General features: G+C 37.7%; 1 long non-coding RNA gene across 1 annotated transcript; it reads right to left on the reverse strand.

The window, feature by feature from the left end:
* Positions 1-13466: 13466 nt before the first annotated feature.
* LOC107130053 (uncharacterized) lies at positions 13467-45249 on the reverse strand. The gene is made up of 5 exons (XR_001491588.3): positions 45064-45249; positions 36788-36919; positions 35842-35980; positions 17225-17285; positions 13467-13640 (listed from the first exon to the last, which is right to left on the reverse strand). It is a non-coding gene; the product is annotated as an uncharacterized lncRNA (long non-coding RNA).
* Between the last annotated feature and the right edge of the window lie 26840 nt (positions 45250-72089).

Genomic DNA, 72089 nt, shown 5'->3' on the forward strand with positions numbered 1-72089 from the left:
ACAAGTCAAGGAACATCAAAGATTGCCCATAGCTATGGGAAACTAGGAGAATGGCTTGGAACAGTTTCTCCTTCAGAGTTTCCAGAAGGAATCAACCTTGGCAATACTTTACTTGCAGACTTCTGGACTCTACAGTTCTGAGAGAAAAAATTTCTGTTGTTTCAAGTCATCACATTTGTAGTAATTTGTAATGGGATCCTTAGGAAACTAATGCAACGTGTAATGGGTTTATTGTTTATTTTAAATGAATTATCAAATATTTTAAATGTCTCAGATCTCAATAACTTTTATTGGACATTTTTAAATTTTAATATTTTTACTTAATCTTTAATTTTTACGATTCTGAGGCCCAGCTGAGAACATGATGGCTCACACCTGTAATCCTAGCAATTTAGAAGCCTGAGGTGGGAAGATTGCTTGAGCCAAGGCATTCAAGACCAGCCAGGGAAACAGTGATACCTCTTCTCCATAATAAGTTTTTAAAAATTAGCTGGGCATGGTGGCACATGCCTATAGTCCCAGCTACTTGGAAGGCTAAGGCAGGAGGATCGCCTGAACCTAGGAGTTTGAGGTTATAGTGAGCTATGATCACACCACTGCACTTCAGCCTCAGTGACAAAACCAGATCCTCTCTTAAAAATAAAAAAAATAAAAAAAATAAAAAAAAAAAATTCTGAGACTAAAAAGTATGAGAATCACTACTTTCCAGAAATTCATGCACAGGTATACCAGGTATACCAGAATATGTATACGAGACTACTGAAAGCCAAAGCCTAGTAACAGTCTCAACTGGAAATACCCCATATATCTATAAATGTAGGCATATGTAGGTATATTCAAAAATGAGACATAACACAGCAATGAGAATGAACATATTATAGCTACACAGCACAACATTGCAGAATCTTACAAGCATGATGTCAAAGAAAGTGACAGAAAAAAAATCAGCATATAAAGGCTGACAACAAGCAAAACTGAACAATCCCATTTTCCCTAATACATGGCGAAGCTACACAAAAAAGCAAGGGAATGATTATCTCAATAGTCAGGAGAGCGGGGAAGGATGGAGTAATAAGTGAGAGACAACACAGGGTGGGGAAAGTGGGGGCTTCCTTGGTGCTGGTGATGCTCTTTTTCTTGACATAGGTGGTGGTTACATGTATGGTCACTTTGTATTTACATATTATTATATGGTTTATGTACTTTTCTGCATGTATGTTATGTTTCACAGCAAAATAAGGAAAATTTAATATACTGGATGCATCAGTAGTTAGTCATTATTGTGAGAAAAACACATCAAAACTTGTAGCTTAAAACAATCTGCATTTATAGTTTACCGCACATTAGAGCCCAGGTCAGCTGAGTGGGTCTAGTCTCACCTGGGCTCACTCATCCTCAGTGGTCCACTGGGGATTGGACAGACAGCTTTGCTGATCTTGGCTGGGTTCATTCATATTTTGGCAGGATAAGTGGCTATAGGCTGGTCTAGGACGGTGTGGCTGGGAAAACTGAACTCTTCTCCATGTAGGAGTCTCTCATCCTCTAATGGGCTAGCCTGGGATTATTCATGTGATGATCCCAGGATTTCAGGAGAGAGAAGGTAAAAGGCCCCTTGAGGGCTAGGCTCAGTACTAAGCCCTGTCACTTCTGTCTCATTCTATTAACCAGAAGTCACAAGGTCAGCCCAGATTCCAAGGATAAGGAAGAGTTATGTCTGTCAGGGTTTCACTAGAGAAGCAGAATCACTGGAAGGCTAAATAAATAAATAAACAAGTACATAGTTATCTTTGGGTATACATATATTATACAGTGTGTGGGAGGCTGTTTCTTCTGTGTCTGGTGCTAGAGCCTGAAGTCTGAAGATAATGACCATAGTCAAGAAGGAAAGATGGATGTGAAGTGGAAAAATAAAGAGAAACTAGAGCCTGTGAGAATGGGCCACAAGTACAGCCATTTCTCACTGCCTCCAAGCCCCGACCTTTCAGCAATAGGTGAACTGCAGGAAAAGCTGTCATTCTTCATGGAACTAAACATATACCTGGCCTGGGAGTCAGAAAACTTCAGGCATAAAAAAGAATATCGCTGCTGCTTCCTTACTTCAGATACACTGACCTTTATCTATGCAAGGAATAGAATTCTAGGAAACAGTAGCTCTGAATTAGCTAATTTAATACAATACAAATCCACCACAGACACTTTGCAAAGGTGAGTATGGGGCCAGGGAAGAGTTTTGTTCATTTTTGCGCTGAATTCACTCTGCCAGATAAAGACAGAAAATGAGCTAAACAAGATTCTTGTCCTTGGAGGGTTCATAATCTAGAGAATATGAATTTAATTTTGTTCCAGATTTTTAGTTTTTTTCCTTTACTTCCCTGGATTATTATAAGGATCAGAAAGAACATATATGTGAGAGAGCTTTATAAAATACACAAATTAATATAATCTTTATGTAAAGTACACGCTTTTACTAAGGACTACAAAGTGTTACAAGGAAAAAATAACCCATAATTTGGTCAGTTTACAGTGAAAACACAGCAATGGGAATTTTGACTCAAATGTAATCTTTGAGACTACATTGTCTCATATCCCCTACTAATACGTAGACTTGGGCAAATTACCTAACCTTTCTAGTACAGTTTCTTAATCTATAGAATGGGATAATTGTAGGTGGCTGAAAGGATATTGAATGAGATAATGAGAAAATGTCTGTACAGCACACAGCACAGTGCTTGAAATACAACAGGGACTCTAATTATTCCACAAAAGGCCATTATTGAAACAAAAACTATCATTTTATTCCTATAGATATGGCGTTTCCTATTATTTCTGTATGTTAGAATATTAGATTAGGTTAAATAATATTATAACTAACATAAATATAAGATAGAGAAGTTTCAGAGGACAAGGTTTCGGTGGAGGAAAGGAACATAGCCATGACCTCCTTGGTGTCAGCATCAGATGCACATAAGTGAAACTCTGAGATAAAGCATTTGCTGCCCAGAGATGGAGATCCCCTATTTAGGCAGCTCCTGACATAAGGGAGTAAAGACTAAAAATGTCAGCATATTTACTATTACACCTAGAGCCTACACTCATCATTATCTGAATCTGAGATATTCCTGAAAACATTTTGGATAGCAATTTTGGAAAGAGTCAGCCTATATTCTATTTCCTATTATTTAAATAGGAAAAATAATAGTCTATTCCATATTCATATAAAAATATCTAACCAGTTGTTCTAAATATCACCAGCAATACTCTTCAACTTATATAGCAACTCACATGTATCTTCATAATATAGTCATGTGCTGCATAACTATACTTCAGTCAACAACAGACTGAATATATAACAGTGATTCCATAAGATTATTTTTTTCAGGTTTTAAAAATAACCTTTGTTTTTTAAAAGTTAATGTGTGCATTATAGGAAACTGAAAACACGAGAAGGAACAAAGTCACCCACAATCACAAGCAGTTTTCTAAGATTATAGTACTGTATTTTTACTGTACCTTTTCTATGCTTAAATACACAAATACCTGCCATTGTGTTACAGTTGCCTGCAGTATTCAATGTAGTCACACGCTGTACAAGTTGGTAGCCTAGAAGCAATAGGCTACACCATGCAGCCTAGGTGCGTAGTAGGTTATACCATCTGGGTTTGTGTAAGTATATTCTGTGATGTTCACATAACTATGAAATCGCCTAAGGATACTTTTAAAAAAAATATGTCTGTCATTAAGCAATGCATGACAGTATAAGCATTTAAAGCACTAATTATCTAATTTCCTCAACACATAATGAGCTCATCAATGGTATGTTCATATGCAGCACTCAAGGATACTCTACATTATCAGATATAAATTATGTTTTCCTTCTACACTGCAAAGAACATGCACTGTAATGTAAATAAACAAGGACACACTATGTTAAAGATACATCATAACACTTAGCAAAATAACTTGATAAAACAAGGCAATTAAGAAATACTTGTTCTCGATCAGCCTGGGCAACATGGTGAAACCCCCTCTGTACAAAAAAAATATAAAAAATTAGCCAGGCATGGTGGCACATTGTGGCTGAGTAGCTGGGACCTACTCAGGAGGCTGAGAGGGGAGGATCACTTTAGCCTAGGAAGTGAAGGTTGCAGCAGTGAGCCGAGATTGCACCACTGCACTTGAGCCTGAGTGACAAAGTGAGACCCTGTCTCAAAAAAAAGGGAAGGAAGGAGAAAGAAAAGAAAAGAAAGAGAGAGAAAGAGAAAAAGGAAGGAAGGAAGGCAGGAAGGGAGAGAGGAAAGGAGGGAGGGAGGGAGGAAGGAAGGGAGGGAGGGAGGGAAGGAGGGAGGGAGGGAGGGAGGAAGGAAAAATAAAAGAAAGAGAAGAGTTACTTTCCAATTGCCCAGGTGAGATTTGGTAGTGGGAAGAGAGAGAGGGGGCTGTGATCTTAGTAGCAGTTTGGTGATGGGTGAAGTTTGAGGGAGAATGAGTAAATGAAGGAGTTAAGTCATGCAGTACGTGCCAGAAGCTTGTCCAGGTCTAAATTTGAGGAGCAGATAAACAGTCTTCTCACCTTGGCACTCAACAGTCAGTCAGTGACTAAGAAGCAAGGCCTGCAGCAATAAGACAAACCCCAATTGCCTTTTGTTGACTAGGCAATCCTTCAGGATGGACAGCATTCCCTTAGCCTGCAGATATAAAGTTCCTAATAATAGGATTGTATCTGTAAATGTATTTTGGAGTGTGATACTTCTGCTTATGTCATAATCACTGCCATTTATGATATCAGTCTTTCCTGTGCATGCTCTAAAGTATATTTTCAACATTGGGCACTGAGTATTCAGGGTTGCTTTTCTTTTTCTTCCTCTTCTGCTGACCAACAGTGATTATTAAGTTGGACAAATTTCAACATTTTCCTTGACTATGGACACACACACACACACACACACAAAATATATAAACCTTGGCAACTTCTGTGATTTTTTTGTTTTGAAACTATGACTGCCCCAAAACATTGTTAGGAACTAATTGCAGAATAGATTTTCTAGAATATATTTTTATTTAATAATATGGAGAAAATGATATCTATAATGTGCAACCCATTTAAATAATGAAAGCAGGGACTCATCACTCGGGAAAAGGTTGGAACTAGGTCTGCAGTGTACTCTGCATCCTCTCCTTTAGATATCAAAGTAATGTACATGCTTTGACTGACAGATGCATGGCAGATTCATTATAGCAGACTTTGATTCAGAGTGAATTTGTAGAGAAATTGTTTGCAATCTTTAGATGATGAGAATTCAGAAAGTGAAAGATACCTATATTTTTGCCCAGTTCCACAGATTGCTCCGTAGTAAAGACTTGTCTGATATCCCTGATATTTAAGAGAAAGCCAAATAGATACATCAATGCATTATTTTTCACAGTTCCTTAATCTGTTTGAAGAGATGGATACGAAGATGTACACAAAGGATACATTTTCAGACGTTTGTGAATTCCCAAATCTATGAGCACTTCTGCAGCATATGATTTTTCTAAAGCAGGCAATGCATTTGAAGTTTAAAAATTCATGTGAAATTTTCATTTCGTTACTAAGAGTGATTGCCTACTTGATAGTGTATTGAATAGAAAGCAAAACCACAAGGAAACCTTGATGTTGGCCAGTCACACAAATCATATTTGTGTCTCAAGAAAAGAACAAATTGTCATAAGCCACTAGTCCTCAAAAGCCACTTACCAATGGCTGAAACTGAAAACACGAAATCTCTGGAAGCCAGAAATCCAGGCTACTAGATTGTCAGCTCCTCAGAAACCTCTGTAATTGGACCATGTTGCTCACCTTCCTGCAGAAATTCCTCAACATTGTAAAGATTTCAGATGATAAGCATAATATTACGGGGCAATATTTCAAGTCCTCATTTAAAATGGAAGTTGAAGACAGTAACAAACACACCACCTTCCTCAAGAAAACCAGTTTTGCATTCTCCAAAATGTAGGGAGCAACAGAGAAGGAAGTTTCTCTTGTAAATGGCCAGTGAACCGGAAACCATACTGTGGGCTTTCATATTCATCGGCTCACTTTCAACTCTCCCTCCTACCCCACCAACACCACGCCGACCACTAGGTGGTGCTGCTCTCATTCTAATATTTCTGCCCGGGCACCAATAATGGATTGTTCCTCTTTCATCTGAGATTTATAGTAGCACAGCTATTATATTTTTTGAAAATATAAAATATTTTTAAAATACTTAAAATATTTTATATAAATTATATAATTTATGATTTACTATAAATTATAATATATTATAGTATAATATATAAATATTTAAACTAAACTTTTATAATTTATATAAAATAATTTATTTATATATTAAATATATTTAATATATTTATAACATTTTGTATCTCAATATTTATAAATATATTTAGTGATATATTTATAAATATGTCATAAAATATATAATATTTAAAATACTTTATAAAATATTTTGAAAATAAAAATATTTTTTTGAAATATTTGAGCGAAATTTTGCTAAAAGCACCAGGATAAAAAACTAGAGATGAGAATGAAAAGTTATTAGTGAATGGATCACACAATTACATTGACAACTACTTCTGAAAGGTCATGTTGTGGGAAATGTGGGCATTTTCCTAGGGCAGTGCAGAACCATGGAAGAGTTTTAACTGTGAAATAACCTAACTTCTATTGTCAAAAGAGCATTCTGACTGGCATATGAAGACTAAATTAGAGAGGTGTACTACTTCTCCAACTCTCTGACATCAGCTGGGTTTCCAATAATTCCATTCAATTCTCATGCTATCTATCTGGAGTTACAGTCAGTTCCCACAGGTTAAAGAGCTTAGTCCCAGAAGACTACCCCCACATCAGACACCAACACAAGTTCTAGGCGACCTGTACTTCTGACTGATCATCTATAAATCGAAGATTCCCACAACTCCCTGCTCAGGTTTGACAGTTCACTGGAATAGCTCACATTACTCAGAAAGGCACTTTACTTACCATTACTAGTTTGTTATAAAGGATGAAACTCAGGAACAACCAAATGTAAGAGATGCATAGGGCAAAGAAGGGAAGGGGATGCAGAGCTGTCATTCCCTCTCTGGGCACATAAACCTCCTAGCAAACCACCCTCCTGCTACCTCGAGATGTTCACCTACATGAAAGCTCCCTGAACCTTGTCATTTGGCAGTTTCATTATGTAGGTAGGAGGGGTTGATTACATCTTTGGCCATTGGGGATTAACTTAAACTCTAGCCTGTCTGCCCTCCCAGGAGATTTGGGGGTTGGGCTGAAAGTTCCAGGCTTCTAATTAAGACTTAATCTTTCTGGTTACCATCGCCAATCTTAAAGCTATATAGGGGCCCACCAAGAGTTACTTCACTAGAACAAAAGATTCCACCATCTCCCTTATTACTCGGGAAATTCCAAGGGTTTTATGAACTCTGTGCCAGGAACCAGGCACTAAGACCAGATATTTTTCTGTGGCGCCACAGCCGCTGTGCACCTGTGCTCTGATTGATGAATCATAGTGATATTTGGGGTTCCAAGAATCGGTATTAGTCAGTACATAATAATCTTCAAAATTGAAGTTATTTCTCCAGTGCATGGTTTCTGAGGTAAAGGTTCAACAATCCCTTGGGGGAAGACTAGCAGTATGATCACGGAAAGGGCCTTTCTCAACAATATCCAACATCTTTTTATTCAAAACATTCTAGGTGTGGAAACCGACTCAGGTCTGGAATTGGATGGAAGACTGGGATTTTCTAATGTGGAGGTTCAGAGCAGATTTCTGTTAGCCTTCAGCTTACTTGGTGTTCTGTGATTGTATAAATCAAGGACTTTAGTAGGTTGCTTATCAGTTTTATTTATGTAGACCCCACAAATTAGTCACAACCAGAAATCTCTGCATATTACCCCTTTCTTTAGGTCTAATTAACAAACCCACTCTGCTGCCTTTGCAAATGAGCAGAACCACATTCCTTAGGGCACTGTTCTGGGAGATCCTCTTTATCCCCCTGAGTTCAGGGAGCCCATTTTTATTCAGCTTTTCCCTCAAGCCCTTCCAGCTTACTAAGGACAGACAATAAACCATGTTTTAATTATTCAAGTGCACTCCTCACCAATCTGATTATCATGGCAAGTGTGAAAGGAGAGCCTTCTGGGCTGCAGGGTGGTGAAGGTGGATGGGAGGGATGCTTATCATATTCAATTCAACATGGATGTCCTCTGAAGTCTTCAAATTTCTTCCTCAACCTCATGCAAAGGAATTTGCTGCCTTTTAATATCACTTAATGAGCCATTCATTGCAGGCTTGTATTTGCTGGTTCAGCCAGCACACTTTTAGAATCAGTGGATTGCCTGAGCCAGCTCAACGAATGGCAACACCTGCATCAAAACATAAGATATCTGAAAAATTCCCTCCCAAACAAAGAACCTTCAAAATCTATTTTCATTAACATTCTCCAGATTTCTTATGGCACGACATGAATTAGCAAATGCCTGCAATTCCTTGTGAATGGAACTCTTATTTTATTTTATTTTTTCTACTCTGGTTCTGTACTTTATTTGTTTTGAATTCTGGTTACTAGCCAAGCTACAATAAGACTTAGGTAATGATTCTTAGCTTTCTTCTGCAAGGGAGGTGAGATACCATGGCAAAGGCAAACAGTGGTGAGCATTTCAGAAGATTTTCAGGGCTCTCAGTGTGCTCCAATGTTGCTCTTCTAATTGTCAGGGTCTTAATTTTTCTTGATGATTGTCCTAATTTAACCAGATATAGTGAAGTTTTAAATTCAACCAACATTGTAATAAGGCAGCCCAATAATTAATCTCTGCATTTGTTTTTCAGGAACCTCAGACTCTAGCAATCATTGGAAAGGTTCTGAGTATTGTGCTGTGCTTTTGGGGAAGAATTTTAAGATTTGAACATGCCTTTCTTTCATTTTATTAGTTACTGCCTTCAAGAACAATTCTCCTGCCCCCATACACCAGAGATTTGCAAGGGAATATAAACCCTCAGAGATGAGCCGTCTCATCATTACCTGCCATGGGTTGTCACCTTCACATCCTGGAATCTGCACATAAGTTTTACTACCTTTTGTCTAATGGCAGCTTCTTCCACAAGCTTTTCCAAGTTACTAAGAACAGCCAGTGGAGCACATTTTAGTGATTCCAGTGCTGCTGTCACACCATTATAATTATCATGGCAAGAGAAAAAGGAGAGGCTTCTGAACTCTGTTGTGATAGTAGTGAGAGGGTGAGTGGCAGAGATGCTTATTATAGATCCAATCCAACATGACTGTCTCTGAAAATCTGGGAATTTCTTTCATAACCTGATGAAAATGAATAATTGAAGTTTTAAAAATATCATTTAATACAGTCAGTCCTTTTAAAACCACCATGTTTCCCAGAGGCACTATTGCCTCCCTCTAACTCTTTGATACTAGTATCTGAATTAGTCAGAGTTCCTTGGCTGCAAGCAATAGAAACCAGCTCTGGATCACCTAAGCTGAACAGGGTATTTGCTGAAAGAATACTGAGTCAAAGCACTACTCAACCTCAGGAAGGACCAGAATCGGGGAAGCCCCACTTAACTCTGCAGATGTCTAAGTGTTCCCATTGGATGACTCAGGTCCAACAGTCTTCCATTCCTATGTCCCCACTCAAGAGTCAAATTCTCCAGAGCATATGATAAGCCTAGCTTGGAGCATCCACTCTTGTGGCAGGGTAAAGGAGGGAAATGTCTCATCACTGGTACATTTCAGAATCACAAGCCAAAGGTGTCCTCTGAGTTAGGTCCCTGCAGTGACCAGATGGCACATACATATGAACATACACACACATCCACATGCATGCAAACACAATGGTGGCCTTTTAACTTTCCATTTTAAATGCAAACATTAGAATACTCATCATGTACTTTCTGTTACATGGTCAATCTGAAGTAATTTTCGGAAAATATTTTACAAAGACAAAGGATTGAAATGTATTTTTACCTTATACTTCAGTTCTTTGGTAATCTGATTTATTATTACCTCTCACCACCGCTTGGGCAATGGTACAAAGAGGGCAGTCAATCTCTGACTTGTCCAGCTGCTAGAAGTTTAGCCAGTAACCACTATATCTCCACCCACCTTGCTTGCTGGAAAGTTACATGTTGAGACTGACCAATGAGCTTAGCACAGTGGCATATTGAGCATCATCCTTCCAGTTCTGCAAAAGGTAGCACTGACTTAAACAAAGGAACCAATGGCAGGACAATCCTGGCTAAGGGATTCTGTGGGGCTATGACCTGCTCAGCCCGGATACAGGGGTTCCTGAGTTTCCTTGCTTGGTTCAGCTCCTGTGTTTGTAAGGCTAGACCTGCAATGACTGTTCAGTAGATTTAGAAAAAGAAGAGGCTGCTCATCTACCACATCCCCTATCTAGCCCTTGAGACTACCTTGACAGTCTGAAAAGGCCTCTAAAACTGTACCGATCTGTACTTGATGCAGCTGGTATTACTGTAGTCACAAGGGGCTTCTTAGTGGACGTAAATCTGTAATAACTTAAGTAGTGGAGGATCAGGATTGTTATTTTTGCTTTTAGCAAATCTTTAATTTTTATTTTTCAGATCTTGTTGCAAATCTTTAGAGAGGAAAAGTGAATTCCCAGTATCTGAATGGCTGAGAGCAAGTCATGCTAAGATTGGGACCTACTTTTAACCAGCGGGAGTTAGGCAAGAAGGTTTCTGAGTAGAGATTGTTCTGGATAACATAAATGAATGAATGGAGTCCCCCTCTTTCACTCTCTGCTAATCCTGATACTTTCCCTCAGGGGCTTTGAGCACAATCACTACTCATTAATTATTTCTCAGCTTATTGGTCTTATGCCAGTCTAACATGTTCTAGCTGGCAAGCCCATGGGAGTTGGAACTTTTCTACATTTACTCACCATTGGATCCCCAGCACCCACCTACTGCCTGGCACACAGAGGGCACTCAGTGAATATTTCTTGATTGATTATGTAGCAGGGTTATACATTGAACTCACACTGGATTTAAAGGTGCAGAATTGCTACATTTTCTGAAACTGTTCTGCTCTGGCCTTCCTCATGAATACCCCCAACCTCTTGGGTAATACCTTATCTAGGGTATGAAGATACCTTAGATGTGACAATTGAAAGATGTTGCTGGGCATGGTGGCTTAAGCCTGTAATTTCAGCACTTTAGGAGACCGAGGAGAGTGGATCACTTGAGGCCAGGAGTTCAAGACCAGCCTGGCCAACATTGTTAAACCGTATCTCTGCTAAAAATACAAAAATTAGCCAGGTGTGGTGGCACGTGCCTGTAGTCTCATTGACTCAAGAGGCTGAGGCACAAGAATCGCCTGAACCTGGAAGGCGGAGGCTGCAGTGAGCCAAAATCACACTACTACTGCACTACAGCCAGGGCGACAGAGTGAGACTCGGCTTCAGAAAAAAAGGAAAGAAAGATGTTTCAGTTTCTTTTACTTTAAACAGTGTAAGTAGACAGAGCTGGTTTGTAGAGTGTGTGTGTGTGTGTGTATATGTGTGTGTGTGTATGTGTGTGTATGCCATCCTCTTTAGGTAAATGCTTAGTCTTCCTGAGTACTTTGTCCCTTTCCTGTGACCTTCTCTAAAATTATATCTGGGTGTAGGACCAGGTGCTTTGACAGAAGGATGAAATCACTGAATCCAGGAAGTGTCCTCTGGAGTGTCCTCTGGTGTCCTTAGTGGTGTCTCTTGAGTGTTAGCCACATCCTGCCCTGCAGGCATGAGTGGCTGATGCCTGAGGCTGGTGGAGCTCTGTTTGTGATCCACTGGCCCAGTTCTTCTAGTTGGGTCAGGGCCTGGCAGTGCCTCTGCTGCAGCCTCACCTGGGCTTTTGCCAGTGCTGTGGACCCTCTGAATCTCTGCCACATGCCTCATCCAAACCTTGACTAAGCAATCTACCGCACAGCCTCTGAAGCAGGATGACTTCTTTCCTCACCATGCCAACACCTACTAAGGCTGCCTGCTCTCAACACAGCCTTCTTCACAGGGTCCCCTGTGTTGTATAGGAATCTCTGGGTCCTGACACCTGGGAACTAATAGAGAATTGGTAAAGTTAATCCCAGCCCTCCCTTTGTCTAATGAGGCTACACAATAGATTCATAAACCTCCCTGTTTTGTGGGGCAAATGGAGAGAATTGCCTCTTTCGTGTTCCAAACATGAGTTGGATGAGCATCTGCCCCTTAATTCATCTACCATGCTTCCAGTTAAAGCCTGTAGAGGAGAACTGGGGCTCCCTGCCTTTTTCATTCTCTTCCCATAATTTCCCAGGCCTAGAGTTTTGGGCTGCCTACTCTTATGTCATATTTTCTTCCAACTTGACTGCAGCCTTATAGCTAAAATAAAATGGCAGACAGCATGCTATAGGGAAAACAGTGCCCAAGCTACAGATGAGGAATTTTAAATTGGGAAAGACTAAAAAATTATATATTTTGTAAATAGATGGCTCCCTTCAGGCTTTCACTAATATTACAGTTTAAATTTTATTTTGCTATAAGATGCAAAATAGATCTATGAGAGCATCTAATGTGGAAGTGAGTTATTGACCTAGTCAGGGCGGTCAAAGAAGGCTTCCAGGAGGAAGTGAAAAGCAAGCTAAGGACTATAGATTGTGCTAAAGGAATAGTGAAGGGTTTTCCCTGTGGAAGAAACAGCATGCCTAGGTGTCCTGTGGTCAGAAGGTGGCCCATTACTATTTATTTTACCTTCAATGATGGTTGATTGTCAATTTAACATATGAGAAGAATATAATCTGACCATAGACTGAGCTAGGGCTAATGAGGACAAATGGCAAGGAAGACAGTTTCTAATTACCATCTCCTGTATAGTTCCAGTCTAATGGAGAACGATTTGTTAAATTAGTAGAGCTTGGTATCTTTTTGTTAAATGATTCTCTGATAATATTAACTTTTCTGCAAACTAGAAAGTAGAAAACTATTTTCTTTTTTTTAAAGAAACAATGATTTCAAGGAAGCAATATTGCTTAAAACAAAGAAATATTTTTAAATTCATAATAGGAATATAAACCTGAACTTAACAATTTTTTTATAGGGCTAAAATTTTATTTTCCTCTTTAGAGGCATTGACTCAGTTTGATCTTTACAGAATATGTATGAAACACAATACAATAATCATTTAGATTAAAGAGGCTTGTGATTAAAACCAGATGGATAAAATGTTTTATTATTGGGCATTTTGATATTTATGCTGACTAAACATTACTCTTGAACTTGTCTCCAAAGGTCCTGACAAAATGATGACAGCGCATCCCTTGTGAAAATTCCACCCATCAGACAGTGTGAGAACATGAGCTCAGAATTACATCTGATAATTGCTCATCTTTAATTCATTTTAGAATATGATACACATAGATGAAAAAAAACAAAACCCAATGACTAATGACTCATTCTTTTGTTGCCTCTAGCTTTACTTTCACAATAGCTTTTTGAAATACTGTGACTTGTGTGGTACAGAATCTGACCCCATCAAGAAAGGCACAGAAAGATTATATAACATATGTTAATCACCATCAGAATATCAATATGATTAGATAACTACACACTGACGTTTCTGAAGAGATAAAAGAAAATTTGGTATGTTAGCAATCCCCAGGTGGTAATCATTTGTTATCTGCCCAATATACAAATTTCTCAACATACAGCTAATTAAGCAAGAGAAAGAAAAATATCCACCAGTAATTTGACATATGATATACTCAGTATTGAGTGTGGATACTTCATATTTTATGTATTTGCATAATTCCAGTGGAGAATAGGGTAAACTTTTATTTTTGAGGTTATAATATTTGTGATGAAAATGAACCTGCCCCTTATTCCTCACTCACTGGTTACGTGTGATGAAGTAGTTAATCTTCAAAGTGGGCGAATTGAGCTTTTTTCAGGCTAAACCATAATAAGTTTATGGCAAAGACACAGTTTCTGAATTATAATCTACTATACATATATATGTATGTATATATACATATATATTATATATATATATTTGGTTTGAAAATTCCCTTCAGAAATTCGATGTGGGGAAAAAATAGAAATAGGACAAGATAATGTGTTAAAGATGAAAATGGTAAAATGCTAGGGTGCAGAGAATAATCTCACATGAGCTTTCTTAATCCTTGGGAATAAAACATAACAACATGCTGTTCTTATGTAACTCCGGTCTAGTTAATGGTATGTTGTCTGTATATGGCACTACATAATACTGTGTTTTCCCTAAACCCATGCATGATACTTTACACTAATTTATAAAAAGAAAGTATGTTCCCATGGACTAAATGCAAGAAAACACACTGCAGTAGGTAGACAAGCTCAGGGAGCAGAAGTCAAACAATGAAGCTTTTCTTGAGGAACTGTGGTCACAAGATGAGGTCCTGCCACAGTATACGACCAGAGCTGCAAACAGTTGAGAACACTGAGAATCTTTGGGGAAGGTGGTATGCAGAGTTAAGCTTGGGTATGGGTGGCAAACCACAGGATGTGTGTGAGGGGCAACCATGAAGTCATATGCAAGATTTAACTCATGTGCCAAAAGTAAGTGTGGTCCTCTCTGCCCTCAGTGTTGTAGCTTAAGAAACCAATATCCCAGGGCACAAAAGATTCTCTTGACCTCTTCCTTGGTTATTACTCATAGCATATTCTTTTGAATATACTGGGGTGGAAAATTTTTTAGATTTAGGGGGACAGATGATTTTAAGGAATTGCCAAATGCTGTTGGATGGGGAGTAATTTAGCTTTTTTTTTTATAGTATTGCGATTTTTTTTCTTTTTTGAGAAAGAAGGAGAAAGAGAAAGGAGATTATTATAAAATAATGAGGCATTTTCTTGCATATCTTCAGTAAATTTATTTTAAAATATTATATACCTCATATATGTATGCTCCTAAGTATAAAGCATGTCTACTCAAAAGTGTATAATTACATAATATTACCAAGTTGTTCTTAAAACAAGAAAGGTAGCTAATTTCTATCTGGACTACAGGTCTTGTGTGATTGGTTCATATGGAATATGTTCATAGTACCCATGTCAAATCTGGGGATGGATAAAAATAGGAAAACAAAATACATGGACAAAGAATAAATCTTGGTGCCAATATGCATAACAAATGAAAGCTTTAATTGCATCAAAAAATGAATATAGTATAGATGTAAGGAGCTGGCACAAACTCAGCACTCAATATGTGCGATCTGTCAGAGGATAGAGCTGCCACAAAAGCTATCATTATGAGCATTTACTGTGTACTAGACCTGCCAAATTGCTTTACACATATATCTTGCTTCTTTCTCGGGATGGCCCTATTACAGGTAAATTACTACTTTCCACTTTTAATATAGGGAGGTCTAGAGAGGTTAGATAAATCAATTAAGGTCATACAGCTAACAGTAGCAAAGCCAGATTTTGAAACCATATCTGTTTAAAACCAGATTCTGCACTTTTAATCCCTTAACTCTCTTTTGTATGTTTTCTGCAAAAGTAAAAAAGGAATTGAAATGAATATACTCTGCTTATATTAAAACTATTACACCAAAAGTCTGTTCCTTGGCTGAAACACACACACACACACACACACACACACACACACACACACACACACACACACACGGCATGGCCCTTACTTATACACATATACCAACTTACTCAGCTGAATGAGTGCTTCTCTCTTGTCTTTTATCTTTTGTCTTCCTTTACCTTCCTTCTTGACTGTCATCCTTCCCATTTCACTTTGCCTTAACCCCACTATTCTCATCTCTTTCACCTGAATCCCACCTTTACTTTTCTCCTTTCACAAAGGCAAAGACTTTGATGCTGTGGGTAAAAAGAAGAGAACTTGCAACCCCTAGCTGCCTCGTCCTCCCCAGCCATAGGCCATTCAGCTGTGTCTGAGGCATCTTCTTGTTTCCCCAACAGCCTGCTTGCCACAATCCCCAAGCCCTTCTCCAGCTCACAGTCAGAGATGCCTAGAGTAATCTCAGTTTAGTTTTCCTCTGCATTGTAGTTTATCCTGGCTTATGGCCTCCAAGACATAGCTCCACTATCTGTTTTCCTTTCCTAACAAGGTTAGGAGTAGGGAACACGAGAAATGAGGTGCAGGAGGAAAACTTTTCTACATTTAGATGGTTTCTAGAGTGTGTCACACTGCCAGATAGAAATGAGGCTTGTTAAAAGAGTACTCAGTAAGTGGGGCTGTCCACCTGACATTGCCTCCTCTGGGTATCAGAGTCATGACTGCATCAGGCAGGTGAGGTCCGTGACTTGTCCATATTCCACAGTGCCCTAGGAGTCGGGCAGGAGGAGGGTCCTTTAACTTCAGATTTCATTAAAACACTGTATTAGTCCATTTTCACACTGCTCTAAAGATACTACCTAAGACTGGGTAATTTATAAACAAAGGAGGTTTAATTGACTCACAGTTCTACAGGCTTAACAGGAAGCATGGCTAGGAGGCCTCAGGTGAAACTTACAATCATGGCAGAAGGCGAAAGGGAAGCAGGCACCTTCTTCACGAGGTGTAAGAGGGAGTGTGTGTAGGAGGAACTGTCAAACACTTATAAAACCATCAGATCTTGTGAGGACTCACTATCACAAGAACGGCATAAGGAAACCATCTCCATGATCCAGTCACTTCCCACCAGATCCCGCCCTCAACACGTGGGGATTATGGGGATTACAATTTGAGATGAGATTCGGGTGGGGACACAGAGCCAAACCATATATCAGACACCAATAGCATTTTCAAGTAATGATTACATCAACACTATAAAATAAGAACTAATTTAGCTATGCTTATGTATAAAAAATACACAAATGCTATACAATGTCCCTGATGTAAACGTCCAATTCTTTCAAAACTTAATAGCTTTATAATATCATTGGCTAAGAATAGCTAAGAGAGTAGTCTAATAGTCTCTGTTCTGCTTAAGTAAACATCTCTTCTATAACACATTATCCGAATTCTGCTTATCTTTGATTTTTAATGATTCCCAGGCTGTTCCTGTTTCAAACTGAGACATCACCTCTCTGTGTGAGGACCCCTGTTGCTAGTCAGTAAATGACCCCTATCTGCAACTACTTAAAGTTCAGATTTTAAACAACAAAAGTCATTGTTATAGAATTGCCAATGTGTGTTTTCAATATACTCACCGAGATGCCTGGCACTAAGTACTTGTTGCTCCAAGAATAGCATCAGGCAAGGGACAGGGGCCTAGTAAAATGAGGTTAAGGAGAAAAAAAAAAAGCAATTTATTAGAAGGATGGGGGTGATGTGGGTAGCTTATAGTTCCTAAAGAGAAGAAACTCAACTAGCTTCCCCAAGTTACTCTGTCCACAGTCACAGGATCTCTTGTTTCCAATTTTCTCTGAGCAAAGGCTTCATTCTCCCTCTTCTAGGCTGGCTCTCTCTGCTTATCCCAGTGTATGGGAGGATATAGCCACTGCAACAGCCCTAGTTGTTCTTCCCTTCCAATTCATACATTCAATAAAGACTTAGAGTTTGCATGTGCCTAATCCCATTTGCAGGAAAATGAACAGATTGACCAGCAGAAATTAGGTTTCCATTGGGTCCAACACACTAAGGGAGGGGGCAAACATGGGAGCCCACGAGAGAAGGAGGTGAGGAAGGGTTCTCAAAGGAGAAGGGTAGGATGAGGAGAACAATGGCTTCTGTCTCTGGGATAAATGGCTTCACTTCTTTCTCATCGCTCTGTCCTGCATGCTTCTGCACTCTTGAGCAGGACAAATAATTTTTTTTAACCAGAGCCCAAGAGGCAAACTGATCAACCACTGGGCTTAATAATGGATGTTAGGACATGTCCCATGTATTACCATTAAACATGCTCCTGATAATACCTTTTCAAGGCTACAAGGGTATAGCTGTTTAACGATGGTATCCTCTTGGTTCAGAGACATAGAAGCAAAGAGGGGAGAACCAAACCTCTTTGTTCATGAGCCAAGAATGAAAGGAACAGCAATTGAAAGAAGTTCGTTGTATCTTATTCCCCCATTCTAGGTTGTTATCTCTTATCAGGATTTAAATCCTATCCAAGGGAGGCTCTCTCCCCGACATAGTGGAGGCTAGAAGTCAGTCAACTAATTTTTTTAGAGTCAGTTAAATGTGAAATTATAAAAAATACACATACACCTTAAACATTTTATTTTATTTTATTTATTTTGAGACAGACTCTTGCTCTGTCGCCCAGGCTAGAGTGCAGTGGCGCCATGGTGGCTCACTGAAAGCTCCTCCTCCCGGGTTCACGCCATTCTCCTGCCTCAGCCTTCCGAGTTGCTGGGACTACAGGCACCCACCACCACGCCCGGCTAAATTTCTTTATATTTTTAGTAGAGATGGGGTTTTACCATGTTAGCCAGGATGGTCTCGATCTCCTGACCTCATGACCCGCCCGCCTCGGCCTCCCAAAGTGCTGGGATTACAGGTGTGAGCCACTGCACCCGGCCTAAACATTTTATTTTAACTTAAAACATGTAAATGCATATTCATTTGCAAATGTTGTGATGTAGCCCTGCCTTTTCTTTGAATATAGAATCATTGTTTGGTATTTAGTTCCACATTGCTTGTCTAAACCACGTTTATTTTTTCTGATTTCCAGATATGGTTTATTTAAAGTGGAATGAATAACGATTCATAAAAGAGTACAAAACAGTAGATGTTCACCAATTTTTCTCTTTCAAGAACATTTTTTAGTGACTTATCTTCATTGACTTTCTAAAATAGTCAATGTGGTTGTCATAGAAACAATCATTCCTTTTCTTTTGCCCTCATATTTCACTGGTAAACATAATCATTAACTAAAATATGTAAATCGAGTGACAAGTACAATTGTCATGAACAGGTGTGAGAACTAGCTCTGCAGTCTCCCAGTAAGGATGCAGCTCAGCTGAAGGGAGGGGAGTTTTGCAGCCTGCACAGGAGCAGTGTCTTCTCAAACTTGGGTGTGCCTCAGAATCACCTGGAAGGCTTATGAATACACAGGTTGCGGTGTTTTAGCAATTCCAGGAGGTCTGGATTAAGCAAATCCAGGAGGCCTGAGAATTTGCATTTATATTAACTTATAGGGGCTGCCAATGCTTGTGGTCTGGGGACCATACTCTGAGAACCACTGTTCTAGTGCGTGACCCAGTAGCCACAAGCATTCAGCAAGTCATGGCAACAGTTTGGATGCTTTTCAGACTGATTGGAGAGTGCCAGACAATCCAGCAGGCTAATTACATAAAGTTTGTTATGAGAGTTGGCCCTGTGATTCTTCTCTATCAGTCTCTCATATTGCTTATCCAAATGATCCGTGGTTAGCTGCTGAGGCTCAGCCAGTCACCCTGGGCTCTGGTTCCATCTGCAATGGATGACCGTGTAAATGACCATGTGCTCTGGGCTGGCTATTTAATTTTAATGAACCCCAGTTTACTTATCTGTAGAAAATGGGATGATAACATTTTTAAGGGACAAAGGACCTTGTTACTCATTGCACAGCAGACAACAGGAGCATCAACTTGTTTGTGTTGATTTCCTTTGCCACCAAGTCCCATAGGGTGACACAATATGAGCCATATGGATGCTATGCACACAGGGGGTTTGTGTTGTATCTAAGGAACACTGAGCGTTGGGAGTCTATTGCTTTATAGCAAGCACTAAATAAGCCTACTGTTGGTGTGGAGGAAGATTGTACCTTATCTCTCAAATTTGCCAGTACATAAAATAACCTTGAGAAATTGCCCTGTAACAGACCAATCAGTCTTGCAGTCTTGCCACACCCAGAAGAAGAGTGCCAGGGGCCCAAGGAGGACTGGCTGTTCCAGCACTGTGCACTTGTACAAAGTGCAGAATTGATGTATCCAAGCATATTCCCATTTTATAACTTGACATTCATTACCAAATTGCCCTTCAAAAAACTTTTCCAAGTTACATTCCCAGCAAGGACCCATTTTCTTACGTTCTTACTACACTGAGTATTATCACCTTTTAATCTTTGCAATTTTATAGGTCAAAGACAAATTCTTGTTTCACTTGTGTCTCTGTGAGATTAGACACCTTTTTACACTCATTAGTCATTTATGTTTTTTCTGTTGTGAATGGCATGTGCTGGTTTTCTCAAAATGAGTTGACTTGGCTCTTCTCCTTGGACCCAGGAAGAATGCAGCCTGGACCTGATCTTATGTGCTGAGTACCTATTAAGAGCAAGGCTCTGGTCTCTGTCTTGAGCTTCCCCACAGTAGTTGGGAAAATGAACCACACTCATGTACAGGGGAACTTGCAATGCCAGCCTCTGAATCCTAAGGGATGAATGTATAACACAATCATTTATTCAGTCAGCTATCACAGAGCCCCTTCTAGTACCAGGCATTCCTCGAGGCACCGGAGATATAAGAACCAGACATATTTCTGCTCCTAAAGCACTCATTGTCTGGTAAAGAACAGGCAAGTAGAATACAGTGTGAGGAGGAGCTATGGTAATAGGAGTGTACATGGGGTGCTATGGCAGCAAATCTGGAGATGATAATTTTTATATTTTCTAATTTATGTAACTTTGTGAGTAATGAGAATATGTAAGATAATATACAGCTCAAAAAATTATAAGATGTTATTATTAGGGATGGCATGATGCTATGAGAGGATTGTAGTTTAGACATACAAGGGTTGGTATCTCATTTCAGCCACTTTCTAACTGTGTGATCTTGAGGAAGTTTCTTAATAATATCTTCTTCATAGAATCACAATGAGTCACAAAAATAATATAAAGTCCAATCTATTTGTGGGACCTGGAGATCTACATATCATATTTATATATATTTAAAAGTTTAAAGCAAGTTAGTTATAGATAAAAATGCAATTTCTGTCAAAATTTCAGTTGCCTTCTTTGCAGAAATGGACAAGTAGATCCTAAAATTCATATGGATATGTAAAGGACTTCAAATAGCCAAAATAATCTTGAGAAAGAAAATCAGTTGGAGGATTCACACTTATCACAAAACTCACTACACAACTACATTAATCAAGACATAAAAATCAAGACATTAAAAATAGGCATACAAGTCAATAGAATGGAATTGAGAGGCCAAAAATAAAACATTACATTTGCAGCCAATTGTGCTAAGACAATTCAATGGGGGAAAGATTAGGCTTTTCAATAAATGGTGCTGGTACAACTAGATGAAGCTGAAACCCCTTCCTCACACAAATATAAATGAACTAAAAATGAACTATAGATCTAAATGTAAGAGCTTAAACTATAAAACCTTCATGAGAAAGCACAGGTACACATTTTCATGACTTTTTATTAAGATATGGTTTCCTTTTTTTTTTTTTTTTTTTTGGAGACGGAGTTTCGCTCTTGTTGCCCAGAACTAGAGTGCAGTGACACGATCTTGGCTCACTGCAACTTCTGTGTCTCATGTGCTTCCATGTGAAGAGACCACCAAACAGGCTTTGTGTGAGCAACAAGGCTGTTTATTTCACCTGGGTGCAGACGGGCTGAGTCAGAAAAGAGAGTCAGCAAAGGGTGGTGGGATTATCATTAGTTCTTATAGGTTTTGGGATAGGCAGTGGAGTTAGGAGCAATGTTTTACATGCAGGGGGTGGATCTCAAAAGTACATTCTCAAGGCTGGGGAGAATTACAAAGAACCTTCTTAAGTGTGGGGGAGATTACAAAGAACCTTCTTAGGGGTGGGAGACATTACAAAGTACATTGATCAGTTAGGGTGGGGCAGAAACAAATCACAATGGTGGAATGTCGTCAGTTAAGGCTATTTTCACTTCTTTTGTGGATCTTCAGTTGCTTCAGGCCATCTGGATGTATACCTTCAGGTTACAGGGCATATGACGGCTTAGCTTGGGCTCAGAGGCCTGACACTCTGCCTTCCGGTTTCAAGTGATTCTGCCTCAGCCTCTTGAGTAGCTGAGACTACAGGTGCCTGCCACCATGCTGGCTGATTTTTGCATTTTTAGTAGAGATGGGATTTCACCATGTTGGCCAGGCTGCTCTCGAACTCCTGACCTCGTGATCCATGCACCTCGGCCTCCCAAAGTGCTGGGATTGCAGGCGTGAGCCACCGTGCCCAGCCTAAGAAATGGTTTCTTAATTATGAACCAAAAGCACAAAGCAACCAAAGAAAATATAAATAAATTAGACTTCAAAATTAGAAGTTCTTGTGCTTCAAAGGACACTACAACAAAAATATAAGGTCAACCCACTGAATATGAGAAAACATTTGCAAATTGTCAGGCCTCTGAGGCCAAGCAAGCCATCATATCCCCTGTGACCTGCATGTATACATCCAGATGGCCTGAAGCAACTAAAGATCCACAAAAGAAGTGAAAATAGCTTTAACTGATGACTTTCCACCATTGAAATTTGTTCCTGCCCCACCCTAACTGATACGATATAGTCTCCACTGCCCTTAAGAAGGTACTTTGTAATATTCTCCCCCACCCCTAAGAATGTACTTTGTACACCTATCCCAAACCTATAAGAACTAATGATAATCCCACCACCCTTTGCTGACTCCTTTTTCCGACTCAGCCTGCCTGCACCCAGGTGAAATAAACAGCCTTGTTGCTCACACAAAGCCTGTTTGGCAGTCTCTTCACACAGATGCGTGTGACATTTGGTACTGAAGACCCGAGACAGGAGGACTCCTTCGGGAGACCAGTCCCCTGTCCTCACCCTCACTCCGTGAGGAGACCCACTTGCCACCTTGGGTCCTCAGACCAACCAGCCCAAGGAACATCTCACCGATTTCAAATCAGGTAAGCGGTCTTTTCACTCTTTTCCAGACTCTCTGGCTACCCTTCAATCTTCCTCTCTTGCTACCCTTCAATCTCCCTGTCCTTCCAATTCCAGTTCTTTTTCCTCTCTAGTAGAGACAAGGAGAAACATTTTATCCATGGACCCAAAACTCCGGCACCGGTCATGGACTCGGGAAGACAGTCTCCCCTTGGTATTTAATCACTGCGGGGATGCCTGTCTGATTATTCACCCACGCTCCATTGGTGTCTGATCACTGCGGGGACACCTGCCTTGGTCATTCACCCATATTCCCTTGGTGGCAAGTCAATTGCGGGGATGCCTGCTTTGGCTACTCACCCACATTGCAGCCCAGGGCTGTTCACCATCGCCTTCTCCGTGTCTCTACCTTTCTCTTTAAACTTACCTCCTTCACTATGGGTAACTTTCCACCCTCCATTCCCTCGTCTTCTCCTTTAGCCGTGTTCTTAAAAACGTAAAACCCCTTTGACTCACACCTGACCTAAAACCTAAATGCCTTATTTCCTTCTGCAATACCACTTGACCCCAACACAAACTCGACAATAGTTCCAAGCAGCCAGAAAACAGCACTTTTGATATCTCCATTTTACAAGACCTGGATGACTTTTGTCAAAAAATGGGCAAATGGTCTGAGGTGCCTGATGTCCAGGCACTCTTTTACACATCGGTCCCTACCTAGTCTCTGCTCCCAATGCAACTCATCCCAAATCTTTCTTCTTTCTCTCCTGTCTGTTCCTTCAGTCTCCACCCCAAGTTCTGAGTCCTTTGAATCCTTCTTTTCTGTAGACTCATCTGACCTCTCCCCTTCTCCCCAGGCTGCTCCTCACCAGGCCGAGCCAGGTCCCAATTCTCCCTCAGCCTCTGCTCCCCCACCCTATAATCCTTCTATCACCTCCCCTCCTCACACCCAGTCTGGCTTATAGTTTCATTCCATGACTAGCCCTCCCCAACCTGTCCAACAATTTCCTCTTAAAGAGGTGGCTGGAGCTAAAGGCATAGTCAAGGTTAATGTTCCTTTTTTCTTTATCTGACCTCTCCCAAATCAGTTAGCATTTAGGTTCTTTTTCATCAAATATAAAAACCCAGCCCAGTTCATGGCCCATTTGGCAACAACTCTTAGATGCTTTACTATCCTAGACCCCAGAGGAAGGCTGTCTTATTCTCAATATGCATTTTATTACCCAATCAGCTCCTGACATTAGAAAAAGCTCCAAAAATTAGATTCCGGACCTCAAACACCACAACAGGACCTAATTAACCTAGCCTTCAAGGTGTACCATAATAGAGTAGAAGCAGCCAAGTAGCTATGTATTTCTGAGTTACAACTACTTGCCTCCACTGTGAGAGAAACCCGCCACATCTCCAGCACACAAGAACTTCAAAACGTCTGAACCACAGTGGCCAGGTGTTCCTCCAGGACCGCCTCCCCCAGGAGCTTGCTTCAAGTGCCGGAAATCTGGCCACTAGGTCAAGGAATGCCCGCAGCCCAGGATTCCTCCTAAGCCATGTCCCAACTGTGCGAGACCCCACTGGAAATCGGACCATCCAACTCGCCCGGCAGCCACTCCCAGAGCCCCTGGAACTCTGGTCCAAGGCTCTCTGACTAACTCCTTCCCAGATCTTCTCGGCTTAGTGGCTGAAGACTGATGCTGCCCGATGGCCTTGGAGGCCCCCTGGACAGTCACAGATGCTGAGCTTTGGGTAACTCTTATAGTGGAGGGTAAGTTCGTCCCCTTCTTAATCAATACGGAGGCTACCCACTCCACATTACGTTCTTTTCAAGGGCCTGTTTCCCTTGCCTCCATAACTGTTGTGGGTATTGACGGCCAGGCTTTTAAAGCTCTTAAAACTCCCCAACTCTGGTGCCAACTTGGACAACATTCTTTAATGCACTCCTTTTTAGTTATCCCCACCTGCCCAGCTCCCTTATTAGGTTGAGACATTTTAACTAAATTATCTGCTTCCCTGATTATTCCTGGGCTACAGTCACACCTCATTGCCACCCTTTTCCCCAGTTCAAAGCCTCCTTTGCATTCTCCTCTTATATCTCCCCACCTTAATCCACAAGTATGGGACACCTCTACTTCTTCTTTGGCAACCAATCATGCACCCCTTACCATCTCATTAAAACCTAATCACCCTTACCCCACTCAATGCCAATATCCCATCCCACAACAGGCTTTAAGAGGATTAAAGCCTGTTATCACTTGCCTGCTACAGCATGGCCTTTTAAAGCCTATAAAGTCTCCTTGCAGTTCCCACATTTTACCTGTCCAAAAACCAGACAAGTCTTACAGGTTAGTTCAGGATCTGCACTTTATTAACCAAATTGTCTCGCCTTTATTAACCAAATTGTCACCACCCTGTGGTGCCAAACCCATATACTCCCCTATCCTCAATACCTCGCTCCACAATCCATTATTCTGTTCTAGATAAACCTAGCTGACCCCATAAATCCTAAATCCTTTCCCCACTCCCCTTTTCATTCCTTAAAAAACTGCCCTAAAAGCTGCTCCCACACTAGCTCTCCCTAACTCATCCCAACCCTTTTCATTACACACAGCTGAAGTACAGTGCTGTGTGGTTAGAATTCTTACACAAGAACTGGGACTGCACCCTGTAGCCTTTCTGTCCAAACAACTTGACCTTACTGTTTTAGCCTAGCCCTCATGTCTGCATGCAGTGGCTGCTGCTGCTTTAATACTTTTAGAGGTCCTCAAAATCACAAGCTATGCTCCGCTTATTCTCTATAGTTCCCATAACTTTCAAAATCTATTTTCCTCCTTACACTTGATGCATATACTTTCTGACCCCCAGCTCCTTCAGCTATACTCACTCTGTTGAGTCTCCCACAATTACCATTGTTCCTGGCCCAGACTTCAATACGGCCTCCCACATTATTCCGGATACTACACCTGACCCCCATGACTGTATCTCTGCTCCACCTGACATTCCCTCCATTTCCCCATATTTCCTTCTCTCCTGTTCCTCACCCTGATCACACTTGGTTTACTGATGGCAGTTCTACCAGGCCTAATCGCCGCTCACCTGCAAAGGCAGGCTATGCTATAGTATCTTCCACATCTATCACTGAGGTTACCACTCTGCCCCCCTCCACTACCTCTCAGCAAGCCGAATTCATTGCTTTAACTCAGGCCCTCACTCTTGCAAAGGGACTACACATCAATATTTATACTGACTCTAAATATACCTTCCATATCCTGCACCACAATGCTGTTATATGGGCTGAAACAGGTTTCCTCACTATGCAAGGGTCCTCCATCATTAATCCCTCTTTAATAAAAACTCTTCTCAAAGCCGCTTTACTTCCAAAGGAAGCTGGAGTCATTCACTGCAAGGGCCATCAAAAGGCATCAGATCCCATCACTCAGGGCAATGCTTATGCTGATAAGGTAGCTAAAGCAGCAGCTAGCATTCCAACTTCTATCCCTCACAGCCAGTTTTTCTCCTTCTCATTGGTCACTCCTATTTACTCTTCCACTGAAGTTTCCACCTATCAATGCCTCTCCACTCAGGGCAGATGGTTCTTAGACCAAAAAAAAAGTATCTCCTTCCAGCCTCACAGGCCCATTCTATTCTGTCATCATTTCATAACCTCTTCCATGTAGGTTACAAGCCATTAGCCTGCCTCTTAAAAACCTCTCATTTCTTTTCCATTATGAAAATCTATCCCCATTCCACCACTCTTGACTCCCTCTTGGAGTGGATAGATGATCTTTGCTGACAGGACACACTCCAACACTTTCACCCTGATGAAGTCCTATTCTTTACTTTTATACTCACTTTTATTCTCATTCCCATTCTTATGCCACCCTCTACCTCTCCCCAGCTATCTCCGCCACACTATCAATCTCACTCACTGTCTCCTAGCCATTTCTAATCCTTATTTAACAAACAATTGCTGGTTTTACATTTCTCTTTCCTCCAAAATCACCAAGGCCTTGATTTACTCACTGCTGAAAAAGGAGACTCTGTATATTTTTAAATGAAGACTGTTTTTGTTGTTGTTGTTGTTGTTTTTACCTAAATCAATCTGGCCTGGTATATGACAACATAAGAAAACTCAAGGAGAGAGCCCCAAAATTCTCCAACCAAGCAAATAATTATGCTGAACCCCCTTGGGCACTCTCTAATTGGATGTCCTGGGTCCTCTCAATTCTTAGTCCTTTAATACCTGTTTTCCTCCTTCTCTTATTTGGACCTTGTGTCTTCCATTTAGTTTCTCAATTCATAAAAAACTGCATCCAGGCCATCACCAATCATTCTATACAACAAATGCTCCTTCTAACAACCCCACAATATCACCCCTTACCCCAAAATCTTTCTTCAGTTTAATCTCTCCCACTGTAGGTTCCCACACTGCTCCTAATCCCGCTTGAAGCAGCCCTGAGAAACATCGCCATTATCTCTCCATACCACCCCCCACAATTTTTGCCACCCCAACACTTCACCACTATTTTGTTTTGTTGTTCTTACTAATGTAAGAAGACAGGAATGTCAGGCCTCTGTACCCAAGCGAAGTCATCATATCCCCTGTGAACTGCACGTATACATACAGATGGCCTGAAGCAATGGAAGACCCACAAAAGAAGTGAAAATAGCCTTAACTGATGACATTTCACCACTGTGATTTGTTCCTGCCCCACGCTAAATGATATGATATAGTTTCCCCTGCACTTAAGAAGGTACTGTGTAATATTCTCCCCCACCCTTAAGAATGTACTTTGTACACCTATCCCAAACCTATAAGAACTAATGATAATCCCACCACCCTTTGCTGACTCCTTTTTTGGACTCAGTCTGCCTGCACCTAGGTGAAATAAACAGCCTTGTCGCGCCTATTTGGTGATCTCTTCACATGGACGTGTGTAACACAAATCATACATCTGACAATGAGATGTACTGTCAGAGATGTCAATAATAAATCAAATAAGCAACTGTTAAGTAAAATATGTTCCATCCTCTTGACAGAAATAACTACATAAAGAAAAAAAGAAAAATTTGTGTTAAGTATGGTTTTATGTGACTGCAAGTTGGTAAAATATTAAACAACAAAATTTAATAACTATTGATGCATAAAAGACATAATTCACAAAATATATTTATTTCATAAAATTTATTTTTTCTTGCTGTCATTTCAGCAAAATCATTAATTTTGCCATTAAATTATGTACATAATTTATCTTCTGTTGAAAGTAATGATTCTGAAAGATAGCATTTAGTTGTATTACAGTGTATGAAATGTGAATATATTTTAATAAGAAATGTAAAGTAAAATAAATGTAAAAATCAAAACTTTATTGTTGTTTTAAGAAGTTTCCTTCTAAAATATTTAAAATTATGTATTAGAATTTCAAGCAAAATAGAATGTACAGTGTAGTTAATAAATATAAAAAATATAAATCAAAAGTATTTAAAGTAAAATTTTTAGTTTTTTGAAAATGTGATGAACTATCATCAAATATTATTATAAAAGCAGAACTATTTGTATTTTAGCATTTACTGTCTATCTAATTGCCAATATAAACCATCATTAAGGGATGTTACAGTTTAAGCCTAAATATATACAACTCTAAAAGAATATGAATTGTTTAAATTACAAAATATTTGTCAGTTGATCTTTGTGCAGTGCAACTTTGTGAGTTTCCTGTTTCACTGGTACCTCTGGAATTGGGAATTGAAAGATAATGAAAAGGAAGAATATAGATGCTGTTTGACCTTACTGGGAAAGAATACTTCTACATAAAAGAATCTATTTGATTCATGCTAAGAGGACAGTGTGAAAAGTTAATTAATTTGTCTTTTGTTTTTAAATGTTTGTACTGTTTAAATCTTCCTGCATTCTGAAGCATTATGTTTCTCTGACGTCAGCAGCAGTACAAACCACAAACCTTCGTTTATGGACACAGTTAATTTATTTTTTCAAGGACATAGGGGAAGAGAGGTGGAGAAGAATTTCCCTATGGCCAGAATGATCCTGAAGGGTGACTGATAAATGAATTGTGTATGTGTGTTTATGATATGCAGAGCCCTCTACAATGTGGAGCCCAGGCAGATCTAGCTCAGATGTAAGGGTGGTCCTGTAAGGCATGACACATGGCAGAGAAGAGGTAAATACATTTACACTATTTATCCTACTTGATTATCAGAGGGTTGAGCACTGTAGACTTTCGTCGTCTTGAAACACCTTTTCCTTGTCTCTTGTTATTCCACCTTTTCTGACTTTCTTCCCAAGTCCTCAGCTACTTTTTCTCGGTCTCCTTTGCAAGACCATTTTCCTCAACCAAATATTAATGCACAAGGAGGCTCAGTTTATAGGCCCTCTACATCCACAGTTTTAAATATGGTCTGCCTGCCATTAATGGCTACTCAGCATCTACATTTGGACATCTTTAAGGAATCTCAACTTTTAACATCAACAAGATCCAATTCATATTTTGCTGGATATTTTATGATTGCCCTTCTAGATCTACTCTTCATTCCTTTCCATCCTTATGTGTGTCCTGAGAGGGTATCCTGTAGGTATAGTCTACCTCAACAGACTCCCTTGTTGTATTAATTTCCTTTGTATTTGGATTTCGGTTTGAAGATCCCTGGTAGAAAATCTGAGGGAGGGCAAAAAGTAAGGTGGAGGTATTTGTTCCCTTAGCTACCTCCATCCAGAGTTACCTAGGCCTGAGGGCAGAACCTCTTACCCAAATATCTTATCTCCTATCATGTGACTTTCTAAACTAGGTTCCCATAATTGCTCCTTCTCTTTGCCTTTTGTAAATTCTACTATTTACAATCCCAGAGTATTGCACTATTTCTCATTGTTTGCCCTACTCTGATTGCACTTTTATAAATAGTCCCTTCAAATTACCCAGTTTGACTGTACCATCTTTTTCCCACTGGGACCTTAATTGGTACAGTAACTGACACTGTGACTGGTCCCAGAAAACAAAGTAAAATCCTTAAAACCCTGGATTGGATTGTGCAATACTTGAAGAGTACAGGGGGAAGGGGGTATGTATAATCCTTGACATACAGTAGTATCATAGTTACTCAAACTGTCACTGGTGATGACACAGGAGGTCAGGGTTTTGGGAAATCAAGTAGCTGTAAAACTTGATTGCTATGAGTTCTACAGATCGTAGGAACTATAGTGCCATCTGGGTTGTTGCCCTAGGGAGAATAAGTAGGGACAAAGAGAAATGAAATTGCCACATGAGAATTTATGTGGAAAATCAGAGAGCCCTGATGGCAACTTTAAAAGCAAATCTTAATTCCAATAACTGCAGGAGGAAGTAGTTGAGAACTAAGCTTAGGATCTGATTATAAGGGTTGCAGCATTAATTAAATGCTCAAGTTCATGAGGCTTATGATATTAAAATAGAGGCACTTATGGGGAATGAGTGTAACCCTGTCCCCTGAGTCATGGAATGAGTCATACTACTGCAAAGAAAGTATGACAATGTGTTCACGCCACTGGAATTCACTAGTCTTGCCCATCTCCAAGAAGGAGCTGGATCACCAGAAGAGCAGAATAGCCTGCCGACCACACAATTTTGGCACCAGCTAAAAGAGAACACCTTCAAGGTTAGGGGAGCTATCCTGCAAGATATGGCAAATACCTTAAATGAACAACATCTCCCTCTATATCTTTCTCTGCAAGTAGAACTAATGGGTCTGGAGACCAAGCAAACATGTGACATTTGCAAAAATGTATAATGTACAAGGCTACAAAACAAGGCTTAATAAATTCCAAAAAATGGATGCTATACAGCTTGTTCTCCAAAAAGAGTGCAGCAAAATTAGAAACTAACATTAAAAAGAGATTAGAAACCCTCATATGTTTTGAAATTTTAAAAAAACACTACAAAAACATTCATGGGTGCAATATGGCAAGAGAAAAAATAAAAGGTATAGTGTCTGGAATGGAAGTAATAAAATTGTCATTATTTGCAGATGACATGAATTGGAAAATAAAATGAACCTTGATACTTTTGTATACAATATAAAAAATCAGTATAAAATGGATCACAAACGTAAATGTAAAGGTAAAACAGTGAAGCTTTTAAAAAATACGTAAGAGAATATCTTCATGGCCTTGACGGGGGTAAACATTTCTTCAACAGGACCCTAAAAGCACTGCCAATGAGAGAAAAAAAAAATTTCATTGAAGTACAAACTTTTGTTAATAAAAAGAGATTATTTAGAGAGTGAAAAGACACGCTACCGAGAGAACAAATTCACAATACAGATATCTGTAAAAAGACACATGCAGAATACACAAAGAACTCTTACAACTCAATTATAAAAAGACAATGTGATTTAGAAATGAGAAAAAGGTTTGAATTAACATTTCATAAAAGAAGATATGCAAATGACCAATTAGCATATAAAAAGGAGTTTAAAATTATGGTCAGCAGGTAAATGAAAAATAAAATGACATTAAAGTACTACGCTTCACACCAAAATTAGTAAAATTTAGAAAAAAACAAACTGACAATACCAAGTATGATGGAACGTGGAATGACCAACTCTCACACATATACTGAGTGTACGTTGGTAAAAACCACTCTGAAAAACAATTTGGAAGTATCTAATAAAACTAAATATATGCTTATTCTATAATTCAGAAATAACTACTGCTAGCTATATTCCCAACAGAAATGAGTAAAGATGGCCAGCAAAGACATTTATAAGAACTTTCATACTAGTTTTACTCATAATAGCCCCACACTGGAAGCAATCCAGATATGACTTGAGAGTAGAATGGACAAATAAGTATATACATTCCCAGTAATGGAGAGGGAGAAAATACCTGTTGCTACAATATGAATAAAACTCACAGACATAATGAGGAGTGAAAGAAGTCAGTCACAAAATGGGACACATGGTTCCTTCTAGATGATATTAAGAAGAGGTAAGACTAATCCATGGTATTAATCAATAGTGGTTTCCTCTGGCAGGGTATTTTGGGTAAAGGGGCATAGAAAAGTTTTTTGGGATGCTGGAAATGTTTTATATCTTGATCTGGGCAGTAGCTACACAAGTGTATACATATGTAAAATTCATTGAGTCATTCACTTAATCATGTACTTTATATATAATAAGCCTTCATAGTAATGTTTCTTAAGTCACAGAATAAAGACAAATTTTAATGAGAATTATAAAATATTTAGAACTGGATGACATAGAAAGCACTGCGTGTCAAAACTTGTGGGATACAGCTAATGCAGCACTTAGAAGGCAATTTATAACCTTAACTGCATATATTACAAAAAAAGAAAGATGAAAAATTAATGAGCTATTCAAATAAAAAATTGCTAGAAGGACCACAGAGAAACTCCAAAGAAAATAGAAGAAAGAATATATGTTGAAAGCAGAAATTAATACAATATAAAACAAAAATAGTAGTACAGAAGATGACAAACACATAAAGAGAGAATGATAAATAGAAACTATGAACAAATGAAGAGTAGAAATGAGTCAGTAGCTACAAAAACAGCTAAGAAACAGAAGCACTATAATGGTTGGATACCACAGGAGGAAGCATGCCAGAATCTAAGACTCAGATGTGGCAAATTTTTAGAGTGGCTGTTTTGTTCCAAACTTGCAGTCAGACTACCGGAGCTACAGTGGTATAGGAATTAGGCTGCATTTCTCAACAAAAATGATTGAGATTGTTTCTGATCTACCTTATTTCCACACAAATTGTTGCAATAAAATTTTGACCCTAGACATAACTTGAACTTTAATTCTTGCAACCTGTTACATTTACCCGACCGACACCCTTTCCCTCTTCTTTTGCTAACCGCATACGATTTAGAGTTCTGGGATGCACCCCCAACATGTTATGATTACATATGAGTCTTGTTTCGTGAGATGCAGACTCGATCCCCTTCCCAGCCAGGCCAATCAATGTCATTCCTATAGATGGCTTTTCCTAAAACCATTGGGAAGAAGGCAATCTTTTTCCTTAAGGTTACTAGCTAGGTCAAATTAAACATCAAGTTACTGAAGACTATCTTTCCAAAACAAAGAAAAGAATGCCTTGCCTGAGAATGAAGTTGACATAGAGGAAAGCAGAGCAGAGATGAGGAATGAGGCAGCAAGGTGTAAGAGAGACAGATTGCTAACAATATTGTTGAGGCCCTGGATCCAGCCACGGCTGAACCCATAATCAATTGCTTTCTTGCTTAAACTAGTTTGTTTTAGATGGCTACACTTGCAACCCAAATTGCCCTAGTAGCAATAGTTGATCAGTATTAAAAAAAAAAAAAATCTGTCTTAACATAGAAAAAAAATGTCACTGCTCACAGGATCTTCATATAGGTTTTCCTTAGTGTTACACTTATATTTTCTGTTCAAATTAGTGCCTGTAAGATGGTTCTATATTCTGCATCAACATATTCAAAGTTTTTGCTAGATTGCAGATTCAAAGTTTTTGCTAGATTACAAGTTTTAGAAGATTCGCTCAGTGGGTTTAAGTTTAAATTTGAGAGAAGAATAAAATAATCTAGCAAAGCCCTCGTTCATTCAGTAGAGGTAATACAAATCGAGCTTTTCTAAGGAATCATTGTCTTCTGTGGAGCCTCTGGGTGCAGGGTGCTAAAACGAGATTTACAATTACTGGCACAATCAAAATGCTCAGAATGATTGGGGCTCTTAGAAACTGTGTTGGACTCTCACAGTTTTCCAAATACTTGACATTCAGCTCATCTGAATATTACCCTCAATTTCCCCCACAGAATCTTTGTGTAAAGAAAATGAAATCTCAATGCCAACAGAGCCAGCAGAATGAGTGCTGAGCTAATCTCCATTTCACCCTGTGACCTACTCGCAGACTGAGTGAGCCCTCAGCCAACACTCATGAATGTGCTGTCCTCCAGAGAAAAAGCTCAGCATTCCTACATTAGAGATGCTGAACAGATTCTTTGGTGCTTTCAAAGAATACAACATGGCTCTAAGAAAGCTTGGCGTTTTTATTGTTACAGCTTTCAATTCCAATTTTAATACAGTGAATTTTGACAGCAAATCTTTCTTCTTAGTTAATGCTTACCAGTGGTTAATTATACATAATTTTAGAGGCTGTAGATGCCTGGATTACTCTTCCCTCAAAAGTAGAATCTTAACTAATGAAATGTACAGCTTCCTGAAGGAGGCTATTCAAAGAACAACCCTGCAGTCTCCAAGCAAACAAATCCTCTCACAATGACTTTGATGGATTTTGTGTATAGAATTTTCCTCTCTGACTGGAGTAGGCAAGTTGCATTCTTTTCTAAGAGATGCTGAAAACTAACTACTTTTCAGTAAACAACCAATAGAAGTATTTCTTTCAGCTTGCTGCCTTGCTCATTTTATTTCTAAAAACTGATAGCACAGTATCGATATAAGGCTATATACTGAATCCATTTTACAAATATTTAACTATTGGAGTAAATTCAGATAAGACTACATATAAAGTTCTCCCAAGAAGTGAAAAACAAGAAGCATATTTGCCTCCTATCAGGAGTATCTATGACTTAATACTTGTAAGTAACTTTTGAAAAAAAAAAAACATTTTTTTTTTTTTTTTTGACCAAGGCTCATCATTATATCTCTGGCATCTAGCGTAAGTCTGTCTTGAGTAAGTGGATTAATGAATGGATAAATTTTGGTTCATCATGGGATTGGCTTTTAAAAAATTATACTCTGGCATTTATGATAAATTTATTTATTTGTACCATTCTAATAACTTTGCTGTCAAATAGTTTGCAGTTTAACCTTTGCTGTTTGAGGTTAAGTAGAAACCTTTGTTTTATTAGAGCCTCAAGATGTCTCTTTTAAAGGAATTGTTCCCTTCTTAGATTTTTGTCCAAGAATCCTAAAGAGTGGTAGAAAAGGAAAACACAATATTCATAATCTTTCTTGGAATTGGCCGGTAATTGTGTAGCCTGAGAAAATGTCCCTGTTCATTATTTGGTGGAAATCTTGTTAATGCATAAACAAATCTTTGCATGATGCTGATCTGCAAAATCGAATTGGTCACAGGGTGTCAAAGTAGAGGCAAATCCCATTTCCCCAGAGGGACAATGCATTCTGCAGAAACAGAGTTTCCAGAGATTTACGTTGTTCTACACATCATGTCCAAGTATGCTTTCCTCTATAATTTACCCCATCAGAACCACAATGGATTTGAAAAAAAAAATTCTTTCTTTTTATAGAGAAAGGGTCTCACTATATTGCCCAGGCCGGTCTTGAACTCCTGAGCTCAAATGATCTTCCTGCCTTGGCTTCCGAAAGTGCTGGGATTACAGGTGTGAGCCACTGCACCTGCCCCTGAACCATAGATTTTTAATCTAGAAAGAAAACTTTCTTCCAGAACTTTTAAGCAATTTGTTCAATTAATCATCTTTCGCTTTTCATGGCAAAGGTTACCTTTAGAGTGAGAATTCAGCCTGTAGCATCTAGTGTGTGTGGGGTGGGGTGGGGTGGGGTGGGGGATTTGTTTGTATTTTGTTTATATTGTATAAGAGCAGCATTCCTTCCTTTAACTGTTTCAGTAACACCCAACATCCATTTCTTTAAGATTTTCTAGTCTCTCAACTTTTGCTAGCAGGCACCCAACCCACTGTCTTTGTGGCCTTCATTTAAATAACAAAATAGGGGCTGGGCACAGTGGCTCACGCCTGTAATCCCAGCACTTTGGGAGGCCAAGGCAGGTGGATGGATCGGGAGGTCAGGAGTTCGAAACCAAGCTGACCAACGTAGTGAAACCCCATCTGTACTAAAAATACAAAAATTAGCCGGGTGTGGTGGCAGGCACCTGTAGTCCCAGCTACTCAGGAGGCTGAGGCAGGAGAATCACTTGAACCAGGGAGGTGGAGGTTGCAGTGAGCGGAGATCGCACCACCACACTCCAGCCTGAGCGACAGAATGAGACTCCATCTCAAAAAAAAAAAAAAAAAAAAACAACAACCAAACTCTAAACACACCTTTTGATCAGGCTTTAGCATTATGTCTTGATCTTTTTGAAGCATCAGAGTAACACACTGTGGTAGTGATCATCTTTCCTCTGCTACTGTCAGGAGCTCCACATTTTCTCTCCATTCTCACTCAAGGACAAACTGATTCCTATATATAAATAAAAAAAGCATGAGTTTTGGTATTTATTCCATGTAAACCATGACTTCATTTTTTGAAATAATGTTACTTTGATGAACGATTAAAGTGTTTTCTCCTTCTTTTCCACAACTTCATTACTGCCTTATTCCAACCTCCTGTTCATTCTCTCATATGATCTTCCACCTCATTCCTCGATGGCCACCATCCTGAAATACCCACTGGTCCTGTGGATCACTAATCCAATAGCCTAGCTTCAGAGTTCCTTGACCTCCTCATTTCCAGTGATTTCCATCCACAATTTCATAAAAGTAATTCACATGGGTCATACTCTGGATTATGTCATTTAAAGTTTTTTGTTTTCCAACTGATACTTTTAGCATTAATAGCATGCCTCCTGTCAGCAACCTCTTATTCTTCTAGCTCAGCCTTTCACTCACAATATATCTAATTTTACCCAGGTCCATTTATTTGAACTCCTCAATTTTTTTCCAATTTACCACCTTTCCTTAGATGATGCTTTTGTTCCATCACTGTATTTGCTTGTCTTCATGCCCTTCTATTTTAATGGACTCACAAAATCACAACCCAGATTCTATGCATCACATTTCTCATTTGATCATACCTGTAGTTGAGTATAAAAGGTGGAAATGATTGTACAATATAAGAGATTAGAAATGCTGGTGAGAAAGGCAAAGCAAAATGGCTGAATAGAAGGCCTCACTGTTCCCCACCCTCACCCCCACAAGGACACAAATTTAACAACTATCTACACCAAAAAACTCCTTCAAAAGAACCAAAAATCAGCTGAGCACTCACAATATCTGGTTTTAACTTTACATTGCTGAAAAAGGCACTGAAGAAAGTAGGGAAGACAGTCTTGAATTGCCAATTTTACTCTTCCCACATCTGTTGGCAGTGGCCATGTGACATGGAGAGAGAATCTATGGGCTTGGGAGAGTGAGAGAGTAGCAATTGTGCAACACTGCATTGAACTCAGTGCTGCCCTGTCACAGCAGAAAGCAAAACTGGGCTAACTCAGCTGATGCCCATTCATGGAGGCAGTATTTAAAGTAGCCCAGCTAGAGGAGAATCACCCATTCCAGAAATCAGAACTTGAGTTCTGGCGAGCCTCACCACCATGGGCTAAAGTGCTCTTGGACTCTAAAAAAACTTGAAAGAAAGTCTAGGATACAAATACTGCAACTCCTACATGAGTTCTAGTGCTGAACTGGGCTCAGAGACAGTGGGCTTGGGGGGAATGTGACTTACTGAGACACCAGCCAGGGTGGCTAAGAACATCCTTGCGCCAACCCTATTTTAACCCCAGGCTGTACAGCTTGCAGCTCCAAAATATATCCCATCCTTCTGCTTGAGTAGAGGATAAGAAATAGTAAAGAGGACTTTGTCTTGCATCTTGGATACCAGCTCAGCCATTGTAGGATAGGGCACCAGTCAGAGTCATGAGGCCCCCTTTCCAGGCCCTAGCTCTGGACAACATTTCTAGGCACACCCTGGGCTAGAAGGGAACCTGCTGCCTTGAAGGGAAGGACTTTGTGCTGTCAGGACTCATCACTTGCTAACTAAAGAGCCCCTGGGCCGTGAAAAACCAGCAGCAATACCCAGTAGTATCTTGTAAGCCTTGGGTGAGACTCAGACTTGCTGGCTTCAGGTGAGACTCAATACATTCCCAGCTATGGTGGCTATAGGGAGAGACTCCCTGTGCTTGAGAAAAGTGGAGGAAAAAGTAAAGGAGACTTTGTCTTTCAGCTTAGGTACCAATTCAGCACAGTGAGGTAGACCACTGAGTGGGATCTTAGGGTCCTCAATTCCAGGCTTTGGCACTTGGACAGCATTTCTGAACCTGCCCTGGGCCAGAGAAGAGCCCACTGAAGGTTGAGTCTTAGGCTAGGCAACATTCAGCACAAGCTGACTGAAGAGCCCTTGGAACTTAAAGGAACATTGATGGTAACCTGGTAGTACTCCCTGAGGGCTTGTGATGGTGGTGGTCATGGGGTGAGGCACCTCTACCTGTGGAAAGGGAAGCGAAGAGTGGGAAGGACTGTATATCTTGGTTTGACTACCAGCTCAACTGCAGTACAATAGAATACCAAAGAGACTTCTAAGGTTTTTGACTCTAGTCCCTAGCTCCCAGACAGCACCTCTGGACCCATGTGGGGCATGCGGGAACTTGCCACACTGAAGGGAAGGACATAAGCCAGGCTGGTTTCACAACCTGCTGATTGTAGAGACACAGGGTCTTGAGCAAACATATGTGGTAGCCAGGTAGTGGTTACAGTGGGCCCTGGGAGATATCCAGTGCTGTCCGGGCTTCAGTCTGACCCAGTACAGACTCAGGGATGGTAGCCACAGGGGCTCTCCAACCCCAGCTCCAGGAAGCTCAAAACAGAGAGTGAGAGAGACTTCATTTGTTTGGGAGAAAGTAAGAGAAGAGAACAAGAGTCTCTGTCCCATAATCCAGCTAATTTTTCTGGATCTTATCCCAGACTACGAAGGTGGTACCTTCATGAGTCTGCAAGAACCACAACATTACTGGGCTTGGGGTGCCCCCTAAAGCAGGCTTAGATCACTACACTCAAGACCATTCAAATACTTGGAAAGCCTTCCCAAGAAGGACAAGTACAAAGAAGCCCAGACTGCAAAGACCACAGTAAATATCTAACTCTTCAATGCCTAGACACTGAAGAATATCTATAAGCATCAAGACCATACAGGAAAACATGACCTCACCAAATGAACTAAATAAGGCACCACAGACCAGGCCTAGAGAAAAGAAATTTGTGACATTTCTGACCGGGAATTCAGAATAGCTGTCTTGGGAAAACACAAAGAATAAAGAAACAAGCAGAAATTCTGGAGGTGAAAAACGCGATTGGCATACTGAAGAACACATCAGAGCCTTCCAACAGCTGAATTGATCAAGCAGAATAAAGAACTGGTGAACGTGAAGACAGGCTATTTGAAAATACACAGTCAGAGGAGACAAAACAAAAAAAGAATAAAAACAAAGAAGCATGTCTGCAGGACCTAGAAAATAGTCTCAAGAGAGCAAATCTAAGAGTTATTGGTCTTAAAGAGGAGGTGGGATAGAAAGTTTATTCAAAGGAAAGTTTATTCAAAGGGAGAACTTCCCAGACCTAGAGAAAGATAGCAACATCCAAGTACAAAAATGTTATAGAATGCCAAGCACGTTTAACGCAAAGATTACCTCAAGGCATTTAATAACCAAACTCCCAAAGATCAAGAGTAAAAAAGGACCCCAAAAGCAGCAAGAGAAAAGAAACAAATAACATACAATGGAGCTCCAATACATCTGGCAGCAAACTTTTCAGTAGAAACCTTACAGGCCCAGAGAGAGTAGCATGACATACTTGAAATGCTGAAAGCAAATAACTTTTACCCTAGAATAGTATATTGGGTGAAAATATCCTTCAAATATGAAGGAGAAATAAAGACTTTCTCAGATAAACGAAGCTGAGGATTTCATCAATATCAGACCTGTCCTACAAGAAATGCTAAAGAGAGTATTTCAATCTGAAAGAAAAAGATGTTAATGAACAATAAAAAATCATCTGAAGGCACAAAACTCACTGGTAATAGTAAGTACACAAAAAAATCACAAAGTATTATAACACTGTAATTGTGGTGTGTAAACTACAATGATCTTGGGTAGAAAGAGAACCAATCTTTTTGATGAACCAATCAAAAGTAGTAACTATAGTAACTTTTCAAGAATACACAGTACAATAAGATACAAATAGAGACAATAAAAGTTAAAATGGATGAAGCTAATATGTATAGTATTTATTAGTTCCTATTGCCTATTTGTTTGCTATTTGTTTATGTAAACAGGATTACATTTTTGTTTTAAAATAATGGATTATAAGATACTCTTTGCAAGCCTCATGGTAACCTCAAATTAAAAAACACACAACAGATAAACCAAAAAATAACGAGCAAGAAATTAAATCATACCACCAGAAAAAAATTAGCTTCACGAAAAGCAAGACAGGAAGAAAAGAAAGAAGGAAGAGAAGATCACACATACACATACACAAAAGCAGAAAACAAATAAAATGGCAGGAGTAAAGTCCTTACTTATCAATAATAACATTGAATATAAATGGACTAAACTCTCCAATCAAAAGACATAGACTGGCTGAAGGGATAAGAAAAACAACAACAACAACAATAAAAAACAAGACCCAGTGATATGTTACCTACAAGAAACACGGTTCACCAGGCTGGGTGCAGTGGCTCATGCCTGTAATCCCAGCACTTTGGGAGGCCGAGGCAGGCAGATCACGAGGTCAGGAGTTCAAGACCAGCCTGGCCAACATAGTGAAACCCCATCTCTACTAAAATTACAAAAATTAGCCAGGTGTGGTGACACACATGTGTAGCCCCAGCTACTTGAGAGGCTGAGGCAGGAGAATCACTTGATCCTGGGAGGCAGAGGTTGCAATGAGCTGAGATTATGCCACTGCACTCCAGCCTGGGCAACAGAGTCAGACTCCGTCTGAAAAAAAAAAAGAAACACATTTCACCTATACAGGCACACATAAACAGAAAATAAAGAGATGGAAAAGATATTCTGTATCAATGAAACCAAAGCAGAGCAAGAGTATCTGTATTTATGTCAGACAAAATAGATTTGAAAACAAAAACTATAGGAATAGACAAAGAAGGTCTCTATATAATGATAAAGGAATTAATCCACCAAAAGGATATGACCATTGTAAATATATATGCACCAAACACTGGAGCACCCAGATATGTAAAACAAATATTATTAGAGTTAAAAAAGAGATAGACCCAAATACAGTAACAGCTGGAGATTTTAACACCCCACTTGTGGAATCAGATAGACCTTCCAGACAGAAAATCAACAAAGAAGCATCAAATTTAATCTGCACTATAAATCAAATGGACCTAATAGATATTTATAGAACATTTTACCCAACAGCTGCAGAATAAAATTATTCCTCAGTACATCAACCATTCTCAAGGATAGACTATATGTTAGATCACAAAACATTCAAAAAATTTTGAATAATATCACACATTTTCTCTGACCATGATGGAATAAAACTAGAAATCAATAGCAAGAGGAATTTTGGAAATTATACAGACACATGGAAATCAAACAATATGTTCCTGAATGACCAGTTGGTCAATAAAGAAATTAAGAAAGAATTTGAAAAATTTCTTGAAACAAATAATAATGGAAACACACATACCAAAATCTGTGGGATACAATGAAAGCAGTGCTAAAAGGAACTTTATAGCTATAAGTGCCTTCATCAAAAAGCAAAAAAAAATTCAAATAAACAACCTAATAATGCATCCTAAAGAACTAGAAAAGTGAGAGCAAACCGAACCTAAAATTAGTAGAAGAAGGAAGTAATAAAGATCAGAGCAGAAATAAATGAATTTAAAATGAAGAAAACAATATAAAAGGACAATGAAAGAAAAAGCTGGTCTTTTAAAGATAAGCAAAATTGACAAACCTTTAGCCAGACTAAGAAAAAAGGGAGAGGATCCAAATAAATAAAATCAGAGATGAAAAAGGAGATATTACTACTCACACCACATAAATTCAGTAAAGTTGCAGGATACAGAATGAAAATACAAAAATCAGTTGCATTTCTATATGCCAACAGTGAACAATCTGAAAAGAAATCAAGAAAATAATTCCATTTATAATAGCCACAAGTAAAAGAGAATACCTAGGAATTAACTTAATCAAAAAAGCAAAAGCTCTCTACAATGAAAACTATAAGACATTGATGTAAGAAACTGAAAAAGACACAAGAAAATAGAAAGGCATTTTTATGTTCATGGATTAGAAGAATTAATATTGTTAAAATGTCCATACTTCTCAAAGCAATCTATAGATTTAATTCAATCCTTATGAAAATACCAATGACATTCTTCACAGAAATAGAAAAAAATTCCAAAATTTATATGAAACTAAAAAGACCCAGAATATCCAAAAGCACCTTAAGCAAAAAGAACAAAACTGGAGGAATCACATTGCCTGACTTTAAATTATACTACAGAGCTATAGTAACCAAAACAGAATGGTACTAGCATTAAAAAAGACATATAGATTAGTGGAACAGAATAAAGAACCCAGAGATAAATCCATACATCTACAGCAAACTCATTTTTGACAAAGATGAGAAGAACATACATTGAAGAAAGGACAGTTTCTTCAATAAATGGTGCTAGGAAAAATGAGTATCCATATGCAGAAGAATTAAACTAGACTCCTACCTCTTGCCATATATACAAATCAAATCAAAATGGATTAAAGACTTAAATATAAGACATTCAACTATGAAACTACTACAATAAAACATTGGGAAAACTCTCCAGAACATTGATCTGGGCAAATATTTCTTAAGTAATATCCCACAAGCACAGGCACCCAAAGCAAAAATGGACAAATGGAATCACATTATGTTAAAAAGCTCCTGCACATCAAAGGGCACAATCAACCAAGCGAAGAGACAATCACAGAATGGGGGAAAATATTTGCAAACTACCCATCTGACAAACAATTAGTAACCGGGATATATAAGGAACTCAAACAATTCTACAGGAAAAAGTCTAATAATCCAATTAAAAATGGGCAAAAAAATTTGAATAGACATATCTCAAAATAAGACATAGAAATGTCAAACAGACATATGAAAAGGTGCTCAACATCACTGATCATCAGAGAAATGCAAATCAAAACTACAATGAAATATTATCTCACCCCAGGTAAAATGGCTGATATCCAAAAGACAGGCAATAACAAATCCTGGCAAGGATGTGGAGAAAAGGAAACCCTTGTACACTGTTGATGGCAATATAAATTGGTACAACCACTATGAAGTTTCCTCAAAAAAACTAAAAATAGAGCTACCATATGATCCAGCAATCCCACTGCTAAGTATCTACCAAAAAGAAAGAAAATCAGTATATTGAAGAGATATCTGCACTCATATGTTTGTTGCAGCATTATTTACAATGGTTAAGATTTGGAAACAGCTAAAGTGTCCATCAACAGATGAATGGATAAAGAAAAATGTGATACTTATACACAGTGAAGTACTATTCAGCCACAAAAAAGAATGAGACCCTGTCATTTGCAACAACATGGATGAAACTGGAGGTCATTATGCTAAGTGAAATAAACCAGGCACAGAAAGACAAACATCACATGTTCTTACTCATTTGTGCAAGCTAAAAATCAAAACAACTGAACTCATGGAGATAGGGAGTAGAAGGATGATTACGAGAGGCTGGGAAAGGTAGTGGAGGGGATGTGAGGATAGCTAATGGGTACAAAAAACAGAAAGAATGAATGAAACCTAGTATTTGCTAGCACAACAGCGTGAGTATAGTCAACAATAATTTAATTGTACATTTTAAAGTAACTAAAAGAGTATAACTGGATTGTTTGTAACACAGGGATAAATGTTTGACATGATGGATACCCCTGTTTTATGTGATGTGATTATTATGCATTGCATGACTACATCGAAGCATCTCATGTACCCCATAAATATATACACCTATTATGTACCCAAAAGTAAAAGAAATAAAAATAAAATCAAAAATTAAAAACAAAACATCACCAAACTTCCAAATAAAGACTCCAAACACTTCTAGTATTAAGGATTAAAATAAATGTGACCTATACATACATTAAAGACAAATAAAAACAAGTATGATAATTATTTTTTTAAAAACTACAATGAGATATATTCTTACCCTGGTTTAAATGACTTTTATCCAAAAGACAGACAATAATGGATGCTGGTGAGGATGTGGAGACACGGGAACACTTGTACATTGTTGGTGGAAATGTAAATTAGTACAACCACTATGGAGAACAGTTTGGAGGTTCTTCAGGAAACTAAAAATAGAGCTACCTTACGATCTGGCAATCCCACTCCTAGGTATATACCCAAAAGAAAAGAAATCAGGATATCAAAGAGATATCTGCACTCCCATGTTTATTGCAGCACTATTCACAATAGCCAAGATTTGGAAGCAACTTAAGTGCCCATCAACAGACAAATGGATAAAGACAATGTGGTCCATATACACAATGAAGTACTACAAAGCCATACAAAGAATGAGATCCTGTCATTTAAAACAACATGGATGGAACTTGATTGAGGTTATTATATCAAGTGAAATAAGCCAGGCACAGAAAGACAGACTTCACATGTTCTCACTTATTTGTGGGAGCTAAAAGCTAATATAATTGAACTCATGAAGACAGAGTAGAAGGATGGTTATCAGAGGGCGTGAAGGGTAGTGAAAAGTGGCAGGGGGTGGGAGTTGAAACGGTTAATGGGTGCAAAAAGTTAGAATGAATGAGACCTAGTATTAGCTAGTACAACAGGGTGACTATAGTCAAAAATAATTTAATTGTACATTTTAAAATAACTAAAAGTGTATAATTGGATTGTTTGTAACACCAAGGATAAATGTTTGAGGTGATGGATACCCCACTTGCCCTGATGCGATTTTTATGCATTGCACGCCTACATCAAAATATCCTACGTAATCTGTAAATATATGTACTATGTACCCACAAAAATTTTTTAATCAGAAAACAATGCCAAAGAAAGAAATACTGGCAACTAATGATCTCAAGCCACAATGCTAAACCCTGTCCTAACTCTGTCCTCAGTTAGCAGATGACTTTTGACCTGACTTCACTTAGAAAATCCAAGTCATTGCAGGAGCAAACCCTTAACTGACTCTCCTAGCCACAAATAAATACATCTCGTTTGCAGCTCACCTTCCTTATCTTCTTTCATGCTTTCTCAGTAAAACAGCTGTCATTCCTTCAGAAAAAGACTAACTTATCCACTTAAGTTTTGATCCTGTCCCCCTAACTCCACCTGGGGTAACTTTATTGACCATTCTCTCTTTTCTTCATGACTTACCTGTTCCACTAACTCATTCTTCCACAGTAAATATTTAGTAAACACCCAAGTTTTGCTCCACACACATTTTCTCCACCTTTTTCTGGGAAAATCTCTGCATGTCTTAGAAAATGCCACCTGTAATGACAAGGTGGTGGTGTCTTCTGCCACGGTCTTACATAATCCTGTATGCCAGTCACAGTTAATTTTCCAGGAAACATTCCCGGGCATAAAGCAAAGGTGAGACCCCCAAGGTCCTGAGAATTCATTCACAGGTGACATAGCTTCAGAAAAATATCAAAGCTCTTCCCCTGAGAGAATCAGGTGAGCTGGTTTGTTGTTCTAAACAGAGGAGAGAAGAAAACCAAAAACAGAGAAGAGAATCAAGAGGAGAAGCAAGATGAAGACCAGCTAGCAAAGGTGAAGAGCGTTAGCCAAACTCCAAGGTTGTGGAGGAGGGGAGGAGAAGAGGAGAAAGCAAGGAGAGAGATGGGTGAAGACTATTTTAAGCACAGAAACTTATTCTTTTATTTGAAAGTGTTTGTTTACTGTCATATCACTCCTCTGTCTTCCCATAAATCTTCATGAAACATTTTTCTGAGGGGACTTTGTTGTTGATGATTTTAGAAGAAGGCAGAGGCTCACTCACATCTGCATTGCTGTGGCACAGCACAGAGATCTCTCACACAAAAGAGAAAATCAAAAGAAAGAGGTCACGATGATTGTAAAGTGTGGCCCACTTGCATTCCACCCCCAGAAATTTATAGAAATTATAGGAAGAGCTTTGAACTTACAGAAGGCGTGTAATCAAGTCAATCTTACTATTTTCTCTAAAAAGACAGAAAGAAGGCTCTGATGATGCTGTCATATGTCCAAGTACAAAAATGGTAACTCACAGATAGTTCTAAAGCAGTGATTCTCAAAATAAAATCTGTCAAACATGAATGGGACTTGAGGCTCCTTTTCTTGTAAGTCTTTGACCCTTATGGGTGGCTAATGCATAATTATATAAACTTATATCACTGAGTAAATACTAAGGGTTCTTAAATTGGGTGGTCATAACATAAAATTCGTCAGTTGCCAGAGTTTACTGAAAACTCTATTACAAAGCATCTGGCTGCCACGGAATGCTATAAAATTCCCATTGTGCCTGTTGCCCAGAAAGATTTCCATAATTCTCAGACTGGACTATATTATCTGCACCATCAATGTTAGCATGAGTGGGTCACAGTTTCAATTGCTGCTATTCCTGAACTAATAAATATAAATTCATAAGTTTTACTTTTGTGGATCATTTTGTTTTTGTGTAATTGCTGCAATGTTACCATTTTGATTTTAATTTTGGCCCTCTCCAAGTCTTTGTTATCGTCAAGTTCTTCTTTCCAGTGGGAGATGGGAACAGCTTGTGTAGATAGGCTGTGGCACCTTTTGTCCTACATTGGCAGAAGTTCAAGCAATTTAAAAGCTACAAAACTTCGTAGCTTTCGGTAACGGCTTTGTAAGCAGTTTTTAATTCTGTGCTTCAAATAGACCGATGCTGGAGAATAGGAAAGTTGTGTTCAGTTTCACTTTGGAAAAGTTGGTAACCACAGTCTGATGCATCCTTTCATTTGTTTGTGTAGGTTCAGTGGTAATATCTCCTCTTTTATTCCTGATTTTAGTAAGTTTAGTCTTCTGTATTCTTTTTCTTGACCAGCTAAAGATTTTCCAATTTTTGTTAATCTTTTCAAATACACAACTTTTGGTTTTATTATTACCTTTCTTCTGCTTGTTTTAGATTTAGCTGCTCTAGAGTGTTTTAAGGTGCTCCCAGTGGTTGGGCTGTTGATATGAGCTCTTATTTCTTTTTTAATACAGGCATTTATAAATTTGCCTTTATGCATTAGTTTCATGGCATCCCATATGTTTTGGTACATTATGCCTTTATTTTCATTCATCTTAGAATATTTTTAATTTCTCTTTTGATTTCTTCTTTAATCTATTGGTATTAAGAACTGTCATTTAACTTCTACATATTTGTAAGTTCCAATTTTTTCTGTTATTGATTTCTAATTTTATTTTGTTGTGATTGGAGAACATATTTTGTATTATCTCAGTCCTTTTACATTTATGTTTTATGGCATAACACATAGTTTGTACTAGAAAATGGTTCATAGGCACTTGAGAAGAATATATATTCTGCTGATTTGAGGTGTTCAATAGAGCATCTGTTCGTCCTAGTGGGTTTATAGTGTTGTGGGAGTCTTCTTGAACTAGTCTGCTGAGTTGTTCTATCCATTATTTTTTACAGAGATAAATGACTTTATTATTCACAGCGCAACAAGCAGCATAAGCATCCCCACATTTACTTTGGTTTTCTGAGTCTCAATTCCCACAGAACAATGTGAAGCAGGTCAGGCTATTCATGAGGGTTTCAACCTCAAGATCCAATTACCTCCTAAAGGTCCACCTCCAAACACCATCATACTAGGGATGAGGGCTTTAACATATAAATTTTGGGAAGACACAAACATTAACTTCATAGCACATCACTATCCTTTTTTTTTTTTTTTTTTTTTTTTACACAATACAATACACAATACAATATCTCAAACTGTTTCTGTTTTTTTAAATCACCCAATCCCTTTGCAAGCCACACATTTTGGACTTCAATGAGACTCCTGAATCCAAGGGATCCTTTGAATTCTTATTTAACTTGTTACTCTCATAAATTTTCATACTCATGACAACTTCCTCCTTCTTGAGACTATTTCCCCTAGTTTTTTCTAAAATGAAATACTTATACCTTCCTTCTTCCTGCTTTTTCCCTTCCTCTTCCTTTTATTGAAATATAATTCATATAACATGAAATTAATCATTTTAAAGTGTATAATTTAGTAGTTTTTAATATATTCATTTTATTGTACAACCATTACCACATGTAATTCCACTACACTTCCATCATCCCCAAAAGACACCTTATACCCCTTAGCAGTCAGTCTTAATTTTCTCCTGCCATCATCCTTGGAAAATCCTCATCTACTCTCTGTTCTATGAATTTGTCTATTTCAGATATTCCATATAAATTAAATTATACAATATATGTGTATGGTTTTTGTGACTAGCTTTTTTCACTTAGCATGATACTTTCTAGGTTCATCTGTGTTGTAGCATGTACTGGTAGACATTTCTTTTTAAAGTTGAATAATATTGCATTGTATGGATATGCTATGTTTTGTTTACCCATTCATCAGTTGATGGACACTTGGGTTGTATCTGTTTTTTTGGTTATCAGATAATGCTGCTATGACATTTGTGTGAATGTTTTCATTTATTTTGGGTTATACTCATTATTGAAAATAGATTATTGAAGTTTCTATGAATTATTGTTGTCTATTTCTCCCTTTAATTCTGTCAGGTTTTCTCCATGTATTTTGGTCTTTGTTGTTAGGTACTTATAAGTTTTAATTGTTATATCTTCCTGATGGGTTGACCATAAAATATCAATCTTTATCTTTAGTAATTTTTTTTACTGTGAGTTTTGTTTAATATCATGTAGCCACTCCAACTGTCTTTAGTTGCTATTTGCATCATACATCTTTTTCCATTTTTTATTTTCAACCTATTTGTATGTTTGAATCTAAAGTATGTTTATTATGGACAGGATATAGTTGGATCTATTTTTTATTGGATTGTTCAATTCATTGACATTTAATGTTACCACTGATATAATTGGATTTACATCTGACATTCTACTTTTTGTTTTCTATATGCTTCATCTCTTTTTCCTGATCTCCTCTGATCTCCTCTACTGTTTTCTTTTGATTTAAGTGAATATTTTTAGTATAACATTTTAATTTTTTAAAAGAATTTTTTAATTTTTTGCATTATTTTCATAGTAGCAGACTTAGCATATGCATTTTAACACCTCAGAATCTACTTCTAGGTTTATGCTAACTTAATTTTATCTTCTTCCCCCTTTTTGTGTTATGATTGTTATATATAACACATACATATTATATAATGTATAAATGTAATATATATCTATTCCAAGTGTTATCTACCTATCTATGTATCTGTCTATCTATTTATCTATCTATCATCTATCTATCTGTCTCAGCTTTCCTCTCCCAGTGTATCTGTGAACAATCCTGACTTGTCCTGGCATTGATGTGTGATAATGTACACTCAACTGTAAACCTCAGGAAGACAGAGGCCATGTCCATAGTGTTTCCTGCTATAGCCACTGAGTTACCACACTTGATAAAGTGGAAGCAATAATGCATAGTGGTTAAAAGTGCCACCTACAGTCCAACAGACCTGGATATACAGTGTCTCTGCTATCTACTAGTGTAGTAACATCCAGCATGTTACATAGCTTCTCTGTGCCTCATTTTCCTCATCTATCTGTGATACTGTAATGCTGTCATTCTTATTACTTGTCTGACACATTGTTCGTGTTCAGAGCTGTTCCCTTTTATCTTATCTGTTGGAGAAGTTAACTGAAGCTTCAGCACAATCCAGCCCATTATTTTACTTTTATGCAATGAATGTTTGAGGTTTTGACCATTTTTTTTTTCCTTCCCATTTGGTACCCATTTTTTTAACATTAAAAACAAAACGAAACAGAATTAAAGTTTCAGAAAGAAACAAAATTCATGACGAGATCAGCTTTCAGTTGTTTAGTGGCCTTTTTGTCACAGCCAGAAATGCCCAAGCTAAGAGCCCACCTGTGATCACTGACAGCCCCCACCTCAGGCAGCTTGACTTTTCTCAGCCCCGATTTGGGGTTTTGCATTTGTTTGATCACTATTTATGAATATATTCAGAATATTTCTTTTTCTGATCTATAAAGTATACATATTTTTTCTGTCCCTTAACTTTTAACCTTTTCTTGCATTTGAATTTTCCTGAGGATATTGTCAATACTAATTCTAAGTCTCATTTAATTTGCTTCATAACTATATGGAGTATAACTAAATAGGGTAACTATATTTACTCTCCAGGGCAATTCTGACTTTTGAGTTTGCCCTTGGCTGGTTTCAGATGTATGATGACCTTCCTTTGTGTCTGTATTCGAGAACTCCTTTTTGTCTGTCTAGTTCCATAGATGAATTACCAGGCTTCATGCACTGACTGGGGAGGCGTTGACCATTGGCTAGTTTCAGATGTTTGATGACCCTCCTTTATGTCTCTATTTGAGAACTCTTTTTTGTCTGTCTAGTTCCACAGATGTATTACCAGTCTTCATGCACTGACTGGGGCCTCGTTGACCGTTGGCTGACTTCCAGATGAGGGTGCTTCCCTGTCTTCCTGGATGTCACCAGCTTTCTAGTGTTATCTGTAGCCCAAGAGTCCTCACTCTCTTCTCTCACCTAGGAACAGATACCTCTCTTGTTTGCTTCTGGTCCATGGGAATGGGATGGAATGGAAAAAAGGAGCTGATCAGCATGGCTCCTCCTCCTCCCATCCCTGAGCAATTACCCTTTTGGTTGCCTCAGGGTCCAGCTGCTCCACTGCCTGCAACCTCTGAGACTGGGGCATCTCAGGAGCCCTGACACCTTTTGCCACAACATCATTGCATAGGTCTGGTGTATGACTCTTTCTGCCTTCTATCTTCCAGGACTTTTTCAGCCTCTGATTCACTACGGCAACTCCAACTCTTGTTCCAACACAGGTATAGAGTTTTTAAAAGTTATTTTCTCTTGTCATGTCTAAAAACTTCAAATACAAGACAGAGACTCCTTTGCTTTACACATTTGCTTGACTATTTCCTTCCCTCAATCACCTGATATTTTTATTCTAATCTATTGGTAACATCCTTTAGGCATTGGCTCAGGTGCTGAGATGGTCTGGGGCTCTCTGAAATTATAAAGCAAAATTTTATATGTCTGTAAACACTTGCATTTTCCTACAGCACAGGATGGTAATTCCTGTTTTCAAAGTAAGCCATGAACCAAAGAGTCTAATGATTGCACAAAAACAAGACAGTAAGACAATGATTTCACAGTTTTAAGTCTTGCCTGGAATTTTAGATTTCCTTTCAAATTCCTTTCAAATTTTAGGATCTGATTACTTTTGAACGAGGGAGTAAAAAGACAGAATCTGCTACAGTCTCAGCTGATTTTCCACATAGGTTTGGAACTGCTTTATGGGAATAATCTATATCGTCACTTTTAGTCAAACCAGAAGAGAGAGGAAAGATAAGAAGTTAAGAATCCAACTTATCTTTTAACAACACTTTTTTCTAAATTATTTCTAAGGTTGTGCTAATTCTTTTGGTTGTGAAAAGTTGAATTTTTCTGTTTCCTTCATTTTCAACTTATAGTTTGTCTATTTTAATAAATGACCTTACATTAAAAAATTGTAAAGAAATGTATACCACCAATTTAGAAATGGTTGCCTTTTTTGTAATTGAACTCGGGTACAAATTGGTGCATAACATGAAAACCTATGGAACTAGAATTATTATTAAAGAAATATTAGATGATTTAAAAAAAAAAAAATCCAGTTAAGGTAAGCCTAAGCCAGCAGCACCCTAGAATCCCACAGCATGCACTCAGCCCCTACAGTGGCCAGCAGCCCGGGTGTTAGTTGCTTTGCCTTCTCAACCCTTTGTCTCCCTTGGCAATGACTTCTTAGAGAAGTCTCCCTGTAGAAGTGATTGCAATTGCAAATTAAGAAAATGGACGAGAGAAAATAATTATTTTCTTCCATTCTTCAAGTAAGGCATGAGGTTAAGCATATGAGAGAACAAAATAAACCAATTCCAGCATGTAAATGATCAGCATCTATTTTAATAGCTGCACTTGGGATTCTGTAAATATAATGAATAGGGGGTCAAGTAGTATGTGGCTTTTGAAAACCATTTAATGGATCCGTATCATCAGCCTACAAACAGGATATGAATGGTCTGGATAATGGGACACAATTTAGGGATTGAGGGAAAAACTAACTTTGCTAATCTCTAGAACAATCAAGAAAATGTCTGGAATTTATAAGTAAGAGTGGGGAGAAAGCATGAACTGCCAGAAAGCTGTTATTCCTCTGCTTGGCTTTTAGCAGAGGCTGAGGAATTTGTCTGGGTTGTTTGGGAAATTCTTGTGGTACTTATAATATAATTGGGCAGAGGTTTTCCTCTTTTAATATATCTCTGCTTGCCTGCCAAATGCTAACGATTGCTGGATGCCAATTGTCTACAGGAGTTGTTAAATGAGTTTCCCTTCACATTTCCTCTGAGGGTGTTTAAAACGGTGAGGAATCTGTCAGGAAGTATGCTGCAGACAGCAACAAATCCCCAGTCTCCTTTCTACTCTGGAGGTACTGAGTTGAAAAGAGGCCAGGGTTCTTCAGACTCCACTCTTTCCTGACATCGCCCAGAACCTTGGCGAGGTTGCAAAGTCTTCAGGGGCTTAACCAAAGACTCTGGGATGGAGGTTCACTAAGTCCAGGAAAGCTTTCGCAGCCCAAAGACTTCTGCCTCTCTTAGCTACTTCCCTCTGTTCTCCATCCTTAAACCCTGTCAACCACTAATCTGTTTTCCATTCCTAACACCCTGTCCCTTCAAAAATGTTACATAAATGGAATCATTTAGTACCTAACCTTTTAGATTAGCTTTTTTCACTCAGTATAATTCCCTGGAGAGTCATCCAAGTTGTGTCCCATTTCAACAGTATTCCATGGTGTGTATGCACCACAGCTTGTTTAGTGACTCACCTATCCGATTTGGGTTGTTATGAATAAAGCTGCTATGTGAACATAAGTTTCCATTCCTTTGGACTGAATGCCCAAGAATACAATTGCTGGGTTGTAAGCTTTAGTTTTATAGGAAATTATCCAATTATTTTCCAGTGTGGTTGTGCCATTTTACATTCCTACCAGCAGCAGTTGGATCCAGTTTTTCCATGACCTGGTCAGTGTTTTCACTGTTCTTTATTTTAGCCATTCTGATATGTGTGCAATCACATTTAATCGTGATTTTAATTTTTATTTTTCTTATGGTAAATGATATTGAACATCTTTTCATGTATACCTTTTGACCACTTTCTAGTTGGATTGGTTGTTTTTAGTTGTGAGTTTTGAGATTTCTTTATACGTTCTAGATAACTGGTCCTTTGTTGAATTCATATAATATTTAATATGTTGCTCAGGAAATACATGATTACATTTTCACTGTGAAAATAATACAATATTTAGCATCAAAATTTGAAAGTCCGCCTCACACCCTGCTATCTAATTTCACTCATGCCACTAAGGGTCACCTTTTTTTCCCCAATTTTTAAAAATCATGTTAAAAATACACAACGTAAGATTTACCATCTTACTCATTTTTAAGTGTAGTTCAGTGGTATTAAATACATTCATAATGTTGTGTAACTATCACCACCATTCATCTCCAGAACTCTACCATCTTCTAAAACTAGAACTATTAAATAACAACCCCCTTTTGCCCTCTCCCCTCATCCCCTAGCAATCACCATTCTACTGTCTCTCTCATGATTTTGATCACTCTAAGTTGTCTCATACAAGAGACTGTGACTGGCTTGCTTCACTAAGCACAATGTCCTCAAAGTTCAACCATGTTATAGCATAAGTCAAAATTTTCTTCCTTTTTAAGGTTAAATAGTGTTCTATTGAATGCAGACACCACATTTTGTTTATCGATTCTTCTGTCCATGGACACTTGGAACACTTCCATGTTTTCACTAGTATGAATAATATTTGGCAGGAAGACTCAGAAGTAGAATTTGTGGAGCACACGGTAATTCTATTTTTAATTTTTTAGGAACTGCTATACTATTTTCCACAGTAGCTGTACCATTTTATATTGCCATCAAGAGTGCACAGTATTCCAATTCATCCACATTCTCATCAGCACTTGTAATTTTCTGTTTTTGTTTTTATTTTTGAGACAGAGTGTTGCTCTGTCAGCCAGGCTGGAGTGCAGTGGCATGATCCCAGCTCACTGCAACTTCCACCTCCAGAGTTCAAGCAATTCTCCTGCCTCAGCCTCCCAAGTAGCTGTGATTGCAGGCGTGCACTACCATGTCTGACTAATTTTTGCATTTTTAGAAGAGATGAGGTTTCGCCATGTTGGCCAGGTTGGTCTCAAACTCCTGACTTCAGGTGATCTGCCCATCTCAGCCTCCGAAAGTGTTGGGATTGCAGGCATGAGCCATCTCACCTGGCCTAATTTTCTGTTTTATGATCGTAGCTATTCTGATTGGTATGAGGTGGTATCTCATTTTAGTTTTGATTTTCATTTCCCTAGTGACAAGTAATATGGAACATCTTTTCATGTGCTTGTTGGCCATTTGTATCTTCTTTGGAGAAATGTTCATTCAAATTCTTTGCTCATTTTTGAATCAGGTTGTTTGTTTTTCTATTGTTAAGTTTTAAGAGTTCTCTATATATTCTGCATATTAATTCCATCAGATATATAGTTTACAAATATTTTCTGTAGCTTGCTCTTTTACTCTATTGACATTGTCTTTTAATGCACAATATTTAAACATTTTTATTAAGTCCAATTTGCCTACTTTTTTGTTTCCTGTGCCTTTGTTGTCACATCCAAGAAATTATTGCCAAATCCAATGTTCAGTAGCTTTTACCCTATGTTTTCTTCTAAGAATTTTATAGTCTTAGCTCTTAAATTTAGGTCTTTAATCTATTTTAAGTTAATTTTTGTCTATGGTCATAGGTAAAGATCTACCTTTATTCTTTCACATATGGATATCTACTTTTTTTCAGCACCATTTGTTGAAAAGACTGTCTTTCCCAGTGAATGGTCTCACATTGTTAACAAAAATAATTTGACCATATATGCAAGGGTTTATTTCTGGACTTTCTATATTCTATTCCATTTGTCTGTCTTTATGCCTGTATCACACTTCTGATTATTGTAGCTTTGTAGTAAGTTTTAAAATTAGGAAGTATGATTCCTCCAGTTTTGTTCTTCTTTTTCAAGATTGTTTTGACTATTCAGAGTCTCTTGAGATTCGATATAAATTTTAGGATAGGATTTTATATTCTGCAAAAAATGTCACTGGGATTTTGACAAAAATTGCATTGAATCACTTTCGGTAGTATTGATACCTTAATATTAAGTCTTCCAATTTGTGTGTTTTCATTTATCTGTCTTCATTACTTTCAGCAATGTTTTGTAGTTTCTGTTGTACAAGACTTTCACTTTCTTGGTTAACTCCTAAGCATTTTATTCTTTTTGATTCTATTGTAAACAGAATTGGTTTTGTAATTTCCCTTCCAGATTGTTCACAGTTAGTATATAGAAATCCAACTGATTTTTGTGTCTTGACTCTGTATCCTATGACTGTACAAAATTCATTTACTAGTTTTAATTTTTGTGTGAAATCTTTATAATTATATACATATATAAGATTGTATCATTTGTGAACAGAGATATTGTTACTTCTTCCTTTGCAACTTGGGTGCCTTTTTTTCTTGCATAACTGCTCTGCCTAGAACTTCCAGTATTATATTGAATGGAAGTGGTGAAAGCAGGCATCCTAACATTAAAGAAGAAACTTTCAGTCTTTCACCACTGAGAATGATGATTGCTGTGGGTTTTTCACATAAGGTATTTATTATGTTGAAGTAGTTTCCTTCTATTTCTAGTATTTTGAGTGTTTTTTAAATCATGCAACTGTGGTGAATTTTGTCAAATGCCTTTTCTACATCAATCGAGATGATCATATGTTTTCTGTCCTTTATTCTGTTAACAGTGTATTATGTTGATTGATTTTTATATGTTGAATATTCTTGTATTCCAGGAATAAGTCCCGCTTGGCATTATCTTAGTCTGTTTTCTATTGCTTATAACAAAATAGCTGAAATTGGGTAATTTATTTTAAAAAGAATTTATGTTTTACAGTTATCGAGGTGGAAAAGTCCAAAGTCAAGGTGGCACATCTGGTGAGAGTCTTCTGGCTGATGGGAACCCTACAGAGTCTGGAGGCAGGGCAGAGTATTACATGGTGAGAGAGCTAAGCTTGCTAATATGTTAATGTGCTAGCTCAGGCCTCTTTTCTTTTTCTTATAAAGCCATCAGTTTCCCTCTAATGATATCCCATACATCTATTATTCCAAGAATGTATTCATCCATTCATTAGAGCAGAAGCCTCATGATCTTATCACCTGTTAAAGGCCTTACTTCTCAATACTGCCACATTGGAAATTAAACTTCAACATGGGTTTTGAAGGGGACAGTCATTGTATGTAATCCTTTTAATGAGATACTGAATTCAGTTTGCTAGTATTTTCTTGAGGACCTATGCATCTATGTTTATCAGAGACACTGGTCTGTAGTCTTCTTGTAATGTCCTTACCTGGCTTTGGTATCTAGGATACTGCTGACCTCTTTAAAATGAGTTAGAAAGTGTTCCCTCTAAAAAAGTCAGATTTCAGCAACTTCAATTTAAAAAAAAAAAAAAGGAAGTGTTTCCTCTTCTCCAATCTTTTGGAAAAGTTTTAGAAGAAGTGGTATTAATTCACCAGTGAATTTTACCATAAGCTCCAGGACTTTATTACAAGATTTTTGTTACTGATTCAATCTTTTTACAAGTTATAGATCTATTGAGATTTTCTATTTCTCCATGACTTAATCTTGGTAGTTTTGTGTTTCTAGGGGTTTGTCCATTTTATCTCGGTTATCCAACTTGTGACATCCAATTGTCCACAGCACTCTCCTATAATCTTTTTTATTTCTGTAGACTCAATAGTAATGTCCCCACTTTTATCTTTAGGTTTACTAATTTGAGTCATCTCTCTTTTTTCCTTAGCCCATCTATCTAAAGGTTTGTCAATTTTGTTGATATTTTCATAAAACTTTTGGTTTTATTGATTTCCTCTATTGCTTTTATATTCTCGATTTTACTTACCTTTAATCAAATCTTTATTATTTCCTTCTTTCTGCTAGCTTTGGGTTTATTTTGTTCTTCTTCTTTACTTTGTAGTTCATCAAATTATAAAATTCAATTTTGATTTGAGCTCTTTCCTGTTTTTAGACATAAGCATTTATAGCTATAAATTTTCCCCCTTTGAACTGCTTTCACTGAATTCCATAAGTTTTGGTGTGTTTTGTTTTTGTTTTAATTTATCTAACAATATTTTCTAATTTTCTTTGTCATTTCTTCTTTGATCCGTGGGTTAAGAGGGTGTTGTTTATTTCACAAATTTGTGAATCCTCCACTTTTACTTCGGTTGCTAACTTCATCCTACCGTGTTTAGAGAGAATACTTTTTATATCTCTTTTTAAATCTGTTGAAACTAATTTCTAGCCTAACATATGGTTTATACTGGAAAATGCCCCATGTATACTTGAGAAAAATGTGTATGCTGTTGTTGCTAGAATGTTTCATTTGTCTGTTAAATCTAATTGGTTTATTATGTTGCTTAAGTCTTATATTTCCTTATCTATCTTCCATATGGTTATTCTATCCATTATTGATAATGTATATTGAAGTCTCCCACTATTATTGTAGAACTGTTGGTTTCTCTCTTTAGTTTTATCAGTTTTTGCTTTATGTATTTTGTTAGTCTGTTATTGTGTATACAGATGTTTATAACTCATATCTTCTTGCTGTGTTGAGACTTTTATTAACATATGATGTCTTTCTTTTTCTTTTGTAAACCTTTTGACTTAAAGTCAGTTTCATCTGAGGTCAGTACAGCTACCTCTGCTCTCTTCTGGTTACTTTTGCATGGAACAACTTTTTGTATCCCTTCACTTTCAACCTATTTATATCTTTAGATCCAAAGTGAGTCTTTTATGTATAGCATACAGTTGGATCATGTATTTTTATCCATTCTGCTTATCTCTGACTTTTAGTTGGAAAGTTTAATCCATTTACATTTAAAATAACTAGTGATAAGGAGGAAATTCTATAATATTGCTCTTTGTGTTCAGTATGCCTTATATCTTTTTTTGTACTTCGTTTCCTGAATTACTATTGTCTTCTTTGGTGTTCAGTTGATCTTTTGCTGTGAAGTGTTTGTATTTCTTTCTTATTTCCTTTCATGTATATTCTCTAAGCTGTTTTCTTTGTGGCTCCAATGGATATTACATTTAGCATCCAAAAGTTATAACTCTGATTTGGATTTATACCAGTTTAACTTCAATAACATACAAACTCTGCTACTTTACTACTTCTCCACCCTTTTGAGTTATTATTTTCATTAAATTATATATTGATACATGTGCACCCCAAAATAAAAACTAATTCTTCTTTTGAATGCATTATTGTCTTCATTTACATAGAAAAATATGGAATTAGAAACCAAAGTTACAATAATACTAAATTTTAGACTAATTTTTTTAGTGTATTAGTTTTTTAAGTCATATAGAAAACAAAAAAAAATGTAGTTACAGATCATTATATTAATAAGTGTGTGGAATCTCAAACTGGAACAAAAGTTGAGAGGCATGCTAACAAGAAATGCCATGACAAGTAATAGGAAGAAAAGAGTATTGAGGGAAAGGTCTTTTTTTTTTTTTTTTTTTTTTTTTGCCTTTCTTGAATTTGGTTTTTATTGTGAGTGGGTAAAACAAAACAAAACAAAACAAAACAAAAAGATGACATATTTTACCATTATCTGCTTAAGCATTTGTATTATTCAGGGTTCTCCAGAGGAACAAAACCAATAGGATATATACACAGAAAGGCACACACACATATATACACACACACATGCATACACATGTGCATACCTATATGAGATTTATGATGAAAATTAGCTTACACATGATTATAAAGGTCAAGAATTCCCACTGTCTGCCATTTGCAACCTGGTGAACCAGAAAAGAAGGTAGTACAATTCAGTCTGGGTCTGAAGGACCAGATGAACTGATGGTATAACCCCCAGTGTAAATCTAAAGACCCAAGAACCAGGAGTGCCAAGGCCTGTGGGCAGGAGAAGACAGATGTCCCAGCTGAAGTAAAGAGATGAAATTTTGGCCCTGAGCCGGATGAATGGTGTTCCCTGCTTTGGGAGAGTGATCTTCTGTATTCACTCTACTAATTCAAATGCTAATTTTTTCCAGAAACACCCTCACAGACACACCAGAAATAATGTTTACCAGCTATCTGGGCATCCCATAGCACAGTAAAGTCGGCACATAAAATTAACATTTTTCTCATTTGCCCTGAGAATACTTGCTGGCAGTGCTAAAGGCTGCAGCATTTACCCCGAGATAACTTTGCCACAAAAGATCTCACTTTTATTATTATTTTCGCATGGCTCTAGCACATCGACTTTGGAAACAAATTCTATTTATAGAATTCTGTTTTTAGTAGTGGTATTTCCATTTACAAAATATAGTAATTCTCAATAGCTGAAAATGTTAAATCCTGGAAAATGTAGCATTCTAATGTGTGATGTTAAGATTGTTCTCAAACAGTGGTTGGCTGAAGACTCATTTGATAAATTTGATTTTTCTGAAATAGACAATTTTGATGATTCAGACGATTCTGATGTTAGTTCTGTTTAGAAATAACTCCAAGAACAATTTTTATGTTTTACTTTCACACTGAAAATTAGTCAGATTTGCTTCATCCTCAAAGAGCATGTTTATATAAAATTGAAAGAGCGCTGGCAGCAAGCTGCACTTTTTTTCCTAAACAGGAAAAGGGTTAACCATCACACCATCTACATTCTGTGAAAGCCCCATACTCCCCACCGCTGTGGAGAACTGGGTGACAGTATGTTGAAGCTGGTAGGGCACTGAGAAAGCTTTGTGTCCAATTTCGCAGTTTTACTGAGGATGAAATGGGAGTTCTGACAGACAAAGTTACACAATTAGCCACAGCAGCACTAGGAAAGGAAATTGAATCTCTTGACACTACATGAGTGGTGAAATACTCTTGCTTTTGTGGTTTATTAAGGCCTTCTGGAAACTTTCACCAATGAAGAAAATCTGTAGGACAAGGTGTGACAAGGTAGACTCAAAAGAAAAAGGTAGACCACTTACAAAAGAGGGTACTAGCAAAAGGGCCCAAAGTTCCAAAGTTCCTACCATCCTAGGCTTACAAAGCATTTACTTGTAGAAGAGCATGGGGAAAATGGGATAAACTGGTATAATCGAGGTGAAAATGTTAAGTAGCCCAGGAGTAAGATCTGGGCACTCTAGGATTTCACCTCAGCCCTGTCCCTTTTCTATCTAACATTGTGTCCTTTGGTGATTTGATAACTGCAGCTTCCTTTATGGGTTGATCTGACCTTGAGTGAGAACATTTGGTTTCAGTGACATAATTAGAACAAACCAAAAATGTCTGTCACTCACACAAATAATTTTAAACATAGAGTAAGGCAAGAGTTACTAAAGTCCTATGAAAATGCAAAAAGGTCTCATTTTGTATGTTGTTTGGTTACTAACAAGTTCTGAAGTACTAGATACAATGTTTTGAAGAGTCTGATATTATTAAAATACATTGTGTTGAGATGGGTTGGTACTTTCGATGTGAATCTTGTTACATTAATCTCTCAGGGAAAGTTATTGACAGCCACCACATCTATTTTTAACTGAATGCAAACTGTGGCAGAACTAAAACCAAATGCTGAACTGCGTACTGACTATGTTCTAAACACTTAATATACAAGAGCTTGTAATACTGAAGCCCTTAATCTTTACTTTCATTTCCTATCTTCCTTCTGACTATAGTCCTTAATTTGAGTGTACTGGATTTTTTCTCAGATAATTCTCATTCCAATTATTCGTTATCTAGCTATTCTGAGAAGCTGATGGGAAAAAGTGTTACTCAGGGAAGCAGTAGGATTTTTTTTCAGAAGCCATTAGTTCAGAGAATTTATTCATTCAAGGTGGTTGTAGATATGAGTTGGTGGACACAAGTTCTTTAATAGGGAGAACAGAGAAAAGATCGTTAAGGCATCTGTTAATACATTTTTAAAATGGAGATACTAGCTCATTAGGGAAATTCTTGACATAGAAAATGTATTCACATTAGCGCTACCATCATTTCCAGAGTGTAAAATAATTTTGCAGTTTTAATTTAATGTCGGAAAATGCTTGAATATTTTTCCTCATTGTTTTCCAGGCCTTAACAATTTCAAATTATTCTATTCTACTTGCTGGCTCTAAATCCAAAGCTTCTGACAATAAATTTTACATTAGAAATTCTGTTGATACCTTTTTAAAAATAAGATACTTGTAGAATATAAAGAAATTGAGAAAATAAGGGGCTCAAAATAAAAGGGAGAATCATAATGAATTCTGAAAAATTAACTGCAAGAAGAAATATTTTTAGATGCTATTGTTTCTTAAAACATACTTCAACAGCACTTATTAAGTCTCTGATTTTTACTTCAAACAACACTTTCCCCACATTCATGTGTTAATAGTTACCTGTTTTTCAAGACCTGGCTCAAAAGCAACATTCTTTCCTAGTTAGTTTCTTCCTTTTCCACGGTACATAGTTGATTTTGTTTTGTGAATATCGTTTTATCTTTTGTTGTTGTCCTTTTGTTTGTTTGTTTTTAATACTACCTGATAGAAAGTAAGTTCTGTGAGACCTCATCTGCTTTGTTCATTACTATGGTCTCAGAGCCTAGAACAGGTGCATAGAAAATAATTGTTTTTCCACTCACTGACCTGTTCCATCAAACTAGTTCAGGTACACCTTGTTTAGAGTTGTCCCACAGACTCCTGAATCATTAAGGATCTGCTAAGCCAACCCACACAGATCTACAAACTTCAGTGGATGTATTCCAGGGGTTCTCAGGATGGCCTACTGCAGTAAGAGAATGTGAAGGTTATTTTCATGTGTCAACTTGATTAGTCTGTGGTGCCCAGATGTTTGCTCAAACATCAGTCTAAATGTTCCTGGGAGGTTATTTTTTAGATGTGATTAACATTTTAATCAGTAGGCTCTGAGTAAAGCAGATTACCCTCCATAATGTGGGTGGGCCTCATCCAATAGACTGAAGGCCTTTAGGGAAAAACACTGAGAAGGAAGAAGGAATTTTACCTCTAGACTGCCTTCGAAGTCAATACCTCTACATCCACTCTTCTCTGAGTCTTCAGTCTACTGTCTATAATGCAAAATTTGGCCCTCACAATCTTATAAGTCAATTCCTTAAAATAAATCTCTCTCTCTCCCTCTACATATATATATTTACACACACACACCCCCTATTATTTCTGTTCCTCTGGAGAACCAAGACTAATATAAGAAAGAAGGCAGAGTGGGAGATTGGCAGTGATGCTTTTATTTGTTCACTTGTTTTCCATGTATTGCAACCTAGAACATTTTCTGCACACTCAATTGAGTGGATTATGTGGAAATGATGGGAAGTGACCATAAAAACCTTTTTTGTCACACAAAGGATCACCTTATGGCAAAAGCACATTTATTGACATAGGAATCAAACATAAAAATAAGATCAAAAAGCAAAGTTTACAAATCTTCTGACCTCTTCAGTGAGGACAAATTAGCTGGCAACAGTATGCCATCTAGCAAATATTTTACAAAAGAGAGACACACAGGCTGTTGCTTCAAGGTAAAGGTAGTAATTTAACAGCGAGGGAGAAGATAACAGCTCAATCACGCTACAGAAGCATCTAAAAGCAAATGTTTAAAAATTATTTTTGTTATTGGAAGTAAAACATTACTTATAAAAACTGCATATTTATACACTTAAAAAGTTGGAAATAGACTGTTTGCAATATAGTATCTTTTAATTAGTTTGCAAGAACAACTGGGGCTATTTAATAGCTCAATTTCAAGGCAAGAAAAACTTGAGCATAATTACTGCATGAAATTAAAAAAATGAGTTTTATGATTTAAAATGAGTTTCATGATTTCCTGGCAGGGTACAGTGGCTCATACCTGTAATCCCAGCACTTTGGGAGGCCTAGGCAGGTGGGTCTCTTGAGGTCAGGAGTTCAACACCAGCCTGGCCAACATGGTGAAACCCTGTCTCTACGAAAAATATGAAAATTAGCTGGGCATGGTGGCACGTGGCAGGAATCCCAGCTACTCAGGAGGCTGAGGCATAAGAATTGCTTGAACAAGGGAGGTGGAGGTTGCAGTGAGCTGCGAGTTCACTACTGCACTACAGCCTGGGCAACAGAGCGAGACTCTGTCTCAATCAATCAATCCATCAATCAATCATATTCTTCCTCCAGGCCTAAGTACCTGCTATAGACTGAATGTTTGTAACTTTCCAGAACTCCTATGTTGAAATTCTTATCCTCAATGCAATGGTTTTAGGAGGTGGGGGCTTTGGGGGTTGATTAGGTCATGAGGGTGGAGTCCTCATAAAAGGATACTTTTATTAGTACCCCTATAAAAGTGATCCCAAAGAACTCTCCACTTCTTCCTGCCTTGTGAGAACACAGTGAGAAGGAGGTTGTTTTTGAAACAGGAAGCAGACCCTCACCAGGCATTGAAAAAGATTCAGTGCCTTGACCTTTTGCTTCCCAGCCACCAGAACTGAGAGAAATAAACATTTGTTTTTTAAGCTACTCAGTCTGTGGTATTCTGTTACACCCGCCTTCATACACTAAGACAGAAAATTGTTACCAAGAAGTAAGGGTGCTGCTATAACAAATATGTTTGTTTTGTTTTGTTTTGTTTTGTTTTGTTTTTTGACACAGTCTCACTCTATTGCTCAGGCTGGAATGCAGTGGTATGAGCTTGGCTCACTACAACCTCCACTTCCCAGGTTCAAGCAATTCTCATGCCTCAGCCACCCAAGTAGCTGGGAATACAGGCATGTGCCACCACACCTAGCTAATTTTTGTATTTTTAGTAGAGACAGGATTTCACCATGTTGGCCAGACTGGTCTCAAACTCCTGACTTCAAGTAATCCACCTGCCTTGACCTCCCAAAGAGCTGGGTTTACAGGTGTGAGCCACTGTGCCTGGCCTACTATAACAAATACTTTAAAATGTGGAAGCAGGTTTGAAACTGGGTAATGAACAGAGGTTGGAAGAGTTTCGGGGTGTATGCTAGAAAAAAGCCTAGATTGTCATGAACAATATTTTAAAGGTGATTCTGGTGAGGATTCAGGATGAAAAGAGCTATAGAGAAAGCTTTAGTCTTCTTAAAAAATACTTAAGTCATCATAAACTGAATGTTGGTAGAAAAACAATAAAGGCCATTCTGATGGGTCTCAGCTGGAAATGAGAAACCTATTATTGGACAGTGGAGAAGAGTCAATCTTTGTTTTAAATTGGCAAATAACTTGGCTAACTTGTGTTTGTGCTCTAGTGTTTTGTAGAAGGTAAAATTCGTGAGCGATGACATTGGCTATTTAGCTGAAGAGATCTCTTAAGTAATGTATTGAAGGTGTGGCTTGGCTCCTCCAAATTGCTTAGTAAAACATGAGAAGAGAGGAATGACTTAAAGTGGAATTGTTAAGCAAAAAGAAAGCAAGACTTAAAGATCTAGAAAATTCCCAGCTTATTTATATTGCAAAAATAAGAAAGTGTGTTTGGAAGACAACATTAAGGATGTCGCCAAATGACCACCTGATAAGATTAATATGGATCAACCATCTTAACAGAAGTCATGTGCTATTCTTCAAGACAGTGGAAATATATCCCCAAGGGTATTTCAGAGATCATCAGGGTGGCCATTTCTGTCACAGGCCAAAGTACACGGGCCCAGGGGACCCATGTACTTCCACCTAGGTTTCAAAGAATGGGGCTGCCGAGAGCTGTGGGGTGCTGATCTCAGCTCAGCAGAGCCATGAGCACAGGACCCCAGCTCAGTGGAGCTGTGACATTCCAGCAGGGAGCTACTTCAGGGTCATTTCACCAAACTGTGGGGATGATATCCTAATAGCATAGGAAGGCAGGGCATCAAATCAAAGAGGATTATTCTCAAACTTTGAGGTTTAATGAAGTGTACCTTCTTAAGTTTTGTCTTGTTTGAAATCTATTCCCCCTTGCTTCTTTCCTATTTCTCCCTTTTAGAATAGATACGTCCATCCTATACCTGTCCAATCACTATATTATGAAAGCATATAACAAGTTTGATTTCACAGGCTCACAATTGAAGAGAAATTTTGCCTCAGAATAAATTGTACCTCAAGTGCCACCCATATCAGATTTAGATGATATTGAGATGAGACTTTGGAGTTTAGACTTTAAGGTTGATGCTGTAATGAGTTAACACTTTTGAGGCTAATGAGATGGAATGAATGTGTTTTGCATGTGAGAAGGACATAAATTTGGGGGGACCAGGGGCAGAATCCTATAAACTAGATGTGTGAGTACTCACCAAAATTCATATGCTGAATAGACTAAGATAGCACTTTTTAATATAACATTTTTTCTGCTATGACAGCCATTAAGATCAAATGTCAAACTAAATCTAGTGCTGCTACATCACAATATATTGAACCAAAGTTAAAAAAGAAAAGAAGCCAGCTGGGCACAGTGGCTCATGCCTATAATCCCAGCACTTTGGGAGGTCGAGGCAGCTGGATCACCTGAACTCCTGAGTTCAAGACCAGTTTGGCCAACATAGTGAAACCCCGTCTCTACTAAAAACACAAAAATTAGCCAGGTGTGGTGGTGCGTGCCTATAATCTCAGCTACTGAGGAGGCTGAGGCAGGAGAATTGCTTGAACTTGGGAGGCAGAGATTGCAGTGAGCCAAGATTCTGCTGCAGCACTCCAGTCTGGGTGACAAGAGCAAAACTTCATCTCAAAAGAAAAAAACAAAACAAAACAAAGAAAGAAAGGTGCCTATTCCATTATATTGTCCTGTTTTAAATGTGATTAATAATAAGCTCTTAGTTATAGCAAAGATACTATAAATAATACACATTTAAAAGTCATTTACAATGTTTATTTCATTTTAAATTATTGTCTTTTATTTGCTATTTTGTGCATGTTTTATAATTTCATGCTGTAGTAGTATAATAGAGCATTATAAACTTCACAAATAAGTATATACATGATGGGACTGTAACTTCATAATGTTTTGTAGATAGGAATTTGGAGAGCTCCAGGTCGAATGAGGGCCAGTGGATATTCCACACAGTCCTCAGTTTGAGGGATACTCACAAATCTGCTCACTGAAATGAGACATCTTGCCCATTTTCACATGCTTTGGGGATTTGTTTTAATGGATAAAGTACTCACTGGATATCAAAATGTAAATATTACAGAGATTAGACTTAAGGGACAGTCAGATGATGGAGATTAAAGGCTTAGTTGCTTCCACCATTAAAGCAATTATAAAGAATACTGAGAAAACAAAGACAACTAATAAAACTCAAATTGCACATTCATGAGCAGTAGTAAATTATAGTGGCACCACATCCTCACAAGCAGTATCCTCTTATGACTCCATTTATTACACTGAATCAGTGGTTTTATTTTCTTGAATGAATTCATAGTGCTAAGAGGGATTCGCTTAAAGAGAGAGTTCAGTAGTATGTACAGGTTAGGAATCCACTCAGCTAATTTTAAAGGAAAATTTCTATATGAAACCCTTAAAAATAAGTTTTTCTTCATCAGATTATATCCAGCTCATAAAGGAATAATTGCTCAGGGAATAGAAAAAGCAGGACGGGATTCTAAAGTACTAAACCTGGCTGGGTGATGTGTCATTAAAATAAGACAGTTCTTTAAAAAAATAAAAAAACTGGAAACATAACAATGCAGGAATTCCCCAATTGTAATATACGATGTTCTGCTTCAGGAGAGGTGCCCAGAGACAGTAGAAAAGGATGCTTCTTTTCTGCCACATGTATTTATAACATATCCATAACTTTTTAATTCATAATTGTGTTTGCATTTTAAAGAATGAACTCCAACTCCAGCAAAATTTACACTCACAAAAACGTAGTATGGTGAAAAAAATGTGGTATGGTGAACTTTGAAATCACAGCAATTTGGATTCGAATTCCAGCTTCACCATTTACGTGCCATTTAATCTTGGGTAAGTTGTCTTACTTTTGTGAATCTAGGTACCCTTATGTTAATAAAACTACTAATCTCATTGTTTTTTGTTTGTTCTTAAAGTGAGACAATACATATATAATTTGACTCATAAAGTGGCCTTCTCACTTCATTTAACATTTTAACCCTTAAATGTGGTCTAGCTTTGTAAGTTTCTTTATGTTTTTCTCCCTGATACTTATCATTTGCTTACTTTGCTTATTTTCCATCTCTTCAACTGGATTTAATATAGAATTGTGCAGGCACTTTGGAAAACAGTTTGGCATATCCACAAATAATTAAACATAGAGTTATCTTATGACCGAGCAATATCACTCCTAGGTATATGCACAAGAGAAGTCAAAATGTGTCCGCACAAAAACATATGCATGAATATTCATTGCAGCATTATGCATAATAGCAAAAAACGGGGAACAACACAAGTGCCCATCAGTTGATGAATGTATGAACAAAATATTACATAGCCATACAATGGAATATTATTCAGCATAAAAAGGAATGATATAATAATACAAGGTACAATATGGATGAACCTTGAAAACATCAAGTTGACTGAAATAAGCCAGTCACAACAGACTATATATTACACAATTCTATTTACATGAAATGTTCAGAATGGGAAAATCCCTAGTTCTCTAAGTAAATAAGTGGTTTACTTATGGTCTGCAGGAGATGAGCAGTAGGGGAGTGATAGCTAAAAAGTATGGAATTTCTTTTTGAGAAGATGAAATATTCTGAAACTGACTGTGGTGATGGTTACACACATCAGTAAACATACTAAACCTATGGAATTGTATGCTTTAAGTGGGCAAACTGTATGGTGTGTGAATTATATCTCAATAAAGCAATTAAAACTGTATGGTTTCTTGCCAGTTTTTATTATAATGTGAAATAAGTTAAAATATATATTCTCTTTTCTGTAAGACTTAGGTTTTGGTTACTCCTGAAAAACATCTAATTAACTCTGTAAATTTCTTGATAGTCAAATCTGTCAGATAAGTTATCTCCACAAAATATTTGAAGTCACAAAAATGTAAACAAATATGTTTGACTAAATTAAATGATAATAATTGTTATCTTTTAAAAGGATTGTGTCTTGTAAACTATAAATACTGCAAAAAAAGTTGACTTAATTATTACACTTTCTGAAAACTGTTAAATGCCATCTGTCTAAATTTTAATACCAACAGAAATCACCTTAATCTGTACTGTTACAACTTAATATAATTCCTAAGATCCCTGAAACTTGAACTAATAGTAAATTATACATAAACTTTGGTTATCTAAAATCTTTGGTTATCTGGACATATTCTAAGATATTAAAATTTAGAAACCTAGAAATCACAAAAGTAGTACAAATAAGTAATGCATAATTTATCTTTGAAAAGTGCCAATCATGACAATACATTTGATGTAGTGCATTTATAGTCATATAAATTAAATGATACAGCTAATATATCTGAAAACTGAAAAAAAGCTTAAAAAAATTTATCACACATATTGGTGTATGTTTAAACATAGATATAGAGTTATATTAGAATTGTGAAACTAAGAACCTTATGAATATTCAAAGAAAAACTAACAATTAGGTGGGAAGTAGTCTTTGAATATTCAATCTGCTCTTTAAAAAAAAAAGCAACAACTACAAAAAATCATGTTTTCTTATTTGGTGGCTATTATGGAGAACAGACTTCCTTACCTCATAGGAAGAGAGCTTCTTGAGAGACTCCTAAATCTTTGTGGTTTGGTGTAGATTTCTTGAGTTTTTTAATTAAAATTTTTTTAAGGGAGGGAGTCTCGCTGTGTTTCCCAAGCTGGCCTTGAACTCCTGGGCTCAAGTGATACCCCCCACCTCAGTCTCATGAGTAGCTGGGATTACAGGTGTGCACTACTGCAACTGACTTTCAATTACTTTCTGACCAAAATCTTTTATTTCTATTAAGAAATAAAAGAAGTTAAAATTCTATAAATTATGGCTCACTGCTGTGCTTAATTTAAATGTTATTTATGATTATTTTTATAGCTAAGATCATTGTTTCATCTTTAGACATCAATGACCTGTTTATTAATTAATGCTATAAAATGTTTCTTTGATAATTATTTTTGATATTGCTTTTCCTAAATATAGGTTCCAAATACTGCATAATAAAAATTCTAAGATATTATTTTATCTAAACTATCTTTGGGGTTTCCAAGGAGTCTTCTGAGACACAAAAGATTTGTTCCAAACTTTATTAAATTAATAATGCTACAAATAAGAATATGTGTATGTTCTACACAATTATGAGAGCAATCCTGTTATCAATCTCACAGTATAGGGGCAAACCACTCTCAAATCAAAAGGAGAAACTTAATCCTCTCCAGGTTAATTGCATGCAGATGAAATGTTATTATTATAAATATATTCTTAGGTCTTCAGGATGCTTATAAATCATATATGTTAATAGAGGATTCCATTTTTCCTTATTTCAATAATTCTGGCTAATATATTAATCAGAGTTATTCAGTTTTGTCATCAATAGATGGTTTCTGGTTTCCTTTACACTTGCTTAAAAGTAACTGCTATAAATCACAGATCAGAAGTTCTGGAAAAAATTTCAAAAAACTCTCCAAAAATTTCAGTGTCCTTTAGCAAAGAATTGTCGACTATTCTACTCCACAGAAAAGTAGATTTATGGATCCCAACTTGCCAAACAAAGCTGGTATCTTTATTACAAAGAGACCCGACACCTTTCAGACTTCACAAGATGAGTTTGACCTTTCACAGTTCTTTCATCCGGAAGTGGTCAAACTCATGGAAGGAGACATGTAAGCTAACATTAATAAAACCAAAATTAACTAGGGTTAAAAGAACTGATTTGAGTATGATTACTGTTTTTTATTAAAATGGGCATATTAAATTTAATTTTTTCTTCATAATATCCTCAGGAACCATTTCGTACAGCTGTCACTGGACTGTTGATTGCTGAAATCCTGTCCAAAGCTAACATTCTTTGAGCTAATATGAATAGTAACTCAATCAGCAACGTTTATTACATGCCTCTCCAAACGTATATTTTGAACATAATTAGATCACCAGAAATGTGATTTGTTCCTCTGAATATCTACATGCAACTGCATTATTAATGTGTTGATATTAACGAGATTTTACCATTAACAGCACATTAATTTTTTTATAAATTGTATCTTAAAATATTGACCACTCTTATTAGGAGTGCATGCTGTTTTTTCCAACAAGGAAAAAGTGCTCTGTTTTAGAATTTATCAATATACCCTGTTCAGTTTTGTTCTGCTTTTTTTTAACAAGGGAACACTGATAGTCAATTTTATATGTCAATTTGGCTTGGCTCTAGTACCCAGTTATTTAATCAAACAGTAATCTAAGTGTTGCTGTGAAGGTATTTTGTAGAGGTGGTTAAGATCTATTTGACTTTACGTAAAGGAGATTACCCTTGATCATGTGGCTGGGCCTCTTTAATCTGCTGAAGCAATTAAGAGAAAAAACTGAGGTTTCCCAAGAAAAGGAATTCTGCCTCAAGACTACAGCACCAACTCCTGAACTCTTGCCTGAGTTTCAAGTCTGCTGGCCTGCCCTACAAATTTTGGAGTCAAGACTACATGCATCAACTCCTGTCTGTTTCTAGCCTGCTTGCTATGTTTGCCCTACACATTTCAGACTTGCCAGGCCTAACAATTGCATAATCAATTTTTAAGATAAACTCCTTTATATCTACATCTATATCTATGTCACATCGATATCTATCTATCTATCTATCTATCTATCTATCTATCTATCTATCTATTCTATTGGTTTTTATTTCATTGGAGAACCATCACTGATATAGAAACGAATTTGCATAGAAGTTCACTAAGGTTAGGAGTATAGGCTGTGCCAATAGAACATAAATCTTCCCTACAGAAAGTTCATTAAAGCCATTTAAGGACCAAATCCATTATTAACTTGATCTCCTGAGGCTGATAGAGGGCAAGAGAGACCCAAAGTGGAGTCCTAGCCCAGGAGGGTTCTTGGCTTTGCCCAGGAAATAATTCAAGGGTGAGCTAGTGGTGCTAAACAGTGACTTTTATTGAAGTGACAAGCATAAATGCATTGTCAGCAGTGATTTCCTTATGGGCACGAGATTGGGAGTTGGGAGGGGAAAAAAAACCCTGCTTTTTCTTCCTTCACAATTACTATATATATTTCAGTCGTTTAGAAAATTTTCAAAGACCATAGATCAGTATGTTAATTGAATAATTAAAACTCCATAAGCTAGTTGGGTGTGGTGGTTCACACCTGCAATCCTAACTACTCAGGAGGCTGAGGCCGGAGGATCACTTCATCCCAGGAGTTTGAGGCTGCAGTGCGCTATAATCATGCCACTGCACTCTAGCCTGGGTGACAGAGCAAGACCTTGTCTCTAAATAAACAAACAAAAACTTCATGAGGTTCAGAGGCTTTGATCATTATTTTTTCTGGAATTCCATGGGAAGCCTAGACGTGTTCCCCACAAAAGGATGATGTCCCCACCAAAGGATGACAGCCTCCATTTGCCAAAGACCGGCTGATTCATAGGAATCCTTTTTGATTTTGGATTCATTAAATTTTAGCATTCATAAACAGAAGCTCCGAGGGAAAGAAGATGTTAAAGTTAAGGATGCTGTAGGGCACCCAAAGAGGTCTATAGAATTCAGGGAGTCCACAGACCTGTGTGGGAATAATTGTATTGTTGTTTTCACTAACCTCTATCTGAAATTCAGGATTTCCCTCAATTAACAATGTAAACAGCAATCCAGAGCAATAGACAACTGTGTTTCTATCTCCTATAGAGATCATAGATATAGTCATATTCATTACAGTTGCAGATATCTCAAAATACTGTTTCTACTTCTCACTACTTTGAAGTTATACTAGATAGTAGGCTTGCTGGTAGATCTAAATTCGTGCATTAAAAGTACATAGATTATAAATTTGGCTTATAGTCAGGTAACTGTGTTTGTAAATTATTGTTTTTCTTTGCAGTCCTCTTTATATGGTATTGTTGTCCTTTAATCCCATGACAAACTATCGTGTTTTAAAAATATATTTAAAACATTATTCTTAGAAGCGGTCTGTAGGCATCACCAAATTTCTAGAGAGGTTCATGACATAAAGAAAGTTAAGGGGCGGAGCAAGATGGCCGAATAGGAGCAGCTCCAGTCTCCAACTCCCAGCGCGAGCGACACAGAAGACTGG

This window comes from Macaca fascicularis, chromosome 6 (genome assembly GCF_037993035.2).
Source record: "Macaca fascicularis isolate 582-1 chromosome 6, T2T-MFA8v1.1".
NCBI lineage: Eukaryota > Metazoa > Chordata > Mammalia > Primates > Cercopithecidae > Macaca > Macaca fascicularis.